This window comes from Sardina pilchardus, chromosome 19 (assembly GCF_963854185.1).
Source record: "Sardina pilchardus chromosome 19, fSarPil1.1, whole genome shotgun sequence".
Classification (NCBI taxonomy): domain Eukaryota; kingdom Metazoa; phylum Chordata; class Actinopteri; order Clupeiformes; family Clupeidae; genus Sardina; species Sardina pilchardus.
The window spans coordinates 16,778,282-16,841,384 of NC_085012.1; the positions used below are offsets into that span (position 1 = coordinate 16,778,282).

The window sequence follows — 63,103 nt, forward strand, 5'->3', positions numbered from 1 at the left end:
ATGCTCTTAAAAACCTAAATGTTTTTTCATGTTGTAGGTTGCTTTGGTTAAAAAGCGTCAGCTAAATGTAATGTAATGTAATGTAATATATCGCTGCTTACATAACTTATTTACTGCACCTCCAGCAGAGCCCTGGATTTCCCGCCTTAAGTAGGAATGGAGCCAAGTTGGATCCCACTCCCATCAACACCCCGCCCCCACGCTAGGAGGGAGGGAGGGGGCCGCTGGAGCTCGAAATCTCCCGGTGTCCCGCTCCGCCCCTCGGCAGAGTTACGGTGACACGGTAAGCCACAAAACATGAGAAAAGAGCCCCGTGGTAATTCCGCATTGCCACCCCTCACACTTTACGGCCGCCATAAAACCGTCCGGCGCGCTGTCAACGAGACGAGCATTACGGCCGCTGTCTCCCCGCGGCGCAGACGGAGCTGACCGTGCAAACGGCACTTCCTCTTTCGAAGAAACAGAATTTGCAAACCATTTAGCCTCAGCGGCAGTCAACACCAGAGGGCCAGAGACACGTTGATTTCAAATTAACGCTTTGGCCTCCACATTAATTTTTCGAAGCGCTACAGTACATTGAAGGTCTGGTGCAGTGTCCAGTGGCTGTCGTGGACTTGTGTGACAGGGGGCAAAGAGCCCACATAAAGAACACAAGGTCAGCAGAGGGAAGGAAACGACTAGAGGGGAATATTAGACTGTTCTCTAAATGTTACCTGATGTGCAGGTTTGTCCTCCAGTAAAGCAACCTTGGGTTTGAGTAATTCCACAAATTATTATTATCGTTATTAATGTTGTTGTGTGGTTGTTGGTGGTGGTGTTATTATACTCTGGAACATCTCTGAGGAAAGGAGCTGTTTCATGGCAGGCACTGCAGTTTGTAATGTCTGACAAAATAAAATGCCTCAAAATGGCTTCATTCATCCTAAGAGGTGCACTGTAAAGCCACACCTCAGTGTTATCTCTACAGAGGTCACAACCACAAAGAAAAGAGGACATCTCTTTGTGCTCTATGCGTCTTCTCTGAAAAATGCTATATAAATAGATCATATTATTATCATTATGATTATTATATCAACTGAGAACATGAGACAATTGATCAGAAAACCCTCTCATGAATGTGGTTTCAGATGTCTTTCCCCAGCTGTTCAGAAGAGGGATGAGGTTTTTATTTATTTATTTTTTAACTTGTTTCAATTCTCATCATGTGGTAGCCCGTCTCTTCCGTTTCATTTTTTATTTCCTTTTCATGGACGCTCTCCTCTGATGATCGGCTGCCTCTTGGGTCCTTGAGTGTTTATCTCTGCCTGAGACTCTCATCCCAAAGCAATGATCACAGAGCTCCCTGTTCCCATCTCGTCGTGAACAAATATCCCAATCTCAATGGGCTCTATGAAAGAGAGTGTGTGTGTGTGTGTGTGTGTGTGTGTGTGTGTGTGTGTGTGTGTGTGTTTGTTTTCCTTAATGAATAGACTCTTTTGTGTATTTTCATTTCTTATCTGTTAACTTTTTCCGGTAACACTTTATATTAGCACACACATATTCACCAGTAATTAGCTGCTTACTAACATGTATATTAGTAGCATACTAGCCATTTGTTAGTCATTATAAGTCACTAATTAATACCTTATTCAGCAAGACCTTATTCTACCCTTACTAGACCCTTAATTAAGAATTTCCCCTATGTAAGCTCCTAATTACCCCTTATTCATAGTTATTAAATAAGTTGCTGCATATGAATTATGACCTAAATATGCATGGCTCAAAATGGGGCTTGTAAGGTGGTAGTACCACAAGAACAGTTATTCGCACCGAATAGTACTTATCAAAGATGGTCTATTCAAATGGAACTAGACACTAAACCACCAGTGCTAATAGTGTACAAATAACTAATAATTAAGTCTTTGTAATGCCAAATATGTTCCCTATTCTAAAGTTGTGTCTTTGTTCACATTTAATTCACAATTAATTTGGCACTTATTAACCCCCATGTGTTCCCTAAACTAAAGTTGCCTCCTATTCACACTTATTAACTGTATTACAGCACATAGTAGGCTACACAAGAAGCAGACAGCTAAGTTAGCACAAATACAAAATATATAATGAATACGAGACAGCGAGAAAGGCGAACCTGGATATATTTGTATGCTAACTTTCTTGGCTCCTGAGTACTCAAAAGTCTCAAACTCAAAACTATTTTTTTAAGTGTGAAGGGTCACATAAATAAGACTTCCGGTGTGAATAAATTGTGGGTTTGCTATTTGGTCTACTGTATGTTGTATCAAATTCTCTGTTCTTTTCCTTACGGACAGCATCTTATTCTTCCCTACTGACCTCAAACAGCAGAGCTAAGGATTGAATCACACCAGATTTCTCCTTTAGTATGAGGCAGTATACATACATGGGGGTTAATAGTGCCACATTATTTGTGAATTAATCCACAAAAGATCCAACAAAGATCCAACTTTAGAATAGGGAACATATTTGGCATTACAAAGACTTAATTATTAGTTGTTTGTACACTATTAGCACATGTGGTTTAGTGTCTAGTTCAGTTTGAATAGACCATCTTTGATAAGTATTATTAGGGGTGAATAACTGTTCTTGTTGTACTACCACCTTACAAGCCCCATACTGAGCCATGTATATTTAAGTCATAATTCATATGCAAGAACTTATTTCATAACTATGAATAAGGGGTAATTAGGAGCTTACATAGGGGAAATTCTTAATTAAGGGTCTAGTAAGGGTAGAATAAGGTCTTGCTGAATAAGGTATTAATTAGTGACTTATAATGACTAACAAATGGCTAGTATGCTACTAATATACATGTTAGTAAGCAGCTAATTACTGGTGAATATGTGTGTGCTAATATAAAGTGTTACCCTTTTTCCCTTGTTTCATACATAATTAATTAATACTGGCAATGAGTTGACTGTCTTTCTATTGCTCTCTACCTCCTCTCTTTCTCTCTCCTTTTCTCTCTCGCTCTTCCTCCTCCTCATCTCTCTCTTTCTCTCACTGTCTCTCTCTGACTTCTTCCTCCTGTATTTTTCTCTGTCCTTCTTCTTTCCCTTTATCTCCCTCTTCCTCCTCCTCTTTCTCTATCTCTCCTTCCTCCTGTCTTCCTCTCACTCTCTTAATCTCTCCTCCTCCTACCCATCCTTATAAGTCTCTCTCTCTCTTCTTATTCCTCCTTTCTTTTTCTCTCCTTCCTCTTCCTATCCATCCTTTCAGGATCCTCCACTAATTACATAAATGCTGGCAGACCCCATTAATTGGTGACATGGACGACAGTATTATATGCCTGATGAAATGCATTATGACACGGAGGGAACAAATGTAAATTTGTCACATAAAAAAAAAAAAAAAACGAGACCGCGGGCTTCGGTGGCGTCAGCAGAAAACCATGCCAACTGCCACAGAACTCAAGGACACCGGCGCCATCCGTCCTAACGCGGGGCCCCTTGCCCGAGCATGCCACGCGCAACGAGGGCTCCTTCCCTGATGCATGGTGGGTGTATTTTTTTTTACCCTCTCTCGCTCCCACTGACCAGTCATTTAGAGGATGGAGGCCAAAGACATCTATCAACTTTGTGATGGGTGCGTGCCGTGAACACACACACACACACACACACACACACACACACAATCATCCTAACGCGTGTGCAGACTTACAAAACACACAGCCACAAACACACACACACACACAGACACACTCTGTGATGGACTTGACACTGGGAGGCTGATTCACACCAAGCTGCCTACATCTCTCAACGTGGCAATAAGAGAAAAGAAATCACTCTGTGGCTATGTGTGTGTGTGTGTGTGTGTGTGTGTGTGTGTAGTGATGGGCCTTGAAGGTCACTTACACACAAAACATGATTAAGTGACTGAGAGGACCGCTCCATCTCTCTCACTCTCTTCCTTCTCTCTCTCTCTCTCTCTAAGTCACTTGGTCTTCTTTTTTCTGTGCACACCTTTCTCCGCCTCATTCTATCTCTCCATACCAATCTGTCTTTCTCATTTACTCCATCTGTCTCCTCTCCTCTCATTTTCTCTCTCTCTCTCATTCTCTCTCTCTCTCTTTCTCTCTGTCTGGCCACGGCTGTGACTGCCCATCACTCGCTCCCTCCATCACTCCCAGTTTCTTGTTGTTTTCTTCGCTGAGTTACAGATGCCTCCGAGTCACCTTGAGCTGGGGGCCCTATTGGATGTGAGGTGCGCGTTCAGCAGGGGGAACAATATAGCCACCGACATAAATCAGTAAGATCACCTACAGTGCCTGAGCGTGTGTGTGCGTGCGTGTGTGTGTGTGTGTGTGTGTGTGTGTGTGTGTAAGTTGCCTGTGCATTGATGCCAAATTGCATATGCGTGTGTGTGTGTGTGTGTGTGTGTGTGTGTGTGTGTGTGTGTGTGTGTGTTTACTTAGGCATGCTAAGTTATGTGTGTGATGCCCATGAACAAGTTATTTTATGTTCCACAACCTTTTTTCAATAAGGTATTGCTTGTGTGTTCAGGGCATCATGTGCGAGGCTATGGGTGAGGGTGTGTGTGTGTGTGTGTGTGTGTGTGTGTGTGTGTGTGTGTGTGTGTGTGTGTGTGTGTGTGTGTGTGATGGACGGGGCCCCCATCATAAAGAAGACACGCGCTGGGCGTCTGGATGGTCCACGCCCAGTTGGATCCTCCAGGTAGCGAGTGCCTGGGTGAGTGGAGTGAGGCTTAAAGAAGAGATGAATCACAGCACGCTCTGAAGGACTCATTTAAATGCAATCACCGTAAAGCTGAGAAATAGGCCTGTGTTTGAAATATGTTCCTCATTTAGCACGCTGGGGGACAGAATGGGCCCGGTGACGACTTAATCGTCCCTCTTTCCTGCAAGCGCGTGTGTGTGTGTGTGTGTGTGTGTGTGTGTGTGTGTGTGTGTGTTCCTATGTGTTTGTGTGTGGCTGTGTGTGTGTGTTTGTGTGTGTGTGTGTGTGTGTGTTTGCCAGCTCTTTTCATGGTGTTTATGAGTATGTGTGTGTGAGTGCACGCATGTGTGTGTGTGTCTGTCAGGACACCAACAGCTGGGCTTTGTAATAATGAGAGGCTGTTTGTGTGCCGTGCTCATGAGCTAAATCAAGATACTCCAGGAAAATGTGCTTTATGGTCCCAATGAAAAGTGGATTATTGCACTGGTCTCTGTGCCTCCTGTGTCTGTGTGTTTGGAGAGAGAAAGAGAGAGAGAGGGAGAGAGAGAGAGAGAGAGAGGGAGGTAAAAAGAAAAAGAGAGAGAGGTAAAAAGAGAAAGGAAAGAAAGGTGGACAACAATTTTCTGATTCTCTGTCATCCTGGACCATCGTAAATTTTTAACTTCTCTTGTAGTGGTCACATTTGAAGTGAACTGTGTGTGTGTGTGTGTGTGTGTGTGTGTGTGTGTGTGTGTGTGTGTGTGTGTGTGTGTGTGTGTGTGTATGTGTGTTTATGTGTGAATGCGTCTGTGTGCATGTCTCTGTGTCATTGCGCGTGTCTGTTTCTGTGTGCGTGTGTGTGTCTGTATGTGTGCATGCGTCTGTGTCTTTGCCTGTGCATATATGTGTCTGTATGTGTGCGTGTGTGTGTCTCTGTGTAGCTGTGTGCTTACAGTGCGGGAACTGGCAGGTTGGAGTTGGTGCTGTGGCACTGGACCTTTCAACATTTCCTTCTGTTTCTGCGTGAGCCACCAAAAGCAGCGGGGAGAAATGTGGTGTATGTGTGTGTGTGTGTGTGTGTGTGTGTGTGCATGTGTGTGTGTGTGTGTGTGTGTGTGTGTGTGTGTGTGTGTGTGTGTGTGTGCGTGTACGTATGTGAGTGAGTGTGTGTGTGTGTGCTTGTGTGTGCGTGTGTGTGCGTGCGTGTGTGAGTGTGTGTGTGTGTGCATGTGCGTACTGTATGTGTGTGTGCGCGTGTGTGTGTTCATCACTTCGCTCTGTTTCTGCTAGGTATCTTTGTGGTACTTGCTCATGGTTCTTCATATGTTCTCTGTGACTTGAAAAGATAAACTGTTCACATATTCATCAGCTTTGTCCAATGATCATGATGGACACCTTTGTGTTCCATGATCACCAATTACTGTCACATGTGTAGATCATATTACCTTACGATGTTAAAGAGAGCCTCTGTAATTCCTTTCAGAAATGGTGCACATGGGCACTCCCTCTAGTGGCTAAACGCATGTACTGTAAATCCTCAAGGTACAGTAAGCTGTTGCTGACTTATGGTCTCTCCATCTTCTCGGTAGCCCTTGTAGGTGAGGTGACAGACAGAGATTAGAGTTGTGAGGTTCCATCTATGTAGTGAGACTGAGTTTCTGGATGACTGGATCCTGACACCCATCCGGGTACATAACTGAAGCGTTTCGTAAGCGGTGCGTCTACTGCAACAATCAGCTTCAACTATAATCAGTGGGACTGGCTACACCAGACGTGACAGCAATGTAAACGTTTTTAAAAAATTGAAACCTATCGTCTTCTATCACAATTTTACACGCAAACAGAGTGCTTCAGTTTCGGACAAGTGTAGCCTAAGAACGGTATAGCCAGGGTGTTCCCGTGCTGCCTTGCACATGATTTTATTCACGCTGCTAAGGCAGCCTGGAAACTACCGCCCTATTTTTTTCCTCAGACAGGGGACCAATCACAGAACAGGGGGAAAAGCAAGACGATGATGAGCTATGCACACACATTTGACATCTGTGGCGCCCAATAAACGGATCTGGGCATTTTTTTCACATACAAGAAAATGAACGCTTGATTGCCAGACCATGTCTCATTGAGAAGTGGTGGCACTAGTCAGGCTATAAGAACAGTGGGAGAGTATTTTTTACATTTTTTATCCTTTCTTTATCCTTTTACATTTTTTATCCTTCTTGATTAGTTTCAGTTCATTAGTGTAGGGATACATTACCCCAATGGTTCTTTAGAATGTGACATTTAGCTGAACATTCCAGCAGGCATCTGGAATATCTACAAGTGGCCAAAACGAGGTTGCCAGAGCATACTGTATGCAGCTCAAGTTGGTGGCCATGTGAATATAGTCTACAGTAAGGCATGATTTTAGTTTGAACCTACTCATGATCTAGTGGCCTACAAATATGGCATATAGACATCTATCCTATCCTAACAGTTCTCTTTTGTTCAGTGGTCAAAAGAAATATGTTTTTTTTTGTTTGTTTGTTTTTTGCAGCCACTTGTTGTCACAGCTCAGAGAGCTTCAAAACCAGTGTGGACATTTTGAAATAATAATGAATTGGGGCTTAGGGTAATGCTCTACATGTCAGCTTTTTGCTTATCCCCAAGTTACCATTTGTTCAGTATTGTCAGAAATGGCTTAGGAACACACACGTTTGTTTATTCATTTGAAAGAGTCTAAACTGCCTGTACTTGAGTGCCACCAATGGTAAGGGGACTTAGTGTACAAAATGTTGCCTACAAAATGATTATCAACCAAGATAGCTTGACCTTTTTAGCTCCTACAGGCCTTTAACAGTGTATAACAGATAACTCGACCTTTAAAGCTCCAACAAAGCCTTCAACAGTGTTTTACAGTGCGACCCTCATAGTTCCTACAAGCCTTTGACAGTGTTTAACAGTTGGCGTGCAACAAACAGTGCTTGGCACAAAAAAAGTGAAACTGCATTTTGGGAATCCACATCTGTGCGTACACACTGCCACTGCTTTGAGCTGCAAAATTAAAGGAAGACATTGAAAGCTAGCTTCTCTTCTCTTCGTCAGTGTCGCAAATTGGGCATTTTGAGCGACCAGAGCATCAACCAGAGAGTTGAAACGTAATCAACTTTATGGTAATGACCTATGACACGGTTCAGTGGCAAACGACCGGCAATCAATTAAAAATGAGATGTACACAGTTGAGGGAGCAAAACCTTTGTAAAATTCAGTTCCTATCCTAGACTGTATGGTTCCTACGAAGCATTTGTTCCGTTTATTGTTTGCAATAACAAGGATTAAAGGTCAAGTTAGTGTTACAGACTACAGTATCCATAATGTCCGGTGTCCATAATGTGTTTTTTTTTATAGGCTGAATAACATTAAATGACTGATAGTAGCGATATATAGGCTATACTTTCCGAGCGCCAGACGCTGTCAATATAATTCAAAATGTATTTTTTACATTTTTTATCCTTCTTGATTAGTTTCAGTTCATTAGTGTAGGGATACATTACCCCAATGGTTCTTTAGAATGTGACATTTAGCTGAACATTCCAGCAGGCATCTGGAATATCTACAAGTGGCCAAAACGAGGCTGCCAGAGCATACTGTATGCAGCTCAAGTTGGTGGCCATGTGAATATAGCCTACAGTAAGGCATGATTTTAGTTTGAACCTACTCATGATCTAGTGGCCTACAAATATGGCATATAGACATCTATCCTATCCTAACAGTTCTCTTTTGTTCAGTGGTCAAAAGAAATATGTTTTTTTTTGTTTGTTTGTTTTTTGCAGCCACTTGTTGTCACAGCTCAGAGAGGACATGGTGAAAAAAAAGTGTCAAACCGTTCTGACAATCACTCAGATAAATGCTTTAGCTGCCAGCGTGCTTTTCTTCTCTTCTCTTTCCTCCCTGCCTCTTCTATGCCCTTCACTTGTCTTCTCTTCTCCTCTCCTCTCTTCTTGTCTCTTCTCTTCTCCTCTCCTCATTCCTCTTGCTCTCCCTCAGGAGCTCTTTGGGGCTTATCCATCAATGGACATCCTGCAGCATCACCTTGGCAACAGGGGATAGGGGCTGTGCAGTGGATTGCCTCCCAGCCATGATGTCCATCTGCAGGAACCTCCTGAATTGTTTCCTCCTCCATAGCTAGGTTTGGAAGTTGTGGTTTGGAGTTTGTGGCTGGAGAGTGTGGTTGGAGTTTGTGGTTTGAAGTTTGCGGTCAGAGTTTGTGGTGACCTTAGAGGGACTATAATGCTGTCTCTGCTCAGCGGTAAACTGCAGGTTTAACTATATGGCGCCCGTAACAGGGCTGGCAATTAACTTTTTTACCAGCCACGGACAGATTAAATGGTCAACTTCACCAGCTACTCCCATCATAAATCATCATTTTGTGTCTGAAATCGACCAGACACACTTTCGTATTCCACCTGCATGGCGCTGGCACTCATTGCAATCCCTGGCCTGCAATGGCTTAGGCTACTTCACAAATCAGTGTAAAAATATCATTAGGCCAACTTGTGTAAATTTACTAGTATTGTTCATGGCAACAACACTGAATCAGCTCTCTCTCTCTCTCTCTCTCTCTCTCTCTCTCTCTCATTCTCTTTCTCTTTCTCTCTCATATTGTGTGAAAGAGGGAGTGCAGGAGAGCGGGTACTTGTCATCCTTCCCAGCTTTGAAATGTTGTTGTTTGCAAACAACGCCTGACTGCTAAAAACTTCAAACAGAACAGAGTGCTACACAACAGAACTGAACCACACAACCACATAAGTGCCTGATTGTTGCCAACCAGCAAAAAGAGAGAGGGCAATGACATACACACTCACACACACAAACACACACACACACACTCCAAACGCTCAGTGGTCTGGCACAAGCCCAGGTGAACTAATGGAGATTAGGGTTGGTATGATAATATTTCAAATGAATGTGATGTCCCACTGATATGATTTCACACTCTCTCTCCTCCTAAGTTGAAGCCAAACTACCACTGTGATGTAGATGAGAACTTCTGTTTGTTTGTGTGTGTGTGTGTGTGTGTGTGTGTGTATGTGTGTGTGTGTGTGTGTGTGTGCGTGTGTGTGTGGCTGGGCTGGTAGATGGCTGTGTCGGCAGGCAGTGGCAGGGAAAGAAAAAATGGGGGGAAAGTATTGATGTGTGTCTGTTCATGTGTATGCATGTATGAGAGAGAGAAAGAGAGTGTGTGGTGTGTGTGTGTGTGTGTGTGTGTGTGTGTGAGTCTGTGTGTGAGTCTGTGTGAGTGTGTGTGTGTGTGTGTGTGTGTGTGAGAGAGAGAGTGTGAGTGTGAGTGTGAGTCTGTGTGTTTGTGCCTCCTGATGGCAAAACATAGCTTCATGGGCGAAGGTTTGGGTTGCCGTGCCAACAGACCTTGCTCTTCAGCGTGGGGCTTTGTCAGTGTGAGCCACCAAAAGCAGCGGGAAGGAATGTGGTGTATATGTGTATGTGTGTGTGTGTGTGTGTGTGTGTGTGTGTGTGTGTGTGTGTGTGTGTGTGTGTGTGTGTGTGTGTGTGTGTGTGTGTGTGTCTGTGTGTCTGTGTGTCTGTGTGTGTGTCTGTGTTTGTGTGTCTGTGTTTGTGTGCATGTAATTCACAAATTAAACCCTTCCAAACCAGCCGTCCCTGATCCCCTGTGCAGGACAAAAAGTCATTTTGGAAGGACATTTTCTCCCGGGGTGAGTAAGTCTGGAGGTGATGTGTGTGTGTGTGCGTGTGTGTGTGTGTGGTGTGTGTGTGTGTGTGTGTGTGTGTGTGTGTGTGTGTGTGTGTGTGTGTGTGTGTGTGTGTGTGTGTGTGTTTGTGTGTTGATTTGGTGTCACTGCCAACGTCAATACCTGCATTGATGCATGAGTTGCTAAAGGTGGTCTTGCTTTCAATATAAATCTGTGTGTGTGTGTGTGTGTGTGTGTGTGTGTGTGTGTGTGTGTGTGTGTGTGTGTGTGTGTGTGTGTGTGTGTGTGTGTGAGTGTGTGTGTTTGCGGGTGGGCACAAAAAACAGCACACACCATTTAACCAGCAGAAAAATTACAAATCTCCGTGAAGTCTTTCTTGACAACATGGGGTCATTGGTTTCTGGACATTTGTGAGTTTGTTTGTGTGTGTGTGTGTGTGTGTTCTCAGCAGGATTTAGGCCTTCTGCATTGGGCGACACAGACTATTAGTCTGTCCCTATGTGGGCATTAGAGTTTCTCCCTTTCTGCAGAGACAAACATCTCTCAGCCATGGCCACTGTCACATCCCCTTAAGATATGACATTAGATGTCCTGCCTCTCTCCATCTCCCCCTCTCCACTCTCCCTCTCCTCTCCTCTCTCCCCCTAAGATATGACATTACTGTAGATGTCCTGCCCCTCTCCCCCTCTCCGCTCGCTCTCCCTCTCCTCTTTCCTTAACATATGGCATTAGTTGTACTACCTCTCTCCCTTTCCCTCTCTCTCTCTCTCTCTCTTTTTAAGATATGACATTAGATGTCCTGCCCCTCTCCCCCTCTCTCCGCTCTCTCTCCCTCTCCTCTCTCCTTAACATATGGCATTAGTTGTCCTGCTATGAACTCTGTCTCTTTCTCTTCATCTTCCTCTCCCTCTCTCTCTCTCTCTCTCTCTCTCTCTCTCTCTCCTTAACTCCTTGAATGCCGCATTGTTTTTGGAAGCATGTCCCAGAGTGCCGGCAAGCTAGATCGTTGTTGACTATTTTTGTAGAGCCACAGCGTATTCTATGTTATAGTTATGGACATATACTATGGCTCATTTGAAATGTAAGACTCTGAGCTCTCAGTGGGTGAAAACCGTTTATCTCTACGTGTCTCCATTCCTGAGAAATCGCAAGCTAAACAGTGGCTAGTTTTCATCAAAATCCCCGTTGTTCCTCTAGAAACGGAGATATAAGCCACTTAAGACAGACGTACATTTACGGATTGTAGGATTTCATGAGTTTTTGATCGTCATCTACTTCAGTTCTCTTCATGATAGACTTCCAAAAATCACACATAAGGTGAGTTAGAGTGTCTAGTTTCGTAATTTTTAAAAAAAGCGAAAAACACAATATTGCGTTGTTGGCACTCTACGCATGGGAGCTAAAAACGCAATATTACGTTGTTGGCACTCAGTGAGTTAAGATATGGCATTAGATGCCCTGCCCCTCTCTCCTCTCTCTCCTTGACATATGGCATTAGTTGTCCTGCCATGAACTCTCCGTCTCTTTCTCTTCCTCTCGATCCCTCTCTCTTTCACTTACTACATGTGAGAGCAAGAGAGAGAGCAGGGAAATGGAGACAGGAGAGTTTAGAACTCGATCTCGGGGCTCTCAACTGGCTGGCAAATAAACTTCTGCATTAAAGCTTCTCCAAAGTCATCAATCTGCATGTTTCTGGTCAGGTTCCAGGGATAGAGACAGACGTGTGTGTGTGTGTGTGTGTGTGTGTGTGTGTGTGTGTGTGTGTGTGTGTGTGTGTGTGTGTGTGTGTGTGTCTGTGTGTGTGTGTGCAGTGTTTCCCACACATAGACAAATTTGTGGCGGTGCGCCACAGATTCAGCACCGGCCGCCACATATTGCGTTTCGTTATTCTTTTATTTGTTTATTTATTCTTGTGTTGAAACACTATTGAAAAACACGCAGCAATCGTAAAGCTGAAATTCCTTTCCCTGCGCTCCCTCTCTGTCACTCGCGCATCTGTCTCTCATACACACACACACACACACGCACAGCCCCTACCCTCCGTGCACACCGCGGCTGTCTGTCTCCATGAAAACCAACGAGATCATCCCTGGAAGCGTGGTAGGTGGTCGCACTGATGCACCTGACGCTCGGGTAGAAGCATAAAGTTCTCCCGCAAGTTTTGTAGTCTATGCGTGCAACTTAATTACCAAACAGTAGAAGTAAACTCATTCTCCTTGGCCCGCTCTCGTGCCCGCTCAATGGACAGCCGCCCTCCACATGCACATTTAATCCAAATAAAACATTCACAATCGTGGACGCATTGACGCACAGAAGACGACTAGCGAAATTACTGTTATATTCGGTTAGCATCATTAGCAGGCTATGCTGCAGACATTTGATTAAAACTCTTGCATTCAAGTTGACTGACCAACAATGTTTTTCAACTCCAAGACTTAAAAGGGCCTGTCCCAAGGAGAAAAAGTATTAGCTTACCTTGAAATTTAAACACATGTGGGGAAACTGAACAGTCCAACCAGTAGAGTATGAGCTTAGCCTGCTATGTTTACAATATTTTGAGGCTTCAACCAGACAGCTGAATTTAAGAAGTCGAGTTGTAATATGAATAGTAGGCTATAATCTGCATAAAGTTTGCTGTTATGAATATCAGAAATGTCAGTATAGGCCTATATAATGTAAATAATTACACACACACATAATAATGCCTTCTAATCTGTGGGAAACACTGGTGTGTGTGTGTGTGTGTGTGTGTATGTGTGTGTGTGTGTGTGTGTGTGCGCACGTGCGCGTGCATGTCTGTGTGTGTGTGTGTGTGTGTGTGTGTGTGATGTGTGTGTGTGTGTGTTTTCTGGTGTGTTTTCTCCAACTCACACTGATTGATTACCGGCATAAATGTCAAGAGGTCACAGATATGCTTTTTTTGTGTGTTTGTTGGTTTGTTGTAGTTGCCTTTTCCTTTTATTATCATCCAATTCTACGCAGAAATAACATCAGCACAGCAACACTGCCCTGACATAAAAATGTCAAAAGGGAAAGCCGGACCAAAGTACCCATTTTAATCTGGTGTATCAGACATAAACAGACTAACCTTCCTGTAAGTACCTGGAAAACAGCCCTGGAAAGTCAACAAATGAGGATGATTACATCGGGTCTGTAAACAAACGAGTCATTCAGAGTCTGGAGCGTTTAGCTCAGATGAAATCCATGAAACACACAACACTCTGAGGGCATTAGCAAGAGAAGAAATACAATGTTCTGTAAATTGTTGCCCATCCCAAGAGGACATTCTCTTACGTTTTGCCGTTAAAACACACACACACACACACACACACACACCATTTAATTCTGGCAAAGAAACGATTGTTTCGCAATTAGTGTTGTACTCCCTGGAGGTTCTGAGGTGACTGACTTTGCTTAAACACACACACACACACACACACACACACACACACACACAGAAAGAGACCTCTGTCCACCACTGCATGTTAATGAGAGGTGCAAGACTTAACGCTAATCAGTTTATGCCCCTGTTTGGTGGCAAGCTGTCATTTGTGATAAAGCACGTTTTGATGGGTAGGATAGAAGTCTGCTGTTTGGTTTGGACCTGCAGATGCTTCAGTGTGTGGAACTGATAGTGTAATCCTGCATCCTCAAACTGACCTACATTCTCTCCTGTCTACTTCTGCAAGTTTCTGTGTATAAGCTCTCTCTCTCTCACTCTCTCTTCCTCTGTGTGTGTGTGTGTGTGTGTGAGAGAGAGAGAGAGAGAGAGAGAGAGAGAGAGAGAGAGAGAGAGAGAGAGAGAGGAGGTTGTGTATACACAGTTCATGTGTGTGAGGTGTGAGAGAGGGGGAGAGAGAGAGCGGGAGAGAGCTAGAGAAAAGAGGTTGTTTGTGTATGCAGAGTTCATGTGTGTGTGTGTGTGTGTGAGAGAGAGAGAGAGAAAGAGAAGGAGAGAGCTATAGAAAAGAGGTTGTGTATACACAGTTCATGTTTGTGTGCTTTCACGCTTTTTTGCGCTTTATGCAAAACTCTGTCGAACAAACAGGGATTGAAATGCCCCCAAGGTTCCAGCCAATTTCACTTTCCACAGAGGCCATTTCAATTTGTCGTCTTGTGGTTGCTTTTCTCTCCACAAATTGATTTAAATTTGTTTTTTTCCCTCCCATTTAGGACAGATGAAATACAGCAGATATATTAAATAAAGTTATTTTGTTTGTGGTTTAAGCCCCCACCCTCTTTTCCCCCTCCCCACCCCCTGCATGCGCACACATACAGTACACACACACACACACACACACACACACTCACACACACACACACACACACACACACACACACACACACACACACACCTACACACACACACACACATACACACACACACACACACACACACACACACACACACACACACACACCATCAGTGACTGCAGACATGACTGGTCAGGTAAAAACAGATGGCCTATACTATGATGTGACCACACAAGATCCTAATAGGACTGCAATGGGACTTGGAGGAGGACTGTGGCAGGCTGAGTAGGCGTTTGGTTGCGACTGCAGACTAGTGTGAAGTTGCATCATTCGTAGTGGAGGCTGCTGAATTCTCGGGATGGAGCTGGGGAGATGATGGGGTGGCATAGTCTTGTCTGCAGGTCTGTAAAAAGAGCAGGCTAATTTAGCCCCAATTCTTCAAAGGAGCGACAGTGGAGGTAGAATTGGGAAACGTTGATTTGGCATCTCCTGTATTACTGCAGTGGGCTTGGAGTGGCTGAACTTTCAACTTCAGCTCAACTGCCAAATGTTACCTCCGTATATACAGTACTGGTCAGTTTACTGGTGCTGCTGACCCAAATTATGTGGGCTAGATTATCACAGGGGTAAGTCATATGAAATGACCCCAACGGGCATTGACAACTACACCTAATGTCGCTCAACAAAGGTGACAAGCCAGGCGATGAACGAATCGATGTATATGTGGATGACGTGTTATTCATACCTTAGCAGAGGATTTTAACAAAGGGAGCTCGTAGCAGCAGCAGGAGTATTGGGCCAGAGCCCCGTCAGCGTCTCATGGAGTGCCCCCATGCTGAGCTGCCCATTGTGGGGTACTGAAGTCCACTCCCTGAGGGTTAAAGAACATTCCGGATGAAAGGGAAGACCTTTGAGTCTACTCTGACTCTTCTCTCTTCACCAATCTAATTAAGAGGCTCGCAGCAAAGGCCAGAAGAAAGAGGGTGGGGGGGATGTGACAAAATAAAAAATAAAAAAACAGCTTCCACCCCAGGACAAAAGAAAGAGCTTGATCTGTTCTAATTTATTCTTTTTCTGCAAAGGCATTTCTCAGCTTTAATTGGTGACTGATCAACTCTATAATTCCCGGCCAATCTTCATGAGGAAAAACTTTTTTCTCTCTCTCTCTTCTCCGACACAGACATGCTGTCACGCTCAGGCCTTTTTTCCTTTTGACGCTCGCAGGTTTTAATTTCCGAAGCCCAGAGATATGTAGCAGGTCATTAGAAAGCTAATGACTGAAAATTCTTCTGACATTTTCACTTAGAATGCCGCCAGAATACAGTACACACGTTAAATGTCTTTGAAGGCGAGGGGAGGGATAATCTAGGACAAGAAAATTAGAAGTTTTAACTCGGTTTAGAGATGTCCCTCATAGTAGGATGGACGGTTTCTCTGCTTGAGAAAGAAAGTCATTAAAATTGCTAGATTTGACAGTCAATTATAAGAGAGAATGTGTTTAATGTAACGCCAGTCATTTTATATTCCTTGAAGTTAGAGAGACACCCCCACACCCACTCTTACTCTAAAAAAGGTTTAAACAAAAATAGAAGAGTGAGGCATCAACATCCTACAAACTTTCTAAGAAAGCTCACAGACATACTGGAAATGGACTACAGAAGGAGTGTTATTGATTCTCTCAAAATCGTTTTTTCCCTAACTGCTCCTGCCTTAGTGCCTACTGCTGACAATGTCATAAACAGTGCTTTTGAGTCGTTGATATTTTTTATTGACTAAACCATTAAGATTGAATTACTGCTATCATTGGGATATGTCCCTCTACCCCTGCCCATATTCTTTATCTCGATGCCCCTTTCCTGTTGCTGCCTGATATTTTATTCTTGTTCTACAAGCTATATCAACAACGACAAAAAAGAGCCTAACACACACTATCCTTCAAGAAACTCACTGCACAGCTTGGTTTTCCATCTCACAGACACACAAAACCAAAACAGGATCAAAGCTTTACTGTTATTTGCAGGGCATACAGTATGCCGCATATTCAGCAAGTGTGTATGCCAGCTATAGTGTCGAAGACTTGCAGTAAGGGAGTAGCTACAGTAGATATAAATTATAAATAAATAACCTTGCAAACTATTTTCTCTGGCCCTTGCCTGTTTTTCTGTCCGAGTTTGCTGCATGTGCAGTAACAATGCCTGGCGTCGTGAGCAGAATGCGGCCAGCATGTGGATCACCGAAGCCTGGGGAGCTCTCGCCATTAAATCAACCCTGGAAAACCGGGAGGGATCGTAAAGGGTTCAGTGAAGGCCAGAGCAGTGCTGTTAATGGAGCGTTGCCACCGTGATTACTTCCTTGTTTGTTTGTCTCATGCAGCGAAGGGAAATACGGATACTCAAAACATTCCAATAAAACACTGACTGGCAAATGGATCCAGGCCTTGAAGTATTTTGAAGGATATTTTGCCTAGTTCTACCACAGCCACCCCCAAGCCCCACAGCCCCCAGCCAGCAGCAATTTCTATAACCAAATGAAGACAAGCATGTTTTGGCTCTATTTCAAACCTTTGTCCTTGATAGAGTTTTAGGTAAAGCCATTTGGTGAGCAGACAGCAATCACAACATGTATTTTTACTTGACTTGACTATTTATTCAGCTCTCCAGCAGTTCTGAGTGATTTGAAATCTTTTCAAAAGCATTTTGACAAAAAAAAAAAAAAAATTGTTGTGTTACATTTACACTGTGAAATAGCACGAGGTGAACTGGAACAGCAAGACTTTGAGTTCCTGAAGCTGGGTTGTTTTGCTGGAATATGACCAGGGAAAATTAAAGTTTTGTAGACACTTGTAATCTTTTGTAATCAAAAAAGCTAATTGTCGTCATCATTGCCCTGAAGAACAAACACTGACCTCGTTCTAAATACATTCACTACAAAGACATGTCGACTGTATAAATTCAAGACTCCCAGAGAGCACTTTAGATTGATGTGACTGAATTTAACCCTTTGATGTATGGAGGGAAGGGGGCTTTTACAAAGGGGCATATTCAATTAATTTCATGTGCACTCCCTCCACGGATGCATTCTAAATCAAAACAAGTAAGGGGTGGGGCACACTGACACACATATAACTGCAGTTATAAAGCAAAAGATACACACACAAACACACACAGGATAATTAACTGTGATATTGTAGTGTGACTTCAGGCACCTCATGTGAGATTACACATGAACAAAGCAATAAGCAGATAGCACAGTGCTTGGAGAGAGCTGGGCACGGTGAATTTAGAGGGGTGTTATTTGTGTTCTTACACAACAGAACATCTCCTCCACACTTTTGTATACTTTTACAAATGTGTGTGTGTGTGTGTTAGAGAGAGCGAGTGTGTGAGCGTGAGAGAGGCTGCATATGTCTGAGACACAATCTCTGCATATCTATACATCTTAGTGAGGCGAGGCGAACAGAGGCTCTTTCACAGCACATTGAGCACTTATTTGTGAAGAGTGGGCATGAGTCGCCGTGTTATTGGTCCAGATTAATCCTGTCAGATATGGCCCCCATAGCAGGCACACTGGACCAGCACCACAACCAGAGAGGGGGGGGGGGGGGGGGGGACTGCTTAAATGAGAATTAATGTACTCTGAAGACAGGGAGGACTCATGTGGAGTCCCGTAAAAGTGTGTGTGTGTGTGTGTGTGTGTGTGTGTGTGTGTGAAAAAAAGCTTTTTGTTGCTTAATGAAACCCTTGTGCATGTCTGTGTGTACATGCCGTGTACACTCTTTCCAGTTCCGCATACATTACATTATGTGTTCATATTGGTCAGGAAAATAGAAATGTGTCCGTACAACACAGCAAGATTCAACATAGATTCCATAGCAGGCACACTGGACCAGCACCACAACCAGAGAGAGGGGGGGGGGGGGGGGGGGGGACTGCTTAAATGAGAATTAATGTACTCTGAAGACAGGGAGGACTCATGTGGAGTCCCGTAAAAGTGTGTGTGTGTGTGTGTGTGTGTGTGTGTGTGTGTGTGTGTGTGTGTGTGTGTGTGAAAAAAAGCTTTTTGTTGCTTAATGAAACCCTTGTGCATGTCTGTGTGTACATGCCGTGTACACTCTTTCCAGTTCCGCATACATTACATTATGTGTTCATATTGGTCAGGAAAATAGAAATGTGTCCGTACAACACAGCAAGATTCAACAGCACCAACTGCAGTCTCCACGTATATTGAATTACATATCTGACACTTTATATTCTGACTTGGTTACATGCAAGAATGATAGACTGTTCTGGAACACACAATGTGTGACAAGCTGGAGCTACTGTACATGCTGGAGACCACGTGTGTTGTTTAGAAGCAAACAGCAACATTATGCGTAACTCTAAGGATTGTAATTTAGTTATGTCTTTTAACATATCCAACTGGGTAAAAGAAGCATCAACCGTCAACCGGATCTAGAAGCATGAACAGGCTATGACTCAAACACTGTGGATAATGATGGAAGTTGCATGGCTACAAGTCAAAGATAAACTTTCATTTGCACATGGAAGTGGTTTTATTATCTATAAAAACACATTGACATTTGGCCTCTCAACTGTGTGTGCGTGTAAATGAGAGAGACACAGAGAGTGAGTAACACACCACAGATGATAGGAGGAAGAGAGGAGATACTTGAGGAGCGCAGGGTCAATGTGTGTGTGTGTGTGTGTGTGTGTGTCCCTTTTCTCACATCATCTGGTTCACATCTACCCCCCAACACACACACACACACACACACAGACACACACACACACGCACCTACACAAACATACTGTTACTAGGTGAAGAGTGACAATTAAAACACTGCCACCTGTTTCAGTCTGGTTTCACCATCAGAAGCATATGCACACCGACACAAGACTGAGCAATCATCACGTAGGCTCATCATCTCACACTCACGGCCATCTGGGAACAGGACAACACTTTGATACCACTTTTAAATGCCTGACTTTCCAGTGTGGGTTGAAACATTGAAATATTAACACAATTCGAAGTTATGGCTACTTCACTTCCTCTTAAAAAGGATTATTCCCTAGGGGCATTAAAGACTATATCTATCAAAACCACAAGTGTCCTTCAGTTGAAAGACATTGATACAGTGATATGATTTAATGCTTAGTCTGATCCTTTACACTCCCCTATCTTTTTTGAAGATGGCTTTTGAGGTGGAAAGCATTGCAACAATATTTCCATCACACCATTTTCATTTTAACAGAACAGAACAGAGATCATTCTTAATAGATTAGCCATGGGAATATTGTCAGTCTGGTTGTGTTTGTGTGTACTGTGTGTGTGTGTGTGTGTGTGTGTGTGTGTGTGTGTGTGCGCGTGCGTGCATACATGCGTGCGTGCGTGTGTGTGTGTGTGTGTGTGTGTGTGCGCACGTGCGTGCGTGCGTGCATGCATGCGTGCTTGCGTGTGTGCGTGTGTGCGTGCGTGCGTGCTTTAATCAGTGTTACTGATGCACTACGGTATATACTGTACATCACTGACTACGATGCAGGATGCTGGAATATTAATAATGATTGGCCTTTTTCACAAGTCATAACCAGTAAAACTTAAGAGGGTCAATCTTTGTAGTTGATTTGCCGTGGTAGCTGCTGAAAGAAATTGGATAAGGTGCCTTGCTTGTTAACTCAACCACACACACACACACTCAACCACATTTCCGATCTCAGACTGTGTCTGGTAGGGTAGTCTGGTTTCTTCTGCCAAAAGAAGGCTTTGTCCTCCAAAAGGGAATGACCCTGTCTTGGGATTGAATCCAAGAAAGAAAGAATACAACTCCAAATGCCTGTCTCTACAAAGACATTACATTTGTTACAGCCACTGTAGATGCTCAAAAAACAAGGACATTTTTCACAATATCTCATAAGGATGCCATTCACTGAGAATGAGTTCTTCCATCCACAAGTTGTTTCTTCTGAAGCAGACAAAGCTTGTTTTGTGTCTCCAACTGGAGCTTAAAGCAGGCTGAGGAGCTTGCATAATGGTCATTCCGTGTGAAATCACCCATTTCAGCAAAATTTGGCAGGTGACCTTCTCCGAAAAATTTGTAGACCAAACCTTTGCATAAATCTTCAATAGTATATCTGTATAACTAATCGTTGCAAAACTAGAGCCTTTTGAAATTTCAACTCATTTTAATCATTGAAGTGAACAATCCCTCTTGTTCAACTTGAAATATTAATAGCTCTTTTGATATTTCACACAAACTAGTGAAACTCTGTGAATAGAGACACATTTTCCTGTTGAATTTCTCCTCTGCAAAGCTCTGAAAATGGCTATAAATTCATTATGTGAAAAGACATTGTCTTTGACGGCTTCTCATTCAAAACGTATGTGACACAAATTCATCAGATTTGTTTTCCACTCATATGAACTATAAGGTCATTCTCATGCATGCATTCACTTTGGTTGTTATCATCTTCATTTTGTCAGAGCATTTTTACAAAAATTGGGCTTGATTTTCAAAAAGCCCGTTTTCATCTTCTCATTTCACCATGTTGACAGGTAAAGGTGTCCTGTATAATAATTTCTCCCATCTAATGGTTAGGGTTCAACCCTAAATCATCAATCATTCTGTATGTAAGGATCACCTGTCCAAAATGAGGGCTTGTTGCTGAGTTTCCTTATTGAGATATGATTTTTGGAGGGATAGTGATATACTATTTTAGTGATACTGGTATACTTTTTTAAGATTTATGCGAAGGTTTGGTCTACAAACATTTTGTGTTTTCTTTTTCAGATTTCTTTTTCAGATTTTTCAGATTTTTTTGGAGAGGGTGACCTGTCAGCCACTGGTTGATATGACACGGAATGACCCGCAAGTCGCCCTACTCGGCAACCATCTTGCAACGCACTTGTTATGTGTATATGTGCAGAGACTACGGCCATATTGTTACGCACTCAACCCATGCATTTCTATGGAGGATTCTGTGCAGTGTTGTGCTGTGCTGTGTGCTTCCCTCATTAGAAAGTCTCTGGTTGTTTGCTCTCAGAGGCGCTGATGTGCACTGCAACCCTTCACCTGGTTCGTTGGCCTGTGCTGCTCCCTTTCCAAGCTGCATCTCTGGCCCCGAGTACACAGTGAGTGGTTCAGGCATCCAAAACCAGGCGCATAGACTAGCAGTCTGTGAGGTTTTTGCTTGTAGGGGGAAAGTCAGACCCCTCCCAGCGTTCAGGCCTAAACTGAAGAGGAAGGAGCGGGAATTGGAGGAGATGGAGGGGTGCGAGGGAGACGAGGACAGAGACTGAAGGAGAGACGAGATGGAGAAGGACAGTGAGGATGGTGGGGGTGGAGCAGGGTGGGGTTGGGGGCGGGGCGGGGGTGGGGGGCAGAAAGTTGAGCTTATTGTGTTGCGATGGCTTCCAGATGCGGGGATGAGATTGTGGGGAGTGGACTGGAGTAATCCCGGGTCACCTTCATGGTAGACATTAAACTGTCCCCAATCTCGCTCTCGCCCTCTCTGTCTCTCACATCCTCTCTCTCTCTTTCTCTCTCTCCCTTTCAGTCTCTCTCTCCATCCCCCTCCCTTTATCTCTTTCGTACTCTGTCTCTTCCCCAATCTTACTCTGTAATGGGCTGTCTGGCCCCTGCCTCCCCACATCGCTCCCTCCTTCCCTCCCTCTCTCCCTCCCTCCCTTCCTCCCTCTCTTTCTCCGATACCCCACCTCCAATGTTAAAGCAGCCTTTTTTCCACCTTCAGACAGTCTCACTAAAAAGTTTTCAGTCAACAAAATGCCTTGATAAATGCATCTCACAAGTGCACGGCTTAGCTGTTTGACAGTGTAAAGGAACGTGCCCATTCAAGAGGGGGCAAAAAATGTAAATAAATAACTAAACCTCTTATTTTAACATGTGCAGCCACAACAATGCATAAGTCATCTCACACACTGAATATCCAGCAGTCTGCAGCGCTGGCACAAAAAGGATGACAGTTCATTTGGGCTCAATAAATATTCAGAGAGCCGGTTTTACATTACTTGACATGTCACCGAAAGGGTGAAGTGGAAGTTTTCCGCTGTGCTTTATTTTTTTTTCTTTCGCTCCATTTTTCTCTCTCTCTCTCTCTCTCTCTCTCTCTCTCTCTCTCTCTCTTTATCTCTCCCTCACTTTCTCTCCCAAAGATTAAAGCGCATTTTATTTTTTAAGGCACTTGTGTTTCTTTTCCCCTTTCCTGGAATTGTATGAATGTTTTATGAGGGAAGCATCAGAGCTTATAACAGCAGTTGACGGTGTGGCCAGCAGGGCTGTAATACAAGGGCGCTAGCTGGAGCTCCCTCCATTCCTCCTCCCTCCCTCCCTCTCTCCCTCCTACCTCCTCCCTCTCTCCCTCCTTCTCCTCCACCCGCATGCTGTGAAAGGGGATAAGTTCTCCCCCTGGGTCTCAAAACCGTGCAGAGATTGCCATAGCGTAATCTCCCATTCTACCTCTTAGTGGACAGATTAGGAGTGGTATTGTTTGGTCAGACTGCCAAGGCAAAAATAATGGTGAAATGACCTTCTCAAATTGTAAAGAACATAATCATTTCGATGAACTCCCATCATTTTCCCCTTAAAACAATCAGATTTTTTTATATATAGCTGATACGTCAATTCCCTGTGGCAGTTTCATGAGAATGAGAGTTTTAACTTGCTGGATACAGTCTACCTCTTCTAAATTGGAGGGTGAAGCTTTGTTTGGACTTGCACTCTAAATATGAGCAACACTGCCATCTAATGGCTGCTATAACTACAGGGCCATTTCCATCCCCTTCTCTGCGCGATCTGTTCTGGTAGGAATGTATCCTATTTGGGAAGAAAAAGGATACATTTATTTAGAATATTCTGAAGTGGTAGATAATTGTGCCTCTTTTTTGCTCTTCTTGATACCGGTAAGTCATATTTCATTAGAGAAGCCGCAAAAGGTCATACTCAGAGATACTCTCCTTGGAATCCTACTGTTTACGACTTGGGAGAGACTAAAGGAGAATTCCACTGATCTGTTTCTTGAGGTCACAGAGTAATATTGGTGACAAAAACAAAACAAAACAAAATCAATCGGTTCTACTTAACTTGAGTTACTGAAGCCAACAACTACAGGGCTACATTCTGGGGGCATGGACATGAGGGCTCTCATTCAAGGGGCTCATGAACATGCCCCCAGAGTGTAGTATTGTAGTTGCCTGGCAGCTCTCGCTGCCACAGATTATCATAAACAGCAAGTGCAGCAGACAGCACTTTATGCTCTCTCTATTTGTATGTCCAGATGTGGTCTTTCCACCTTGCTGGTTCACATCCCTGCTGTGACCCATATTTGTCCAAGAGAACTCAATGCTGAAACAAACTGCATGCATTGCATACCTGTAAAGACAAATACATTATCCAGATATCAGGTACAACAACAAACACAACAACAGTTGCCCGGTCAGTTGGAGGCAGCAGCTATGATCTGGTACCTCAGGTCCTAGAGCTTTACGCGGTTGGCCCTGGAGAATCTGGCCACCTGGAGGTTTGGCAACTATGACATTATTGATGCACTGTACACATTGTGTGGTTGTTGTGGGTAATTGGGTGGTTGGGATGGGTAGTTTGGGTAATTGGGTGGTTGGGATGGGTGGTTTGGTTGTTAGTGTGGGTAATTGGGTAGTTGGGTTGGGTAGTTGGGTGGTTGGTAATTGGGTGGTTGGGTTGGGAAGTTGGTGTGGGTAATTGGGTGGTGTCCCTGACCGCTGTTGCAGGTGCCTCAACTAAATCTCTTTCTCAATCTCTTTCACTATTTTTTTTTTAAGTATATATTTTTTTATGCTTTTTGCTTTTATTAGTACAGGATAGTGAAGTGGTAGACAGGAAACAAGTGGGAGAGAGAGATGGGGTGGGATCGGGATATGACCGCAGGCCGGATTCGAACCTGGGTCCCCGTGGGCACTTGGACCCGTAAATGGTACGGGCGCTGTAGCATGCTGCGCCACAGCGGCCCCCTCTTTCACTAATTTTGAAGACACCCTGGAAAAGTGTTACATTCTTGTCATTAAATACTCTACATTGCCAAACGTTTTCACTCACCTTTTTTCTGTTTTCAAAAGTTCTCTTGGACACTAGAAGGCTGTAGCTCCCCCTGGTGGTAATTACAATTAGCGCTTCCCTTCTACAAGACGTGCAAGACAGAAGTGTAAGATATAACCTAAAAATGGGTATAAAAAGAAGTGCTGTTTACCACAGACAGTTTTACTAAGGATAATATAGCATAGATCTCACTGAGTCATTCTGGCTTAAATACAATAAATTGTGCATGACAAATCCAACCAAAATGCAAAATAAATGGCAGTATCCAGGTGCTGGTCATATAATTAGAATATCATGAAAATGTATGAATTTATTTCAGAAATTCCATTCAAAAGGTGAAACTTGTATAATGCATACATCCATTCCACACAGACTGATATATTTCAAGTGTTTATTGCTTTTATTTTGATGATTATACCTGACAACTAAAGCCTACCTTACACTGGTAAGATTTGGGAAAGATTCTTGAAAGATTGTAGTCTTTCAACTCATGCTCCTCATTCAAGCTTTACTCAAAAGACTACAATCGTTCAAGAATCTCTCCCAAATCTTGTCAAAGTCTGTCAGTAAGGTCGGCTTTAATGGAAACCCCAAATTCAGTATCTCAGAAAATTAGAATATTGTGCAAAGGTTCAATATTGAAGACACCTGGTGCCACACTCTAATCAGCTAATTAACTCAAAACACCTGCAAAGGCCTTTAAATGGTCTCTCAAGGCCCGATCACATTATAGACGGCATGCGCTGCGCCCACCGCTAGGTTGCTCTTGGTTGAGATAACGTTCTACGATTTTTGTTGCTGTTACCGCTCCTATTTCTATGGTTACTGCTGGGCTCCGCCAGAGCCCCTTTAGGGAGAGCCGGTCCACTTCCTATTAACTCCATTGTACCGGATTGTTCCTGCAATCTGTTGAAATTCCGCTAGGGACGTTGCCGAGCAAGTGATAAATGAATTGTGGTCTATGGGGCTAAGCGGCTAGAACTCGTTTTTTTCACAGTTGACAACTTCATTTCTTAATGTACATTGTCGTAGTAGCTACCTGAGTATAGGTTTTCCACTGGAAATGAAATAAAAAGTCACTCATGTCCTTTCTGCTTTTCATAGGATGGGCCGTTTTCCCTGTAACATGCTAGCATTTAGCTCATGGATGCTCGCGACACTCGCGACCGATTACGACCGTCGTGAAGCTGAACCTTCTTTTAGGTCTATGGCCGTAAAGTGGTTCGCTTGTGTCACGTGACACGTGAAAACTTTGAAAGGGTTTTTAGGAATAACAACACATATTGAAAATTTTATTGGTCAGCTGATTGTCAAGTCAAGTTATCCTGCATCGCATGCATTAATGCAATTTTAGGAGAAAAAATTATATAACGACAAATGTGACCATTCATAGCGAAATCAGTCGTTTTGCGCACAACGTTATTTTGAGAAAATCAACAATAACAAACTTCCGGGTTAAAATGTTGAATTTCACGTTTTCGCCTCATTCGACTGTATACAGTCTACAGTTTCATATCGTGAACGCATTTCACGGAAAAACATACGTTTTGACTGTTAAACCCGGCGAAGATTCAACACATTTGCCGTCATTCCCGTTGTGCACGCGCTGCTTAAAAGGGTGATTTCTCCTCTTCTGGCATATCGTGACAGGAGAACCATGTCAACTTTGGATGCTGTTATCTTAGCGATAGTTTGTGTAATACCCTCGATATACATATCGTTGGAAAGCTTAGTGTATGGCCGTTCACGTGAGCACAATAACTTAATTTAATTAATTTTACCGAAACGACTGGTTCCGCTTTACAGGGTCACAAATGTGGTACTGGGGGGTTCAGCTCCATTGCTACCCATTCATTCATCACTTGCTCGCGATCGCCCTCTAGTTGCAGTACCATGCGGAAGTATTTCGCTAGTGGTCCTTCTCCCCTTATTAGACATTCTCTGGCTCCGCGCAAAAGACCATTCACTTACAGCGCGCCGCGGTCAAAGTTCAACATATTTCAACTTTGACCGCGGTACGCGCAACAGCGGCAAAGCGGCAAAATGCCGCCGGCGCTGCGCTTTGCTGAGCACAGCGGCAGACCCGTTTTTGCGCTCTCAACCCATTGAAATGAATGGGTTTCATAGCGCATGCCGTCTGTAATGTGATCGGGCCTTCAGTCTAGTTCTATTCATGGGTTTCATCAGGTCCCTTTCCACAGGTGTATTAATCAAGCACCATGCAGTCTGCATTGACAATCAAGGTGCTTGATTTTATACACCTGTGGAAAGGGACCTGATGAAACCCATGAATAGGCTACACAATCATGGGGTCAGTGCTTCAAGAACCACCACACACAGATGTATGCAAGACATGGATTTCAGCTGTTGCATTCCTTGTGTTAAGCCACTCTTGAAAAAGAGACTGTCTCGTCTGGGCTAAAGACGAAAAGGACTGGACTGCTGCTGAGTGGTCCAAAGTTATGTTCTCTGATGAAATTAAATGGTGCATTTCCTTTGGAAATCCAGGTCCCAGAGTCAGGAGAAAGAGAGGAGAGACACAGAAAGAATCCACGTTGCTTGAAGTCCAGTGTAAAGTTTCCAGTGATGGTTTGGGGTGCCATGCCTGGTGGTGTTGGTCCACTGTGTTTTCTGAGGTCCAGGGTCAACGCAGCCGTCTACCAGGAAGTTGTAGAGCACTTCATGCTTCCTGCTGCTGACCAAATTTATGGAGATGCAAATTTCATTTTCCAACAGGACCTGGCATCTGCACACAGTGCCAAAGCTACTTTGAGGACCATGGTATCCCTGTTCTTACAGTTTTTGCTTGAACACCATTTAGAAAAACTTCGCCCACTGTGCCAAAACTCTACACACAAGTAAACATAACACTAGGAAATATACCTTTCACATCTACTGTATGTCAAATTGAAACTCTATTATCAGTACCTAAACTCTATCAAAACCTAACAATCCTTTGTCAAAACATAACTCTGATGACAAAACTCTACACACAAGTAACTCAACACTAGGAAATATACCATTCACATATATGTCAAATTGAAACTCTACTATCAGTAGGCTACCTAAACTCTGATATCAAAACTATCCTTTATCAAATCGTAACTCTGATGACAAAAATGACACACACTTGTATCATATACACTTTCAGATCAGGAGGAACACACTAGGCCTAGTCTACTTTATATAAAACACTGCAGTCTTTCATTTTCAATGTTTATTCAAAAGGCATATTTTCAAACAACCAAAAAAGCAAGTAGGCAGACCTACTCAATAGTGTACATAGTAGGAACATGAATCCCCCCCACCCCCAAAAAAATGAAAAAAAACTATACTGTAAACACAGAATTGTGCACACTGTAGCCTATGTGGGCTCATGGATCCCGCCGTCTGTTGGGGTCTGGCCACAGGACCTCATCGACATCGCAAGCAATCTCTTCTCCCGCTAGGCACCGGGGAAACCATCCATGAATTGAGGCCACCTGAATGTCGCCGCATGCCTGTTCCATTGCCTGCAGAAGAGGCAAATGGGCATGTGGCTGACGATCATACACACGCTATCTCCAAGCCGAAAAGAACTCCTCTATGGGGTTTAAAAATGGCGAGTATGGGGGCAAGTATACCACTTCAAATTCACAGCGGTTAGTGAACCAGGCCCGGACCAGAGCAGCCCGATGGAAACTTATACGTTATCCCATACCACCACAAACCTGGGCTGATCTGGTCTGTTCTGTACAACTATATGATGGAGAGCATCTAGAAATGTGAGTATTGTGTTCGGTGTTGTACAGTATGGACCTAATTTTGCATGATTATGCAGAGGCATGACATTACGACCTCGTCGTCTTGTTTTGCTCAAGTCCAATCCAGCTTCATCAATGAACATTAATTTGCAGCTCCATCCGTTCTCTGTAGCAAAACAAAAAAAAAGAAAAACATGTTACTACAGTGCTACATATACAGAACCCCCACCCCATCAGGTAATTGTGTAGCATTCCGAATTGATCCATGTGGGACTGATATGGTACATATTCAGCTGCTACTGATTTCACCAATACTGTATTGTAAATGTAAAGGACAGTTACACTCACCCGTATTCACCTCGAAGTCCTTTGACCCCGACGCTGTTTCTCTCGAATGGGACCCTGTAGATCTGCTTCATGGTGATGTTGTGTTTTACCAAGATGCGTCTGATGGTGGTGATGCTTACCGTAATTTCCCGAACTATTAGCGGTGGCTTATACATTGATTTTGCAGAATGTCTTCTGCTATGAGATTAAAACTGGGAGGCAGTTAATATGGTGTTACTGTATTATGGTTTTGTTTCTTTTAACTTGCGTAAAACGCTGGCCTGCGGCTTATACACAATGCCGCTAATATGCAGGAAATTACTATGTTGTTGAACACTTGCCTGTCTGCAAGTATTTTCTGTTGTAGTTGGTAGAGACGGATGGCATTGTCTGCCCACACTGACCAGGCGTTGGCGTCCTCCCCCAAAGGGTCTTCTAGTCGTTCTAGAGAAATACAACCACAAATTGACATCGGTTTGCTTCTTTTTCTTACTGTACTTCACTGTATATACTGTACTGTATCATCCACTGTACTGAAATATGTCAATATAAGAAATCATGGCATGGCATGTTTCACAAAAACGACCACATTGGCTGCAAAAGGAGCTTTATCACCCTGCAATACCCTGTACACGTGATGTGGTAATGTGATATACTGTAGTGCTGTAAATACCATTTGAGTAGAGTAGAAGGTAGAGAGGTGAAGACATGAAAAAGAGGTGCAAACGCACACCAAAAAATTAGGTGCAGGCAACTGATATAAACGTAATATGGAGAGAGAGAGATGCCGCACACTCCTAGTTTAGACAGACTATTTATTAAAAGTGGTAACGTTTCGGACTACGGCCTTCTTCATATCGCATAACAAAGACAAATTCAACTCATGGTCTTATACAGACAGGCCTAATTCATACACCTGACATCAATCTAATTAACAACCCATCAAGCTAATAGGGGGGCGTTACAGAGAGGTGAAGACATACCTGTTTTCCAGTCTGAATGTTCTTATCACAGACGCCACGGTGAAGCAGCTCAGGTGTGGGTGGACTCTCTGCCCACCTTCCCTCATAGTAAGGCCATGGTTGATAACATGGTCTACTAGAGTTTTTCTGATACCATCAGAGATGGAGGTCTGTGCATGGCCTCTTTGACCTTGTCTTGGTCCTTTACCTTGCTGTCCTTGTCCTCGTCCTCGTCCTCTTGCTACCTCTGCCTCTCACTCTCCCTTCATCCATGCTTGCAAAGTTCTTGAAATGGCTAAATTGAGGGGTTTTTTTAGCTGGCTGATTGGTGTTCTGTTTTGCAAGTAAGTGCGTTCAGGTGTATTTGAGAGGTTGCAATTACCCGATGATGTGTTTTGTATTTTGGATACATGTGTTTAACAAATGGTACTCTGAGATTTCATTTTTGAACGAAGTGTCGTATGACGAGTAGTATGCAGGACCAAGTGTGTCACATAAAGGAGTAAGTGTGTTGCAGAGTTGCATCTAGAGTACCACTCTACTTCAACTTCAAGTTGTGTTACTTTAGTCTACGCATGGGTCTAGTTAAGCAATAGCCAAAAACTGTAATTGGCCAGCAAACTCACCTGACCTTAACCCTAGAAAATCTATGGGGTATTGTGAGGAGGAAGATGTGATACGCCAGACCCAACAATGCAGAAGAGCTGAAGGCCACTATCAGAGCAACCATGGGCTCTCATACTGTAACACCTGAGCAGTGCCACAGGTTGATCGACTCCATCAGAGCCCCAACTAAGTTTTGAGTGTTGTACATGCTCATACTTTAAATGCTCATACTTTTCAATTGGTCAACATTTCTAAAAAAAAAAAAAACGTTATTTGTTGGTCTTCAGTAATATTCTTATTTCCTGATACTGAATTTGGGATTTTCATTAGCTGTCAGTAATAATCATCAAAATGAAAATAAATAAACATTTGATATATACTGTATCAATCAGTCTGTGTGTAATGAATGAATATAATACAAGTTTCACTTTTGAATAGAATTACTAAGATAAATCAACTTTTTGATGATATATGACCAGCACCTGTATAGCTGATCAACATACACAAAAAGGATAATTGCCATTTGCTTAACATAAGGAAAAATATTTAAGAGATGTTAGGGTCAATGAAATGATAGACCAAATGGCAATGATTATTGTAAGCAGCTACAATTTTGCACTGCATGCTTCCCAGGCGAGACCCAGGTAAGATGGGCTTGAAAGCATGAATTGGAACTGGCATTGAAGTTATCATGTTGAGGTCTCAGTAAATACAATCAATTCGGTTTAATAGGCTACTCATATTTAGCAGCCTAGCCTAAATGAGGATATGAACTTAACCCAATTGAAGTGATTTTCATAGGCCTACATTCATGTTTTTTATATATATATATGTATAATAAATAATAGTTAGGCTATAGCCTACAAAAACCTCTGCTAAATGAATAAAGATAGGCTATTCGCCAAAGATTACCAAAACACCGAAGAACCGTTCCATCAGAAGCGTGAGGGGGGGAAGCAACAGTGATAGCAAGCATCCATCTGTTTAAGCAGCCCAGTCACGGCGCTTCTTACGGAATGGGGGCGGAGAAAACGGAAGGGAACCGGTTGGTCATAGGCACGCAGGCAGCGGATCGCATCTAAGGTAAACCGGTCACCTTGTGGTATATCTATCCACGTAAATTAATAATAAGCTTTCCTCGTGTGTTTACAGAATTCTGAAACCAAGCCTGTGTCTTATGACACTGACAATATGTAGGCTATGAATGCATTACGAGAAATATCGGGTTATGCGCTAGGATGCATCCATCGACATTAAGCAATTTGTCCTCAAACAGCCAAGTGCAGCACATACGTAGCGTATCGTCTTGTGATTTATACTTCATCAAACCCGACATGGACAGTCCCTTGCTCTTACAGGTGAAACGAATGTCAGATAAGGGGGGGAAATCAAAAACAGTCGTGCGCGCCCTTACCATTGGGGAATCAGCTGATGGCTAACAGGTTCTTACGTCACGCAAAGGCAAGATGCTGGAGGGTTGTTTAGGTTTAGCTATACAGAGATGCCCCCTAAGTTGGCATAAGGTGACTGTTTTGGAGAGCAAAATGATCCTGTGGCATGATGCAATATTTTTTCAACCTGTTACTGTTAACACTTTCCGTAGCCTAGTCATTGACAGTAGCCTACTCATTGACAGTCCACAATATAGCTGTGAAAGTATAGCCGGTGCTGTTCATACATTACGCTTATTTGGCTGTTTGTTTTCAAGTCATTCTGATCTTTTCTCTGTCATAATGCATTTTTTTTTGTAAGGTGTTCCCGTCGTGTATTCTCTCTATAGTGAGGTGTTTGTGTCAGCTGATGAATGCTCATTCTTGAGCAAGTCTCTACTCAAACATGTTTGTCTTGTTTACACATAAAAGAGTAACTGATAAGTATACTGTCATCTAAGAGAGATTTTCGAGGTTAATTATCCCCAAGCTGCACTGTCTGTAGTCTAAGGCATTAAGCTACAAACCAATATGGGATACCAGTGGCATGTCATTTGACAGCATATTTAGGTATGTTCTTACAGTATGTGAAAACTCTTGAGGATACCATAGCCTACATTCTCTTGGTAATCCATATTCATGCTCATAATCATCATGCGCGTGTCCTTCACATGCCCTTTGTGAATCACATATCTGAGAATTTCTATGCTTGAAATCCTATGAAGTTATACTGTCGGCTAGTATGTAGGCTAGGGATGTCAAGTGCAAAATCCTGTGTTTATAAATTCAGTAGTAATCTTATGTTCAGTATAGTCCAGTTTCAAGCTTCTTTGAGTGTCTTGCAAAGCATTATACTAATGAAATGTGTTTTATTATTATCTGATATAGTTCTGCTTTGAATATTGTTTCATCCATCAGAGTGTTATGCAGGTGCTGCTGGTGTGAGAATGGACTCCATCTCCATGTCGGCCGGCAGTGCCGCCTTCCTGCCCAACGGTGTGAAGATGGCGGCGCCCAGAGAGTGCGGCCGACTGGCGGCGGTGGTGGGCATCGTGGGCTCGGGCGACTTCTCCAAGAGCCTCACGCTGCGCCTGCTGCGCAGCGGCTTCGGGGTGGTGGTGGGCAGCCGGCAGCCGAAGCGCGCCGCCGAGGCCTTCCCGCACGTGGTGGACGTGACGCACCACGAGGACGCCGTGGACAAGGCTGGCGTCATCTTCCTGGCGATACGCCGCGAGCACTACGCCTCGCTCTGGGGCCTCAAGCACCTGCTGGTGGGCAAGGTGCTGGTGGACGTGAGCAACAACCGCCGCATGAACCAGTACCCGGAGTCCAACGCCGAGTACCTGGCCTCCCTCTTCCCAGAGTCCTTTGTGGTGAAAGGGTTCAACGTGATCTCGGCATGGACCATGCAGTCCGCACCAAAGGACACATGCAATCAGGTGAGGCTTTGTCAGATAATCAGGTTTTAGAATATTTGTAAATATTGATAGCTTTTGCTCTTACATGTTGTTTTGTATTGTCTGTATGTGTGCCTAGGGACCACATAGGTCTTTGCCAATTAGCTATAGCTAACTCTAGTTCAGCAGTTGTGTACAGTTGTGTAAATTAATAAATTGGGGCCAGGGGTCAGGGGAAGTTGATCTAAGTGGCAGGCCAAAATGTACAGTTAAAGACAGAATAGTGTTCATGTTAATGTGTTAATGTCACTTTTGAATGAAATAAAATATAAAAATGATGACCTGTTGATAATGGTCTTCCTGACAATTATAACACAATGGGGTGGGTCGTCAGAATGATCCCCCAACAATTCCATCAGCTCCAAATAAGGTGTGCTATATAATGGCTATCATAGAAAGAAAAACAGAACTAGAAAAACAAGACCATGTACAGTTAGACCATAGTCACAGAGCGAGTGAAAATAAAAGCAAGGAGCGACTGAAATGATGATTTGTGGCATGCCTACAGTACATACGATGTGTGTATGAATGTAAGCACATGATCCCACAGGCTGCCTGTAAGCTAAGCTCCTTGAATATAGTCTGGCCTGTGTGCCAGAGATATTCCCTTCTGAGTTTTAGAAGCCAGACGGAGCTCATCACCAGTGAGAAGCTCTAAGCCAGAGAATGGGCCTCCTGTCTGCCCGTCAAACATGACGCAGCAGGTGGCCGGCTTGGCGGAGGGAAGTAGAGGACCTTTTTTAGCACGTCTTGGCCGATAATTAACTTGATCACATGGTACGGGCTTATGTGTCACATCTTTCAAAGTCCTTGAATATGATGTACCCCAGAGTGTCTTAATGCTGAGCATTTGTGGAGATTGAAAGGGATGTTGTTGTACCTACTGAATTGTGTATGTATGTATGAGAGAATGTGTGTGTGTGTGTGTGTGTGTGTGTGTGTGTGTGTGCCAAATTCCATAACCATAACCATAACCATATCTATTAATCCGATTTTGTTTATATAGAACCTTTTGTGTAGAAATGGCCATTCAAAGTGCTTAATTAGTATATCAAAGATAGATGGTGTTTGTGGTGTGTGTATGGGTGTGTGTGTGTGTGTGTGTGTGTGTGTGTGTGTGTGTGTGTGTGTGTGTGTGTGTGTGTGTGTGTGTGTGTGTGTAGGTGTGTGTATGGGTGTGTGTGAGTGTGTGTGTGTGTGTGTGTGTGTGTGTGTGTAATAACTAGTCTGATCACCGTGTGTCCACCTGCACAGGTGTACGTCTGCAGTAACTCCCTGGTGGCCCGGCAGCAGGTCCAGGAGCTGGCCCGCCAGATGGGCTTCGCGCCGGTGGACATGGGCGCGCTGTCGTCGGCGCGCGACATCGAGAACCTGCCGCTGCGCCTCTTCCCGGCGTGGCGGGGCCCGGTGCTGGCCGCCGTGGCCCTGTCCATCTTCTTCTTCGCCTACTCCTTCGTGCGCGACATCGTCCACCCGTACGTGCGCGGCGGCCAGAGCCTCTTCTACAAGATCCCCGTGGAGGTGGTCAACCACACGCTGCCCGGCGTGGCCGTCACGCTGCTGGCGCTGGTCTACCTGGCCGGGCAGCTGGCCGCCGCGCACCAGCTGGGCTACGGCACCAAGTACCGGCGCTTCCCGCCCTGGCTGGACGAGTGGCTGGCCTGCCGCAAGCAGCTGGGGCTGCTGAGCTTCTTCTTCGCCGGCGTGCACACACTCTACAGCCTGTGCCTGCCCCTGAGGAAGTCCGACAGATACCTGCTCATGAACATGGCCTACCAGCAGGTGTGCAGGGGAGGGAGGGAGGGAGGGAGAGAGAGAGAGAATTTAGTACATGTTATTATTTTCATAATCATTTTTATAGTTTTCTTATTAAAATGATTTGATTATTTTAATCAGTTGCGCTGGTAAAAAGAGAACCTTAAAAGCCTTATTAAAAGGGGATATAAGTCTCAGGAGTAATATATATGTGTGTGTGTGTGTGTGTGTGTGTGTGTGTGTGTGTGTGTGTGTGTGTGTGTGTGTGTGTGTGTGTGTGTGTGTGTGTGTGCGTGTGCATGTGTGTATATCCAGGTCCATGCCAACATCGAGAGCTCGTGGAACGAGGAGGAGGTGTGGCGGGTGGAGATGTACCTGTCGTTTGGCATCATGAGTCTGGGCCTCCTCTCTCTCCTGGCCGTCACCTCCATCCCCTCCGTCAGCAGCTCCCTCAACTGGAGGGAGTTCAGCTTCATCCAGGTGAGCCCCACCACCTGCCCTACCTGCACAAGCAATGTGACTAAACACAATAGCAGTCATAGTATGTATGTATGTACTGTACATGGCCAAACACAGTAGCAGTCATGGTTTGTATGTATGTATGTACATGAACAAGGTTATGTGGGAGGTGTGACACAAGCGTTAGGGAGCATTCCATACCATTTATAGGCCCAGTGCCCATAGTGACCCAGGTTGAAGTCCAGCCTGAGGTCATTTCTCTCTCTTTTTTAAAGTATATTGTTTGGGCTTTTGACTCTGGATGGCGGTGGCGCAGAAGGTAGAGGAGTCAATCAGCAAACGGAAGGTGTCCTTGAGCAAGACGCAGACCCCCCCCCCAAACTTCTCCCGATGTGCAGTTCGGCACCGTGCATGGCAGCATTCGCCATCTGTGAGAGCGTGAGGCGCTTTGAGTGCTCAGTGGAGTGGGGAAACGCTTTATAAATGCAGTCCATTTGCCATTAATATCGATAAGACAGCGGAGAGAGACAGGAAGAGAGTGGACAAGAGAGATGGGATGGGTTCGGGAAATGACTACAGGCCGAAACTGAACCTGGATCCCCATGGACACTCTGTCTTCGGTCCTCCAGCGTGTGCCCCGGAAATCATTTAAAGCTCGATGTTACTGAGAACCATTTGTCTAATTGCAACCAGAGGAGGTGAGAATGAGGAGAGAGAAGAGAAAGGACCGATACGCAAGTAAACGCAGGAGTATCCAATACAGAGGCGTTTTCAGCAGAGCAAAAATCATTTCATTGTTACAGTTTCCGGTTTTGCAATCAGCCTTAAAACTACTGTTCTCAAACCAGTTAAAACCAAATAGAAAACCGGTTAATAACGTTCCATAGAGGCTGTGTGACATGACAATATTATAATAGCATAAAAATGTCTAGCTTGTTTATAGGCCTGTATATTTTAAGCTACTCTAGACTATGTTCTTTGCTAATGCCACAATGGAATATTCAATCTGTTCTTGTTTAAACTCATAAATGTTCATGCATTTAGGCAGCTTTCTGTATACACAAATTAAGACATTGGTTGTTTATGCCAGGACGTTTATTGTCAAACAACAACAAAACATTAGATTTTCTTGATGCCTTCTCATATAAGCACAAGCGTTTAAATGACAAACTATGGCATTTGTTGTCTTGTTGTATTTACTTGCCCATTTTGTTATTTCCCAAGTTGTTATTACTGTCATCAGTAACAGATGTCAGTGTTCTAATCTAAAGCTCCAAAACCCAATATAAGCACAATAGCATTGTATCTTTTATTGCAAGTGGCAATATATTCATGTGCTGTATTATACACATATTATAATGTTGTAATATGCTTGTCTGTTCTTGGTCCCAGTCCACTCTGGGTTATATTGCCCTCCTGATTGCTACATTTCATGGCCTGCTGTTTGGCTGGCGACGGGCCTTCGAGGAGGAGGCCTACCGGTTCTATCTGCCTCCCAGCTTCGTGATCGCCCTGGTCCTCCCCGTCATGGTGATCCTGGGCAAGATCCTGCTGCTGCTGCCCTGCTTCAGCCGCAAGCTGCACCGCATCCGCCGCGGCTGGCAGGCCGGCCAGGGCCGGAGGGACCCGCCGCGATCCGCCAATCACCTGTCCCCGGAGAGGGTCACCATCATGTGATGTCACCTCCGTCCCACCACGCTCGGCCAGTCACCTGTCTCCAGAGAGGGTCACCATCATGTGATGTCACCTCCGTCCCCACCACGCTCGGCCAGTCACCTGTCCCCAGAGAGGGTCGCCATCACGTGACCTGACCTCCGTCCAAAACACCACTGGAAGCACACTGTGATGCAGCCGACTGTGGCACCACCACTGCCACGCGACACGACACGACGGGCACATATTTTTTTTATCCCGCCGCGCTCCCTCACACCCGTCTGTCCCAGCGAAGCACTCGTTCATCACTGACATGATGACTGACACAGCAGTGTCTACAGCACTGACACATTCCTGGCACCTCTCTACTCCCTATCGACTTAGCCACTGCTTTGCCATGGATCACAGCAAGATAAGTCTGAAGATGTCTTACCTGCGTCTGTCCTGACGGCACACACACGGCCATATGCTTCACTGCTGTGTCTTTGCCCTGATGAAAAACATCAGGCTAGTCTCGCTGGTTGTTGAAAGTGGAGTTGGAAAAAAAGTAAAAAGAAAAAGAAAAAAAAATCTGTAATCTTGAACATGTGCACTTTTTTTGACCCAGACCTTTCATTGTGATTTTTTTTGAGTGAGGGCCAAAAGTAGATTATAGAAACTACTGTACAGCCACATGGAACATGCCATTATTTGGAGCTGGAGATGTACTGTAAGTCCTTTTCACACTGAATCAGTATTTTTCATGCGAAATTGTTGGACGATTGAAGAGTGAATATGACCTCATTTTGTGTCAATCACCTTTGCACAATGACTCAAAAAACGTTCATTCAATGTTTTTTAGAACAGTTTTTTGTTTTGTGTTTTTTTTTTTTGCATCTGTATTGTGTAAAAGAATGAGGTTTCCTACCACAGCTCTCTGTACTTCACAGACCGAAAACAACGCTTGCAATATTACAGATCTAAGTGTGCAAAGGCTTTACGTGTCACTTACAATCCGATTGTGGTTGAGTAGAAACTTAAAGAGTTCTTGTTAGAATTTATTTTCTAATTGGGAATCACATGTGGTCTAAAAGTGGTGTAACTGAGCAAGAGAGAGAGACTCATAACCATTTTAGCTGCACAGAAAACTGCTGTGAAGATCATGCAGTGTCTGCACTAAACATACAGTACTCTATAGAAACTGAAATGAGTGGCAGATATGTCTCTATGGCACTGTATTTGCCACAGATGTTTTTGTCATAACAGACATCAGAAGTGTCATTCAGATTTGACGGAGTCAGCCAATGTCTATATACCATTCTGTGGATATGGAGGAAATCTTGGTTTGGTTGCTTTGTCTGCAGCTCTAATAAGGTGCACTGACTCTGTATGCACTGTCAATGTGTCTGGACACAAGCCTCATCCCTACCCTGCCATGAGAAGCCACCATTTTAAAGGGCGGAGTCCATTTAGTGGAGTAGGAGTCTGCTTCAGGGCTTGCACTGTGTTTCTGTGTGTTCACTGTTGTTACTTGAAGTATGTGCCACAGCCAAATAAAGTCAAACATGTTACTATTCATCTCCCCCTGCGGTGTCCTATCTAGTGGGTTCTGTATCCGCGGCCTCGTGGATGCCATGTCATATACCACCAGCAGATGGCGATAGTCACCCCCTCCGAATTCACAGGACACTCACTCGTGTGAAACTTATCATTCAATCAGTCACTGAGGGCGTGTTTGGACTTGTGTTCATGCGATTTCCTGTCATCGCACACACACACACACACACACACACACACACACACACACACACACACACACACAGCACACACACACACTAACACACACATAGTCGTGTGGGCTACACTGATGTGATATCACCTCTAACAACCTTACACACCACATACTCTTACCCAGGCGCGTAGGAACCACGGGGGTCGGGGGGGTCGGGACACCCCCAATGTTGGACCCCCTCCCGAAAGAAAAACGCTGCAAAGTACAGATGTTGTTGATTACTTAGCTCAATTATATCCTCCTGTGTTACGGCCCCATCATAGCTATCGGTGCGCATCGGAGGTCTTTCACATTGTGTTTTAAGAATGTTTCCCGAAACGAAGCCCGTCTCAATAATGCAGCATGGAGCACTTCTTCACCTTGAGTGTCTGAAAGCTAATGTAGGCTACTCTCTCAGTCCAAATATTTAGTTTACGGCCTTCTTTCATTCTTTTCGAAATAGTTAAGAGGATAGCCTATTGTGGGTGAATACAGTATACGATAGCCTAAATAAGTTAGTCTTACGGCTGTCGCTTTTAAATGTAGGCTTATCGCTTGACGTGGCACATAGCCTAATTATCTGGTTACCTGGATTTAGCAAGTCCATACACTTTGTTCATCCTATTATAGGCTATGCTTTTAAAATTAAATGTGTAACAATTTGCCTCTTATTATAATCTACACACTGTCACGACGCTAGGTTACGGGCGGATATGAGCAACCGAAGGCCTCGGTTGACTTAAGATAAACGGGCAGAATGCCTGTTTACAAACTATGTCAAACATGCAAAAATCTAACAAATGAAAAAACACAAATGAAAGATGAATAGGCTATTTGTCACAAATTAAGCAATGAGTTCGTTCGTGGCCACCGAGCGTGCAACTTACGCGCTGAGGTGAAGGCCCGACACACAATTAACACAAAGCTTCATAATGCACAAACAAACACCCCCTCAAAGTTCAGTGTCCATACGTCCAAACAATAAACATAAGAAGCCGACAGTCAAAAACGACAACGAGATCTCCCAGACACGAAAAACAATGTTTATCTCACAGTTTGTTGAGTATCGTTCCAACACTGATGCGCAAGGCAATCTCAGCTTTCGCGTTCGTATTCCAATGAGAAAAAAACACAAGGAAATGGTCACGGCAATGCAGCATACAGGAATCTTCTAACCACGTTACTTTGTTGAGCTGGCTGCATACAGGTAACAATAGCCACAGCGCGCTCTCCCTGCGTCTCCATTTAAACTAAGGGCAAACCCATTCATTGTGCCCAAAACGCGCATCCATCTGTCAGCTGACATAACATTTACTTAGATGGCATATGAAAAGTCAAGAAGAAGAAACATATTTTCATTTAAGCAACGTTTATGCAACCATGTAAAGGGAAGCATTGGGGGAGTCAGTTTAAGTTGTCCTAAAGACTAGCTGTGTGCGTTTTTTATCTCTTATGTGACTTATAATTCGCCCCCTTTATTTATTAATATAAAAAAATTTCGGACCTCATTCTTGTCCCCCCCAATGCTTACTACGTTCCTACGCGCCTGCTCTTACCATCCATTTCTCTCTCTTTCTGTCTCTACCTTCTTCTTCCCCTACAGTATCTCCTCCTACCACACTTTGACTAGCACTTACAGTGTCTGCACTCTTCTCCTCTAGTAATAGCATTGACTGATGCAGTAGTCATTCCTAGCTAACCGAAGACTCCTGTGCACTGTTAGCTTGAATGTTATTCTCGTACAGTAAGTCACTTTGGATAAAAAGTGTCGCTAAATGAACAAATATAAATGTTAATCTTACGCTCACAACCTTATTAACTGTTCCATAGTTCACAATATCAGACAAGTAGACCTCTTTCCTCATTTGGTTGGCATGTACTGTTGAGTCTAAATTGTGGATGACTGAGAAGAGAATGCCAGTCCCATAGCCCATGGTCTTAGTCACAGTATAAGTACACTCATGAGTAAATAATCACACACGTAGTTCCTCATCCAACCCAACCATGTAGTTACTGTGTGTGTGTGTGTGTGTGTGTGTGTGTGTGTGTGTGTGAGAGAGAGAGAGAGAGAGAGAGAGTAAATAACATGCTGCATTAGTTAAAGTAGTTGAGTGTAGTTTTCCGTGAAGAGTTTACACACACACACACACACACACACTCACACACACACACACACACACACACACACACACACACACACACACACACACACACACACACACACACACACACACACACACACACACACACACACACACACACCGGCAGGGCAGAGAGCTGGCAGCGTGTTTGTCCTCTTCTCTGGTGGAGAGTGAACCTGCTGCAGAGAGAGGGGGCTGCCTGTGATGGATTGGACTCCCGAGTAAAACACTCCATCTCATCACACACTCCTGCCCGGCTCCATCTGTCAAAATGAAAGCTGAGGGTAATAGATGATTTTTAGTGTGTAAGATATTTGTGTGTGTGTGTGTTTGTGTGTGTGTGTGTGTGTGTGTGTGTGTGTGTGGCTGTGTGTGTACATGTGTGTGTGTGGGTGTGCATGTGTGTGTTTGTTTGTGTGTTTGTTTGTGTGTGTGTCCCGCCCGCACGCGCATGTTGCCGTAGATCTACGGCTGGGGATAAAACTGTTGCTTTTGAACAGGAGCAGCATCCCATGAATCATCCTGCGCTCGGAAAAGAGAGAGAGACAGCGAGAGACAGACACAGTCTGAGCCCTTGGCCTTTCATTTCCCCCTCTCCTCTCCTCCTTTCCTCCCCCCATTCCCCCCTCCTCTCCCTCCCCACACCCTCACTCCCCCCTCTCACTCTGCCCCACCCCTCCCCACTATCGCCTTACCTCTGATTCGGTTAGGGAGACATCAGTCCCCGTCTCTGCGTCCAGACACCTTGATTAATCAGGATGACAGGAAAGCGCAAACACTAGACTGGCAATGACCACTAACATTAGTGCCAACATGGCGGGACGCAGGGCTACAGAGGCACCTGATGAACTGCAGATGAGGTTCGCCCAAGTGACTCGGGATGTGGACGGCATTCTGATTGAAGCCCGAGTGGCGTAAATCTAATCCCCCCCGCCCCACACACACACACACACACACACACACACTTCCATCCCATCCCTGTTTACTTCCACTGGCAGAGAAAAGCTCTTACTTTGATTCACATTCAGAGTACGAGTTTCAGATAATTTATACCACTTCTCAAAAGTTTGAAACCGCAGAATTTTGGAGTCACCACTCAAAAGTTTAGTGGTGCACATATTTGTTCAACTTTTCAGGTTTCATGAATAAAATTGTCTGCTCTTCAAAGGAAGGTTGAGTCTACAGTATATTTTACTCAAACACAGAACATATTTTGAGTGTACATATTTGATGTTAAGCTGTTTGCTTGGTTCACACAACACTCACAGAACTCTGACACCTCTGGCGAAATCAAACAATCACATCAAAACAGTTTTATATATGCTCAAAACCAAAAAATGTCTTCAGATCATTCACAAATCTGTCACAATACCTAAACTCTACTGAGCAGTCATTAAAAATGGAAAACATGTCATAACTCAGTGGATTTAGCATTTACTACTTCCAGACTTTACTGAATTTTCATTGCTGTAAATTAGAGGTACTGTCTACAGCAATGGTTCTCAAAAGGGTTCGGGGACCCCTGGGGGTTTGCAACACAGCCAAGGAATCAACGTGTTCATTTTCTTTCAATTATGAACTTGTGGTTTTAAATAATTTTGTATCATTTAAAAAATCTTACCAAGACTGTTTAAAAAAAATCAAAAAATGTTTTTCTCCTCCTGTTTTTTCTCTCTTTTTCATTTCTTACCACCATTCCTTTTTAAACCCCTTCATCAGAAGCTACCGTAAAATGAAGACAGACTAGTCTTTGTAATAACGTCGTTAAGAAACATCTGAGTCTCTGGTGCAGCATTGCTACCAGAGGCAGATGAATGAGTGCGATTTAAATATTTTATCGTCTGAACATTTGGTCCAACTCCACACACTGTTTATCTCACCCTAAGCTCACGATTCGCTCCTGCCTTCCCGTTATCACCAAAGTCACAGCTCATCTTAGCACTAACTCTTGACAGCTCTCTTTCTCTCTCTCTCTCTCTCTCTCTCTCTCTCTCTCTCTCTCTCGCTCTCTCTCTCCCCCTGTCTCCACCCTTTGAGCTTGTGTCTTCCTAAGCTTGTGTTGTAATGATGAACAAGTGATAACACAAGGCTGTGGAAGCCTACAGTTCATGCAAGGTGACAAGACAAGCGCAGTGAGTATATATGTAATGTTCACCAAACTGTTGTGTCAGTTGCAAGAGTCGTAGTAGGAGAGCTATAGCAGCCTGGGCCCTTAGCTGGATCGCTAGCAAGCTATACTCCCGATCCCAGGTGCGGCTGTTTGCCGGCTTGAGTCCGGATGAGTGCAGGGCTATGCCATGCAGTCAACACAGTGCAGGTTACATGTGCTTTATGTGTGTTTTTGCCTATATGCTATATGCTCAATGTCAATGCGATTGTGCAATTGTGTTTCATTAGGTGAAAATTATGGAATGGAAAATTGTTTGAGTGATTGATTCACTTTATGGCTTTAGGAAAATCCCAGACAGTGAAATTCAACTACATACAGATCAAAAGGGTAGGGAGAAATATTATATTATCTTAACTAACTGTTTGCTTATCTTAGTGCAAATATCTTACTAAGTTAATCATGACACTCAAATCATACAGACACCATGCTCATCTCATCTTACTCACTGCTACGGTCCTACTGAGCATTAAACTTCACCTGACACCACTCGAGTCAAGCATCTTGTTTGGCTCTGACAAACTGCTGGTGGGGGTAGGCTCAACTGTATTAACTTGGCGCACAATGCTCTGTATAAATGTATCAGGTGTGCCGTGTTGGGAGGGTGAAATAGTGTTGCATTGCATATAGGCATTCAGAGATGTTGTGCAATTGCCTACTGTAGATGTGTAGAATGATGTTGATTTCTTTTTATTACTATTGAATAAATGGGATTGTGTGATTGGCTATGTTAGGATTGTGTTGCATGCAGTGGGTTGTGTGACTGGGTGGTTGAAAAAGCGTGTTATGCTAATCTGGTGATAGAAATGACATTTCCCACCACCGCTGATAAGCTTCCAGAACACAGAAAACTGTGTCACACTTAAAAGAATAAGAATGATTCATCTCACAGATGGTGGCTGCAGAGTGCAGTCCAACTGTCCCTATATGGACATGCTGACGTTTGCCAGACGGAGAAGCAAGCAACACTTCTGTGGAGCCAACTTCTGGGTCACAGAGAGCAACACACACACACACACACACACACACACACACACACACACACACGCACACACACATACACACACACACACACACACACACACACACACACACACACACACTCATACATACACACACACACACACACACACACACACACACACACACACACACACACACACACACACACACACACACACTCATACATACACACACACACACACGCACACACACACACACACACACACACACACACACACACACACACACACACACACACACAGACATACACACACACACACACACACACACACACACACACACACTAAAATAGTCACACTACGTAACACACTGATTACCTTTAAGACAGGGATTTTTAAATCATGTTTACGCAGCATGTTAGATAGAGTTTTCAGTTTTAGATGGAAAAGGCAGAATATTCAATGCTCTATGTATACAGTGGTCCACAGCATGGTGATGCCACATTTCACTGAAAAAAAAACACTTCTGTACTTCAGTTTACAGTAATGGCAGTATCTGCAAATGCTTTCTGGTGTTCTGCTATGGCTATGGTATGGCCTTAAACAATAGCATGCTGGTCTCTTATGAAAACATGTGAATGCTTGCAGATTTACAACAACAATAGTGTCCTGGATGTTTGATATCCTTGCATGTCCTCAGATTGACAACCATGATATTGTTCTGAACATTTGATATCCTTGCATGTTCTCTACAAATGTCACAATCAAAAGAATAGTAGGGATGACACATTTTCATTCATTTGGAGCGTAGATCATTTCGTACTTGTCATTTTTTCTCCCACAACACACAATATGCTATTTATTTGAACATGTCATTACAGCATTAGATTCATTCATATGACCATCCATACATCAACAAGGCCAACTCTATTATTATTCACTCACTAAAACACTGCCGTTCACAACATAAACCATATGGCCTTCACCATGCAGTCAGCCATGCCAGGCGAGCACACACACACACACACACACACACAGCATTCATGATGGCACTGTGGTGGTGGTGGTGGGCATCACTCAGACTGATTTAAACCTTATAGATATATATACTGTATATATAGATATAGATATATTATAGATATCGCACTATGTTTGCAGTAAACCATCTGACATCTGTGACTAAAACTTCATTATTCCAAACTTCATTTGAATTCCTATGCCGTTATAGTTACATGACCCCCCAAGTGATAAGTAAACTGCCATCAATAGCTCAAGGATTAGGAGTAAGCTTTGCCATCTGTTACGACCCTCTTTGTCTCTGGCAGTCTGTGCTACCGCGGAGCCTTGGCTGGCTGGAGACGGCAGAGTGCTCCTTTGCCAATTGAGCCACACCTGGGCGGAAACCAGCTTTAAAGCCCGTCCTACCTGACCCTCTTTCTCTCTCGACTTAGACACACACATAGGGCTCTTCTCATCCGTCTTTTTATCTATCCTCCCTTCCTTCCTCGGTCCTCGTTCCCACTGATCTAGATAAAGTATGATGGGGTGGCAGCAATGGGATAGTCTATCCAGCGTTCTTTATAGATCAGTGAGAACGATCCTGGAGGACCGGAGCACTAAGGATTGAGGAGAGAGTTTGAGAAGGAGCCATAGGCTCACGCTCATGACATACAGTACATTCATGTACGCGCTCACTCACTTTCGCATACATTCCCATTCACTACTCAACAAACATTCTCCACACTCACACCGATTCTCTTGCCAGCCTTCCACTCACTCACTAACACTCAAGCCTGGGCCGTAACACATCAGTGCTAGAGTGAACAGCAAGACTGTAGAGAGAAACAGAGCGCAGGGTGCACACATCCAACAACGGTCTTGCATTTCTGGGAGCATTTAACACAGCATGAAGATCCCTCTTGTAATCTTAACAACAGGACTGCAGTTTTCTTGCATTTCCATTGACGTCTGCTCTGCGAGGCCTGTTATGTGCACTTATCTTATTGTTATTGTTCAAACTGATCAAAGACACGTTCCGTTAGCTCTGAGCTACTCATCCTGAATCTGTATTTTAATTGTTCTTACCTTGTGTCTTTTATGTTTACCTTTTAATTGTTCCTTCGTTGTATTATGTAGTTTTTACTTTTTTAAACTATAATGTTTAACTATTGCCCCTCTATGCTTTTACTCTTACTTATGCTTATGTAAAGCCCATTGAATGACCCCTGCATGACATACACTATATAACTTGACTTTTTGTAAAATGAATTACTGATTGTTACTTGTAGAGTAATTGGAGTTAAACACACACACACACACACACACACACACACACACACACACACACACAAACAGTGTTATTGTCTCCTGGCAGTAATTGGAGCTAAACAGAGTCTTGGCAATGGTGTATGTGAGCTGATGTTTGTGTGCATGATATGTCTTTTTTACGACTGAAGCGTGAACGAATAAAGCCCTACCGGTAGTTATCCTCACAATTTAATAGCAGTATAGTGCATATACAGTAGGTTATGCATAGGTTGTATAAGAAATACAATTTGTGGAGCCTTGGCAAAGGGAAGGGTAGATAACTCTGCAACACTGTTATGTAATATTTCCCTAAAGTCAGTCAAAAATCTTTTCTTTTGACAAATCCATCTGAAATGATATTTTCAATGTAACATCATCCACAATGGAATGTAATACCAAGAGCCAAAAACCCTCAAACCCATCTCTCCCCTTTCAGCCCTCAGATCATATTGGCTGATATGTAACACCTTTGGATTCAGCTTGAAGCTATTCAGCTATTCAGTAGAAAAACAAAGGATGTAGGGGTGTGAATCTCTCCCTTTTAAGACGATTCGATTCGTATCGATTCATAAAGCTACGATACGATTCACAGACGATGCGGTTTAATACAGAACGATTCAGTGCGATTCAATACGATGCGATACGATTCGATACGATGCAGTAATAGGCCCCAAAATGCAATATAGTTCTTAATCTCATTTTATTTTCCATACTGCAGATTTTTTTTTTGCTACTTTAAATGGCATGAGAAAAGTTAGGCTACAATTGCATGTCATTAATTACATTTTTTCCAAAAGACTTGATTGACTGGATTGAAAGACTGAACAAACATTTTGATAATAAGAACGTGGCCAAATGCCTCTAAACGAAATCACTCGGCCAATTAATAGAGATACATTCATATCACCCTATACTTAGCTGCTGAACCAATCACAATAGTTTAGAAATATGTGATGTAGCTGTAGCTCTTGGGAAAGAGTGTCTGTCTGGATTACCTTTCATAAATAAGGAGGCTTCTAACGCACGTTGTGAGAACCGCGTTCAACACATGACAGGTAGGCACTACCCTCCCTCCTCCTCAGTCAACTTTCAGACGTGCACCGAACATACAGTAAGGCACCGAAGCATTTGGGGAGACACGGGGAAAGGGGAATGCAGGAGGATGACAAGGGGTGTTTGTTGTAGCCTATGAAGCTAGTTTTGAGGCTTGTGCTTACGACTGAATGTCTTCGTTCAGGATACTGCAACACACGTTCGCGTCAGCGTTATCTGCGTTTCACTAAACTTGACAACTAGTTTGTTGCTGCCACTGTCTAGCAATGACGCTACTTAGCCTACCCTCGTTGGAGAAGGCTAGGCGCTCTGGTGTGTAGGTCTCACGGTTGGTCTTACGATTTTGAAAGCCTATCATAACTTGTAACGTTAGTTTTCCGATTCGTCATTTTAAAATCGATTTATCTATCGATTCATAGTACATTTAAACCGATCCAGGGGTTTGCCTACCGATGCACTCGCGTTGTTAACGTTCCGAATGATTACCGATACGTATCGGTTATTTTTTACACCCCTAAAAGGATGTGTTTCCATGAATAAATTGGATGTTGTAAACCCTCCCTACACTTTCTGCCAGATTATACTGTACATTTACTCATTCTTACACTTGGACTAATCTACAATGTTTGGGCGTAGACTAATAGTCCCAAACACACACACACACGCACACACACACACACACACACACACACACACACACACACACACACACACTGGGCTGGTGCTGGTGCTGGTGCTGGGCTGGTGATGGTGATGGGGATGGGGATGGTGATGGCATGATGCTGGTGTTGGTGATGGTGATGGGGATGGTGATGGCATGATGCTGGTGTTGGTGCTGGCATGATGCTGGTGTTGGTGCTGGTGCTGGTACTGGTGATGGTGATGGTGATGGTGATGGTGATGGTGATGGTGATGGTGATGGTGATGGTGATGGTGATGGTGCTGGGCTGGGCTGGACTGAGCGTGCTGTCTGACCATGATGTGCGGGTAGACAGGAGGCGAATCTCTGCTGCAGAGCTCATCACTTAACCGGCCAGAGGGAGCCTGCGGTTGTGCCAACTTCATTTGCAAAGTGCAGCTCATAACCATACACAGAGACAGAGAGAGAGAGAGAGAGTTTAGAACACAGTTACACACACTTTCTCACACACATTTGTACACACAGACACACACACACATGCGTGCGCACACACACACACACACACCACACACGCATGCACGAACACACACACACACACACACACACACACACACACACACACACACACACACACACACACACACACACACACACACACACTCACACACAAAGATACTATGACTGGCCTAAGTCTATCTTTTTGTCTCTTATCCTTTTCAAAAGCACTTTCTTATTACCATAATACTGAAACAATCAAATTATTACTCTCTCTCTTTCTTTCTCTCTCTCTCTCTCTTTCTCTCTCTCTCTCTCTCTCTCACACACACACACTCTCTCTCATACACACACACACACCACTATGAGAGGCCCAAATTTGTATTTGTTCCTTTGCCTTTTCTTTTTCTATTGTTGGGTAAGATTATTCCCTGAATACACCGACCTGAAACAATTAAGAGAGAGAGAGAGAGAAATGTGTGATTACCACGATTACAGTAATGACAAATTTCCGACTAAAATATATGATTGAGATTACAGAACACAAGATACAGGAACTATCTGATGAGCAGCTCTCCAAAATTGCTGACTGACTGTCCTGCCTAAGCACTTCAGTGTACTTAAAAAACAAATGTGATTTAATCTTGATTGTTAAAGTGGCACCGAATATTTTAGCAATGAATACATTCTAGAATGGAAATGCATGTCTGTTACATATTTAAGCAATATGACACGAGTGGGAGTGGGGATGGCAAAAGTCGGCTGTAGTTTGGCCATAGTTACAGTATGAGGCCTTTATTGGAACATTAAGGGCCTACAGCTTCGTATGGCACCCTAAAAAGGTTTGAGAATCTAGAGCCATCTCAGGGGGTTACAATAAAAAATATATATATATCTTGGGGTTCTTCATTACACAAGAAGATGGTTCTAACGTCTGTATAGAATGTATAAAAACATTCAGTTGACGTACAGAGCAATGTCATTGGGATGAAGGATGTGTGTTGTGTCTCTGATTGTGTATCAAGACCTGTGATCACATGTGTTTAGGAAAAAAGATGTGGGGAAAAAGTATTTTGGGACCAGAAGTAGATAACGTTACGTAACATTTCCTTTTGAATATTACAGTTTTTGCCTATTGATTACTGTTACACACTAAAAACAAATGCTTAGACCTCAAGTCTCAACATCTGAACTTGTTGTACCATCCCACTCTGTGTAACCATTGCTTCAACACATTTTCTGTTCACATTTTATTAGCACATTGTTTGCTATTCTGCAGCACACCTAAATACTAGTAGACACTTTGTTTAAAAGTGAAATCTCCTGATAGCATTAGGAAAAAACACATCCATCGCAGAATACCCATCCCCGCCACACACACATACAAGAAAAAATGTATGTTTTTTTTTTTTTCTGGGAATTGTATTTTTGTTTCGTTTTGTTTTGTTTTGTTTAGTTTTTAGGTTTTACATTTGTTTTGTTATTCCATTCTTTGAATACATTCACTTACAATATTGCCTTGATGTGTTATCAAGGATGAATCAAGAATGTTTTGTTGCTAAACATTTTGAGCTTCACAGAATGTGCCATGTTTTATATAAAACACATCAGTGTGTTGCTGTTGATTTGAAAGAGTAATTCAAATGGTTCATGTGTGGTCCGTGTACCATTCGTTCAATCGATTTTCAATTAGGAACGAAAAACAATAAAATGGAAAAACTGTTTGTTATTTCATTATTCCGTTTTAATGGCAGACAAGAAAACAGATTTCAACCTCTATTTACAATATTCAATGTTAAGTTTATTTCAAATATACACCAATCAAAAAACAGTCCTCGTGACTATTTCAATTTTGATATTTCATTCTGTCAAGTTTCCATGCCCCGGAAGTTATGCTGCTTAGCGCGCCGCATGTGGATTCTGTGTCAAGTGAGCAAAGGAGAGTTTATCGCTAACCCATTTCTAGAGTCTAGACATGCAACAACTTGAGTGCAACAACTACATGCTGAGACGCGGAAATAAACGCGTCTCTATAAAAGAAGATGACATGTTTGTCCACAAAGTTGCGACTATTTTTCAGGTAAGTCCTGAAGTATTTTTTTAAAAAACATTATTCTCTAACTGATCGCTTGCGTGGGTGCTGCTACTGCTGCTCCTGAAAACATGCTTTATCCCACTTTGACAGTGTAGTGGCCGTCATGACTGACGTTTCTCTTCGGGTTTTGGAAAACGATGTCATTTAATATAGCTTCATGTCGGCCGGCTTGACCCTAAACGTTTTTTTAGGCTAGCTGTTGTAGCTAAGGAAGAAATCATTAGCTTTAGCTTTAGCTTTATCACTGCTCGACTAGCAGAAAGGATGGGAAAAGCAGACAGTGCTGGAGATAGGAGTCTGTGGGAGAGTGGTGAAGTTGATGCTGATTGTAAGAATTGTACTAGTATTTATGCACGTGGTACAATATAAAGGCTAGTTTGTGCTGGGCAATCATGAGCCCCAAAGTCAATGCAAACCACGTCACAAAATGCTTCATTTCACTAGTGTTGGACAGTTAGTAAGCTAGCTTTTAGAATCTCCTCTTGGATCCCTTAGTGATGGTTTGCTGTAAATTGATCCACGATATTAAGTTTTAATGAATCAAAAAAATACCTTCAAGGACTACTATTAAGAATGTAGGATACGTCAGGGTCATTCAAATGTATTTTTATGGGTTCTTGAAGTCCCCCTGCCTGTGTCTAAGACAAGCCAGGGCCCCTTACCTGAACTCCTACCCACATACACACACAAGACATTGTTTTACTCAACAATCAGGGTCCGGGGATGAATTACCAATGCCTTGCCTAAAGCCCGACCTGAAGGTTGCTTACGCAAGTTCAGAGGTCAGAGGCAAGAAATAGCTACATGAATTTAAATGTGGAACAAAAATGTTTTCATTTGGATTATACAGTGTTTTGATTATTGGGTGTGTTATTGGGATTTTATACATTTAATGTGCGCAAATATAATGTAGACCTCACCACCTCAGCCCAGGCAACATTGTGCGGACCCCCAGGTTCGGAACCACTGCCATAATACCAATATAAATATTGCTCCTTGATTAACCTTGCACTACTTGTATTTGGATAGGTGGTTGAGCATACCCTCTACTTAACTGATGACACAAACACCGCAATTTTCCCTGAGGAAAGTGATGGGCATTTCAGCTCCATAGCACTGGTGGACAAGGCCCATTATGAGGTTTGCGGCGATAGTATTGAACTACCTGGAGCCCAGGCAGCTAGGTTTTCTTTTACCCGGCCACTGCCCACCGCAGCATCTGGCTCAGCCTCTGCTTTAAGGGCCTCTGCAGCAGCCAGAGCATCCGCCGCAAAGGCCCTTCAAAGGTCAGTCTATGAACTTTGCACTTATTTGAGGGACTACATTTTCTACCACAACTACTTGGTGGGTGGGTGGTTTGAATGGGCTTGAACTTGAGTAAGGAAATGGAACTTCTAAAATGTAGCGGGGTGGTAAGCTTAGATTCAAGGGTGTTGAAAAAGTAAACACACTCAAGATATTACATTACATTTGGCGGACACTTTAACCAAAGCGACTTACAACATGGTAAAAACATTTAAGCTTTTTAGAGTGCTTCTAACAACAATTTCAAAACCACAATAAGTACATCAATGAGTGTAATAAGTGCATCAATGAGTGCAATTGTCTGTAGTAGTGCTATGAGAGATATACTCTCTTTACTTGTTTAATGGAAGCAAGACCCTGAAGACGGCATAGGCCAAAATGCACTCAAACCCCATTTACTATAATTGAGTTGAGCGCACCTTTCTCGCTCATCTAAGCTTAGATTCAACCACTGTCCAAGAGAATATATGCTGTCTTCTGTTAATGTCTGGTCTTTCAACCGCAATAAAGTAAATTCACATGTCAAAGGACTTAACTGTGTGGAATAGTCTTACTCTCACATTAAGTTGTTGCAATTGTGTGTGTGTGTGTGTGTGTGTGTGTGTGTGTTTGTGTTTATTGAACTAGGACCATCTACATCGCAAACTTAAACAATGGCAAGCCAGAGCCCAGCCAGTCTCTGATTGTGAGATTTTCCGAGTTTGAGGCCTCGGTTGAGGGCATACTAGGGAAAGTCAGTAGTGCCCTTGGAGAGGAGGTGACGTATGTCCTCACCGATGGCCAGGGTAATAAGATTGTGGACTCGGAGGGGACCAGAGGTAGGCTACTGTTGAATACGTTGTCTGAAGAACATCATACATGTCATCAGCTGAAAGACTTTCTCTTAACATGGTCATTGCCAGCCAATCATCATCTCAGTCTCATTTGCATCTGGAAGCATATTTGGAAGCGTATTTGTCACCTTGTATTTCTAAAGGCCTTCACAGATCACAAAATTAATTGTCTCCACTGGTTACACTTAGGAAATTACAGTAGATCAGTAGATAGGAGGGAAAAGGCCATTTACTGTATGTTTTAAGCTATCTCATGGTAATGGTAAATGGACTGAGTTTGGTGTTTACATTCAGTGTCTTGCTCAACCACACTTTGGTACGGACAGTGAGCATGCAGGGCTCAAACCACTCTGTGCCACTACTGCCCCTCAGGTCAATAAGTGCCCATGAGCATCTTGTCCATATCCAGTAATTCTGAAATAAATGATCTTTTTACAGGATCTACATTTTGGAAACAAAGTGCGAGAAAGATCTATGCCGTGAAGGAGGAAGATTTGAGGCAGCCCAAGAGACGAAGAACAAGGTACTTTCATAGAAGTTCTTAGTGTGCTTTAGTCTGGCTATCACCATACTTGGTTCAGTCTTTTAAGATTAACATTAGTATGGGGAATCTGCGCTTTATTTCTACTGGACAAGAGGCTTGCTCTCTCGGAGGAGGGGCGGAACTATTAAGCTCTATTGACATCATTTAAATGACTCCGTACTCTTGGATAGTCCTTCAACCAATCAGACCAACGATTCGGTGTGTCTTTTGGATAAGCTAGTTTGTTATTGGAGCCAAAGATTGTGGACAAGAAGCAGGGGAGATAGATGTGCAGGTGTCCAGTCTGAGCTGTCAGGCGAAATCCAAATTCGCCGGCAGGTCTCACCTAGCCTACAGTAAGTGTGCTTTGCAGAGGCAAAGAATACTATTGAAGTCCCTCTGTGTAAAGACAGCCATGAGACCAAGATAGAGCCAAAATGATAGATGTCAATTGTCATTTATAGCTGTATTGCTGAGAGGCTTGTATTACGTACGTTTTCTACACTTTTTTTTTTTAACGGATGACACTGTTTTGACCTATCTTTTTGTGTTGTTTGCTCTGTCTGCTTTTCAGTCGCCATGAAGATACAGGCCTTGATGAGGTGAAGTGTCAAATTGAGGAAGTTGTTCTAGCATCCCAGGGCCTTGGAGAAGTACTGGAAAAGATCAACAAGCTGGTGGATTCCGTGGGCACCGATTGTAGGACCTTACTGTACCTGACGTCAGCCCAGGTTGATGCCGTTAAACACGCATTTGCGTGTATCATTTGTACAAGTAAGGTTTAATAAGGCTTTATTCTGAAATGAATAAGTGTCTACAAGTCCTTCTTTATTGTAACACACTGATTCACTAGGTGCAACACCCAACTGGGTCTGTGTAGACACTAATTACATTCAGAATAGTGGCAGGTTCAAACACACCTGGCTCCACAGGAAACTAACAAGCCTTCCTAGAGCCTTTTTGGGCACCTAGCGCATGTCATACATTTACATCAACCATTGGATAGTTTGAAATACAGTGAAACAGCTGATGTGAGATCCCTCCATCCCATCAGACAGTATTATATATTTTAAATATTGTTTCCATTATTTCAGATCCAGTCAAAGACCCATACGTCTCAACCTGCTGCAACAGCATCATTGGCTGTGCTGTTTGTATCGACAGACTACAACAAACCACCACATCCTGCCCTAAATGCAGGGCAGAACATTTCTACCCGCACAAGCTCGGTGGCCTGGCTGAAGCCATGTCGGCTCTGGGGGATTTATTGGAGTAATGAATGAATGAATACATATACATTCATATATATGCGTATGAATAGATTTTCTAAAGTACAGTGTTACATTTGCCAAGTCAGTTTAACTGGTTCAACTTTAACATACAGTACCTCAAAAAAGAGCTGTTTCTGTTCTTTTAAACAGATGTTCATTTCTATCAGAGAAAGTGTTCCTAGGAATGTTATTACCGGTATGTATTGTTGATGCATACTGAACTTCTATTAAAGGAAAAAAAGAAACAATCTATATATTTTTTACCTTTATTACAATTGTACAAATACAAAAAATTCTGGCCATACACTAACAGCTGGGTACACAGGTGTATTTATATCTGTCTTCGGGTAACATCTATAAGGTTGCACAATGCGTTTTGAAGCGGTATGTAGTTGGCATTTACAGCGTCATTAAACAACACCGAGACATCAGGGTATTGGTGTGCAAACATCTCCTCCACATGACATTTGTCCTCCTCAGATGGAAAAGGGTCATTTGCAAATTCAGATGCCCAAGTCAGCGAGGAACCCAACTCCGCTTCATACATATTGGCCACGATAGAGGCACTGGGAAGTAGCGCCTCTGTGATTTTGACAGGACAGCCACCTGCTACCAGGTCATTGGGTATCCCACGTCCTACATCAAGGAAAGAGAAAATGAAGGTGTATGGATTTGAGCAGGATTGACAAGGGCCAAACAGCAGCGCTCCTCATCCAATGACACATGGAGCTGATCTGATGACTGTGGGCCACATATAGGTTACTGATGATGCTGTAGTCGTGTTCGGCAGTTTAGCATACCTGGTACTCTGTGGGCATTCCATGCTTGAATCATTCTGCATAAGCCTATCTCACTTAACGTGCGGGTAAGATTTGAGGTGCAGTATTTAGTTAAAGCATCCTCCATATCAATCTGTTCATGGTCCTGCAGCTGAATTAGGGCTTCTTTAAGTGGATAATTCACTCGTTGGTTCACCTCTGACCATATCCTCTCCACGCGATGATTCTGTTGATAGCAAAAATCACAGGGAGTATAACTATTAGTCATATAAGTCCCTAACTAATAAATTTTCTGTGCCCCACCCCCAATCTGCATTTGCATAATTTTACCATTGTAGATGCAGTTTGTCGGTATGGTGGGCCACTGGTGTTGTGTCTACGTCCTGATAACTTCTCTTGCATGTACAGGCACAGGTAAAACTCCCTGCCATGATCAACGCGGAGTTGATCCCACATCCCATAACGCATCACTGCAGATCTGAATTAAGGTGCAAATGAGGTTAATATGGCACTAGCGTGTAATTTTACTTACACTGCATATTAAAGCACTTTAACAAAAAGGCAAAATATTTTCCAAAATATGTCCCATGGTGAGTGTGAGTGTGTGTGAGAGAAAGAGAGAGAGAGAGAGAGTCACCTGTAGACTTCCTCATAGATGACCAGGTTGTTTTTAACAGGCATACTGGAATGAGCGACTATGTTACCACTGTATCCATCCATGGCTAGGACATGAGTCACGCCAAACATGACCAACTTTTCATTTTGGTCCATATGCAGTTTATGGCCCATGTAGCGGCCTTGATAGGGGATGGGGTTCAGATTTCGTGCACCCTGTTTGATTGGACATTGTCACATGAATGTACAGTACACATAACATGACAAGCTATATTAAGAATATAGTGACATGAAAAAACAAAGAGAGCCAATACCTGACAGCGTTGCTCATAATACGGCCGATGGATGTTTTGCAGTACCTTCCCGACTCGACGTTCTGCCGCACGCACTCCCCCCGACGCCAGGTACCCAGTCATAAACTTGCGGCCGTACGATGGGCCTGTCTAGTGATGAGAAAATATGCCTGTGACGATCTGAGTCTAGGTCTGCTTCATCGCCAGACAAATAACGTGAAAGGTGCATAGCCTACCTCACGTATCGAGCCCAATACAGCTCTTTCCAACTCTGTATCGGTAACCAATCCTTTGCGTCTTAGGTTGTGTTTCTCACAGAATCTTCGAATACTCATCTCTGAGCACATCTTAACTCCATGTTGCTTCAATGTGGAAGACATTTCTAAATGCGTCTTGCCTGCTCCAAACAGCTCAGTGATGTACTTAGCGTGGATCTCGATGGCAGCCATGGTAGAACATCCACTGATTCATTCCAAATACTTAAAATACGCGCCAGCCACCATAGCTGCATAACTTCCGGGGCATAGAAACCAGACAGAATGAAATATCAAAATTTAAATAGTCACGAGGACTGTTTTTGATTGGTGTATATTTGAAATAAACTTTAAATTAAATATTGTAAATAGAGATCGAAATCTGTTTTTTTGTCTGCCACTAAAACGGAATAATGAAATAACAAACAGTTTTTCCATTTTATTGTTTTTTCGTTCCTAATTGAAAATCGATTGAACGAATGGTACACGGACCATGTGTGTATGGCTTTGTTGCAATACGTACATTTTAGAAAGTATTGTTGAGTTTTGATTGCAGCGTTTCATTTTGGCATACATGTGAGTTTTTTATCTCCAAGTGTTGTGTCTTATTTGGCTGTGCATAAAGTTTTGACATAATGAGCCAAATTCTGCAAATAGTGTATAAGCAATAGGCAAAGCTGTAATTTATATAACAGGTTTCTCAGTGCCAAACTTGAGCAAATATTCACACCATCAGCACAGCAGTTAAAATATTCATCTGTGAAACAGCTTTGGTAAGTAACTCAGTCCAAATTGTCCAGGTGTTTCGTGGTCAACAGTTTCGAGAAAGACTATAAATTGGCTGAGGCCAGACAATTGTTTTCTGCCTGGCAGTCCTTCATTTCACTAGAGCAAGGTTTGAAATAGTGACTACTCTTGCATCTCCCTCTCTCTCTTTTTTTTTCTCTCTCTCTCTCTCTCTCTCTCTCTCTCTCTCTCTCTCTCTGACTAGAGGTGGATTTGCTTTGCTATCACTTACCCCTGGAGGTAGGGCAGTGGGTTTGATGGATGGTTGGACTGTGTATTTCTTTCTCTCAAGGAGTTTCATTGCCTCTGTGGTTCGGGCATTTAAAGCCAGAGTGAAAAGAAAGGGTGGTGTCCTGGACCAGTTGAGCTTTAATCAAATCAAAGGAGATAGAAAGGCTTGACTTTGTCTGACAGGGCAGTAAATATTGATTATGGGTTAAAGGCAATTACAGTAATGGACAAAAAGCCTTGAGCCAAACTTGTCTTGGCCTGAAACGGTCTGTGTTTAGCACTAAGGCTTGGCCATGAAGGCTGAGATTTAAAAGTGCTGCAGCGTATTACAGGAATATGCTTCTAAGATGTCTCTTTGCAGGACAAGGCATGGAGCAGAGAGCCAACAAGAACGGCTTAAAGAAATTAGCCTATTGCACAATTACGAGCCTGATTAGCCAGAAATAAATCAAATTCTTGTGACAGAAACCTGCATTTAACAGATTTGCCCTGCGCTGTAGCGCAGTGAGTTTATAGGGATTAATACTAGCATCATTGCCAAAGTTTGAAAATTAAGTTGGAATTGGTATTGGGTGCGTACAGAGGATAGCTTCTTATTTTGACAATTAGTCTTTCCTAAGCTACTGTATGTGGAACGTAAGAAGAATTGATAACATGTGCGTCAAGAGCAATCGGATATAGATCACATTGCGCCTTTGTTTATGGTCTGACCCTGCAAGTGATTGTATGTTAATAGGCCTGCCATGCTAAAGGGACTAGCTTGGCATGGATGCCAATGCAGGGAGAGGAAGGAGGACTCTTGGCCACACCATACAGCTACAGATGGCTATGGAACGGCAGATGGTACAGCCTGTCCAAATGCTAAACTGTAGCTCACACACACACACACATACACTTGAGTACACACATGCACAAACAAACACAGTGAAAGCGTCCTCTTCAGTTATAACCAGGATTCCAAAGCATTAGCCAAAAATGACATTCACACTGAATCCAACGGAATGCTTCCGGCTAAATTTCCTGCTTCCTTTTTCATTTTCAGTTGAGTAGATTATTTTTTCCACAAACAAACAAATACACTTGCTCGGACTCTCACTCCACTCCCACCACCCCACCCCCCAACCTCACCCCCTCTCACTCACTCACACACACACACACACACACACACACACACACACACACACACACACACACACACATACACAAACACACACACAAACACACACACGTTCATACACATACACATTCCCTTGCGCTCTCTCTCTCTCTCTCTCTCTCTCTCACTCACACACACACACACACACACACACACACAGTATGCAATTGGCACACATGCACAAGGTGTAAACATCAACTCCACATGCACCTCCAAGTGCTTTGTTACAGTTTTTCTCAATTGTTTACACACAATTTCTGGTACTTGAGACACAATTCCAGTAATATGTAGCTCATGCACCAACCTCCTGAACCGATTCTGCTGAACTATAAGCACAATTTCGGCTTTACACTCAAATTGCAGTTCTATAACACACTGTTTTCAAAACACTACACACAATTCTGTGCATTAGACACAATTTTCATGAAGAAAATCTCTTGTTTTCACAAAGAACACACTGCCATTCAAATTCTAAAGCTAACTGCCCTACCATGCACACTGACTCATCAGATGGGCAAACTCCTGTCACACAGTCTTACAATTAGCAATCAGAGCTTTAGTATTACAGTAGTAGTACAGGCAGAGGCAGAGCCAGAGGAGTGAGAGTAAGAGGAGGAGGATGGGGAGGCCAAGGACCGTAATCTCTGATGAGATCCGAGCCACTAGAACATTGCAGTGCTGCGTATCAATACAGTACAGTACCGGACAGTACAATACAGCTCAATGAGCACAGTAGTACAGTATTGCCTGTGGGCTGTTCTGTAGGACTGTAAAAATAAAGTATGTTTCAAGTATTTGGGGAAAGTAATCCTACTTTGTATTCCTACACAGTTTACAGTAGTTTACTATTTGTTTGGCAGCCGAAAGATTACCAACACAAGGGCTTCTGTCTCCTGAACAGGAAACTGAAATCATGAGCATTGTCCTAGAAAAAACGGCATAACATTACAGGAAATACAAAGAAAAATAATAGAAAACAATGAGATCTTTCAAAATATTGATAGGGTAAGCATATCAACTTACTGTATCAGCTTCTCTATTGTTTGTAGTACTGTTTGTAGTGTAACACTGAACAAAAAAAGGCCCAATTCATTATAATAAATGGAGAAGAAGTGTTTTCAATTCATCGCAGTGTTTTACACTGAGCACATCAGTGTTTAACTGGTCCTTGTAAATGTCTTGATATATGATGGCTTGTGTGTGTCTCTTGAGAACAAAAGAGCATTTTGAGGAGAAATTACATTGTTTTGAAGGTAAAGTGTCATTTTGCAGGAGAATTGTGGAGTTTTGCCCATTGTGTGTGTTGTTTTGGATTTGTGTGTAGAGTTCTGAGAATATGAGGCATGTTTTCAGAAAATGTGTGTTAACAATCGAGAAAAACTGTAATATGTAGTCCACAATACTTGTTCAGTTGCCATATGTTAGTTGTGCAGCCACAGACGCTATCTGTGGTTTAACAAATGTGTTTCGTCACTGCCACTGCTGTTGTCATTCTTCACTTTTCTCTGATAATTCTAATTTAGCTCAGAATTAGAGATGCACCGGTTGCAATTTTTTGGCCGATTCCGATTTCCGATTTTTCATAGAATTTGACCTGCCGATACCGATTTTAGCCGACTCCGATTTCATTTCTTGAATGCATTAACGGGTCTGGCCATAACTGTTGCATAACAATACTAAGCCCAATCTTTTACATTGAGATTGAACATGATGGGGAGTCTACGCTATATTTCTACTGCACAAGAGGCGTGATCAATGGCCATTGTTCAAATGACTCTGTAAGCTTGGATAGTCCTTGTGCGTCTTTTGGATAAGCTAGTTTGTGATTGGACCCAAATGTTGTGGACAGGAAGCAACGGAGATAGATGTGCAAGTTTCCAGCCTGAGCTGCCGGGCAAAATCCAAATTCGCCAGCAGGTCAGGCAGGGTTCACCCAGCCTATACTGTAGATACTGTAGATACTTTATTGATTCAGGGAAATTCAAGAAATAACATTAACGCTTGACTGAGATTAATTGCTTGGTAGAAAAGTCAGAAAGAAAGATTTCCATCTGTCCTTGCATCCCTAGCATTGTGAACCAAAGCTGTATACAGAGCCGGTGGCCCACAGCAACACCCATTGCTGTAATACAGACTGAAATGTGCTAGCTAATTTGCCACCGGACAGTCTCGCGAAGCAAAATCACGGTTTAGTAACGCAGGCTGCTTGCGGAAAGTAACTGTATTCTAATTTGTTGTTTTTGCAATTGTAATCCCTTACTTTACCCGTTACTTGAAAAAAGTAATCAATACTGCCCATCACTGGCTATAAGTGCTTGGCAAAACACACTTGAGGCTATCAATGGGTCTCCCAGCAGGACCATCATGTCTCTGGTTATAACACGGTATTTTTAGAATAAGACAGGAGGGCAGAGGGCAGTAACCCACACTTGCTTCAGACGCCTTGTCTTTATACGTTATGATTTGTGACTTCAACAAATAGCTAAACTAGTATAGACCCAACTGCTTAAAGGTGAACTATGAAAAAATTTGCTTAAATTGCCTTAACTGATCAGCTTTGGAGCTTTGAATTTTACTTGTTTCGGGTTGAATGACGGAAAAAAAACATGCCTGCAAGTTTGTGCCACCGGGACTAAAATGAGCAAAAACAAAAAGCAAAAGCCAAACCTGCATAGTTTCCCTTTAATCAGGCAGGTGCATTCCTATGCCATTTCTGGTAGCACCAAAAACAACATTGAGCTTAATGGTATAACTTGTGAACAAGAAAAGATTTTGTAGGGCATTACAGTAAAGTCAGATTTATTTTCATTTCAAAGTATGTGCGTTGGATTTGAACATTCCAACCGGAAACCCTCCGGGAATAAATTGAAAGGGTTCAAATTTGCTATTCGATACAGTGAATGGGTGGTGAATTGATACAGGTGTTAGACATAAGCATTAAAAAAAAAAAAAAAATGAAGCCCTGATGCTACAGAACATCCTTGTAAATTCAAAAAGCACATCTACACCTTGTTATATCTTACACATACTGCCACAAGCTGTCAGGAATAATGTTTCTGGGTCAAGAGTAGAACCTCCATTTCTGAATCAAGGACAGAGGTGGAATGTTAAAAGAAGACGCCACCGTTTTTTGAAGTTGGGTTATTCACCGTCTCCCCTAGAGTTAGACAAGTGAGCAAAGAATTTTTGTGTCTCAGTGCTTCACCCCAATATAGTCCCAAGTAAATATCTACCTAGGAAATCGCCTCATCTTAATCTGCTTTGCCATTTGTACTTGTGGTGTATACAGGCCACAACAAGTAATTATTTTTTTCCCCTTTATGTTGGCTCACTTTTACTCACAACATGCTATCTGGCGATTATAGATTCAATTAATATGCATAATAATAATAACACACACACACACACACACACACACACACACACACACGCCTTGTGTTGCAAAGAACTATGTCAGTGTACTGTTAGCTGTACTAGCAATAACTGTTTGTGACATGCCAGGTCATGTCCTGAGACAAACAGGTAACTTGACGATGACAAAACGCATGCTTGAAATCGGATCTGATACTTTGCCATCTGCTACCTGAGAGGAAGGGGAGCAACCTGGTGACTATTTCATGTTTTCACGTTTACCTCACTGGATGAATACAGTGTCCTGTGTGACCTCAGTCCAGTGTTAAACGACAGTAGGTGTGTCCACCTGATGAGCGGATCTGGGTGGTCAGTGACTTCAGAAATGATCAGGGAAAAAAATCTGGTTTGGCAGCTAAGTAAGGTACCAAATACACCCCTCTCTCTCTCTCTCTCTGTCTCTCGCTCTACCTCCCTCCCTCAAGAGGCGTGCGAACAATGAAGCTGGAAGGTGTTGCTTTTAGTTTCCTTGGTAGCGTGCCAGCTCGCCTCCCTAAGGATTCTGAAGGGGACGAGGTGCAGGTAAAGTCTCATTACTCTTCAATGGAGAGGCCATGGCAGAGTGTGAAGGGTGAAAGCACACAACACCAGGGAATTGTGAAGGACATCAGTGTGAAGGTGCACCAAGGAATAGTACAAATTATGTTTGTTAAATGATATTCTACTGCTGTACTGTAAATCGCTTTGGATAGACAAATAAATGTAAATGTTTATGGATGCTCTATCAGATGGGTCTTGGAATGTAGCCTACAGTATGTGTGTAGTTTTAGAGAGACTATCTTCTCAAACAAAACAGTTTGAAAAGGAGTGGGAGCAGAGTTTGAAAGCAGAGATGTGTAAATAGACCACAGTACAAAGTGCAATAGAGCATTTATGAAATCAAGTACATCAACACCAGCCTGCAAAAAAACTCCCTTTGTTTACATCCTCT

General features: G+C 43.2%; 3 protein-coding genes across 3 annotated transcripts; 2 read left to right on the top strand and 1 right to left on the bottom strand.

Annotated features, from left to right (window-relative positions):
* Positions 1 to 31,372: 31,372 nt before the first annotated feature.
* On the top strand, positions 31,373 to 37,819 carry LOC134066007 (metalloreductase STEAP2-like). Its single transcript, XM_062521165.1, has 5 exons — positions 31,373 to 31,434; positions 32,700 to 33,220; positions 34,493 to 35,020; positions 35,309 to 35,473; positions 36,845 to 37,819. The coding sequence occupies exons 2-5, from the start codon at positions 32,729 to 32,731 to the stop codon at positions 37,127 to 37,129; spliced, it is 1,470 nt and encodes a 489-aa protein (XP_062377149.1). The 5' UTR covers positions 31,373 to 31,434; positions 32,700 to 32,728; the 3' UTR covers positions 37,130 to 37,819.
* A 12,776-nt stretch (positions 37,820 to 50,595) lies between these two features.
* Positions 50,596 to 54,658, top strand: LOC134066586 (uncharacterized). The gene is made up of 4 exons (XM_062521952.1): positions 50,596 to 50,700; positions 51,802 to 52,001; positions 53,951 to 54,150; positions 54,471 to 54,658. Exons 1-4 carry the CDS (start codon positions 50,596 to 50,598, stop codon positions 54,650 to 54,652), a joined length of 687 nt encoding a protein of 228 aa, XP_062377936.1. The 3' UTR covers positions 54,653 to 54,658.
* A 310-nt stretch (positions 54,659 to 54,968) lies between these two features.
* Positions 54,969 to 56,848, bottom strand: LOC134066395 (uncharacterized). The gene is made up of 6 exons (XM_062521722.1): positions 56,571 to 56,848; positions 56,356 to 56,484; positions 56,064 to 56,257; positions 55,757 to 55,904; positions 55,448 to 55,652; positions 54,969 to 55,283 (listed from the first exon to the last, which is right to left on the bottom strand). Exons 1-6 carry the CDS (start codon positions 56,781 to 56,783, stop codon positions 54,979 to 54,981), a joined length of 1,194 nt encoding a protein of 397 aa, XP_062377706.1. The 5' UTR covers positions 56,784 to 56,848; the 3' UTR covers positions 54,969 to 54,978.
* Positions 56,849 to 63,103: the final 6,255 nt, after the last annotated feature.

Excerpts from the sequence above, each read along its gene's own strand:
- LOC134066395 (XM_062521722.1), bottom strand. The coding sequence starts at position 56,783 with ATGGCTGCCATCGAGATCCACGCTAAGTACATCACTGAGCTGTTTGGA. Across the intron at positions 56,485-56,570 it reads TATTGGGCTCGATACGTGAG|ACAGGCCCATCGTACGGCCG; the intron begins GTAGGCTATGCA and ends TCTCATCACTAG. Across the intron at positions 55,905-56,063 it reads ATCTATGAGGAAGTCTACAG|ATCTGCAGTGATGCGTTATG; the intron begins GTGACTCTCTCT and ends ACCTTAATTCAG.
- LOC134066007 (XM_062521165.1), top strand. The coding sequence starts at position 32,729 with ATGGACTCCATCTCCATGTCGGCCGGCAGTGCCGCCTTCCTGCCCAAC. Across the intron at positions 33,221-34,492 it reads CAAAGGACACATGCAATCAG|GTGTACGTCTGCAGTAACTC; the intron begins GTGAGGCTTTGT and ends CCACCTGCACAG. Across the intron at positions 35,474-36,844 it reads GGGAGTTCAGCTTCATCCAG|TCCACTCTGGGTTATATTGC; the intron begins GTGAGCCCCACC and ends TCTTGGTCCCAG.
- LOC134066586 (XM_062521952.1), top strand. The coding sequence starts at position 50,596 with ATGCAACAACTTGAGTGCAACAACTACATGCTGAGACGCGGAAATAAA. Across the intron at positions 50,701-51,801 it reads AAGTTGCGACTATTTTTCAG|GAAAGTGATGGGCATTTCAG; the intron begins GTAAGTCCTGAA and ends ATTTTCCCTGAG. Across the intron at positions 54,151-54,470 it reads TGCGTGTATCATTTGTACAA|ATCCAGTCAAAGACCCATAC; the intron begins GTAAGGTTTAAT and ends CCATTATTTCAG.